General features: G+C 36.5%; 5 protein-coding genes across 6 annotated transcripts in view; 4 read left to right on the forward strand and 1 right to left on the reverse strand.

Moving 5' to 3' along the window:
- The first annotated feature begins 29,926 nt into the window (after positions 1-29,926).
- Positions 29,927-31,858, forward strand: LOC113312237. Its single transcript, XM_026560994.1, has 5 exons — positions 29,927-30,162; positions 30,580-30,687; positions 30,790-31,035; positions 31,154-31,321; positions 31,474-31,858. Exons 1-5 carry the CDS (start codon positions 29,927-29,929, stop codon positions 31,856-31,858), a joined length of 1,143 nt encoding a protein of 380 aa, XP_026416779.1.
- A 6,950-nt stretch (positions 31,859-38,808) lies between these two features.
- LOC113309757 (DEAD-box ATP-dependent RNA helicase 37-like) lies at positions 38,809-45,659 on the forward strand. The gene is made up of 6 exons (XM_026558273.1): positions 38,809-39,597; positions 39,697-39,780; positions 40,232-40,474; positions 41,575-41,742; positions 42,412-42,525; positions 44,573-45,659. Exons 1-6 carry the CDS (start codon positions 38,809-38,811, stop codon positions 45,092-45,094), a joined length of 1,920 nt encoding a protein of 639 aa, XP_026414058.1. The 3' UTR covers positions 45,095-45,659.
- A 209-nt stretch (positions 45,660-45,868) lies between these two features.
- LOC113309756 (probable acyl-activating enzyme 18, peroxisomal) lies at positions 45,869-52,158 on the reverse strand. Of its 2 annotated transcripts, XM_026558271.1 has the most exons (14): positions 51,694-52,158; positions 51,279-51,408; positions 50,165-50,424; positions 49,872-50,073; positions 49,334-49,374; positions 48,989-49,117; positions 48,726-48,799; positions 48,422-48,642; positions 48,225-48,319; positions 47,616-47,832; positions 47,396-47,521; positions 46,890-46,988; positions 46,604-46,810; positions 45,869-46,199 (listed from the first exon to the last, which is right to left on the reverse strand). In XM_026558271.1, exons 1-14 carry the CDS (start codon positions 51,999-52,001, stop codon positions 46,086-46,088), a joined length of 2,223 nt encoding a protein of 740 aa, XP_026414056.1. In that variant the 5' UTR covers positions 52,002-52,158; the 3' UTR covers positions 45,869-46,085. The 2 variants fall into 2 exon arrangements, with proteins under 2 accessions (XP_026414056.1, XP_026414057.1); XM_026558272.1 differs by lacking the exon at positions 51,694-52,158 and having other exon boundaries at positions 50,165-50,429; positions 51,279-51,398.
- Positions 52,159-65,626: 13,468 nt separating this feature from the next.
- Positions 65,627-69,233, forward strand: LOC113313752. Its single transcript, XM_026562543.1, has 5 exons — positions 65,627-65,791; positions 66,696-67,045; positions 67,153-67,608; positions 67,699-68,160; positions 68,503-69,233. Exons 2-5 carry the CDS (start codon positions 66,698-66,700, stop codon positions 69,094-69,096), a joined length of 1,860 nt encoding a protein of 619 aa, XP_026418328.1. The 5' UTR covers positions 65,627-65,791; positions 66,696-66,697; the 3' UTR covers positions 69,097-69,233.
- Positions 69,234-69,893: 660 nt separating this feature from the next.
- LOC113310289 overlaps positions 69,894-72,089 on the forward strand; it is a 2,252-nt gene continuing 56 nt past the window's right edge. Inside the window, exon 1 of the mRNA XM_026558909.1 lies at positions 69,894-72,089. This exon is cut by the window's right edge and continues 56 nt beyond it. Coding sequence (XP_026414694.1) covers positions 70,238-71,902 — 1,665 coding nt within the window. The 5' untranslated portion in view covers positions 69,894-70,237 and the 3' untranslated portion in view covers positions 71,903-72,089.

A 72,089-nucleotide genomic window follows, 5' to 3' on the forward strand; every position in this document is an offset into this window, starting at 1 on the left:
AATTTGATCTCAATACTGTATATTGTTGGCACTCGAGTTTGTACTAATTTTGGTGTTTTATATGTTTGTAGGCACCTTTGGAAAATAAACATTTTTTGGAAAATTCGGCTCGAAAAGTTGGTAAAAGCTCCCAGGAGGACAAGTGTTATTCGGACTCTCACTTTGGATAAGGGGCACCCCATGAGGGGCATGTGCTAAAGGGACACCATAACTGGATTAGGGGGAGGTCAGTTTTCTTACCAAATTCAAAACAGAATTTTGGCGGGAAAACTGGTTATTTCATGCATATTCACTGGATAATTTTGGACTCGAATTTTGGAGCAGATTTGAAGAGATTCAATCGCTAGAAACAGCTGGGCTGAACGTGATTAAGCTAAACATGGCTAGTGCAAGTGATTTCACGAAGCAGATTGGGCTGGATAATTTGTTCTCGGCAAAACAGAGCCATGAGTTATTACGGGTCCTGTTTGGTTCCAATTATGGAAGTTACGTGACCAGATGGGTAAGAAGATATTCTGTTTGATTTGGGTACATCCTATGAAGATTTTGGAGAGGTTAAAACAAGCCAACAGACGCGTGCATGGAAAGAAAATTTCTTGGGAATATTTTCATTCACTGCCGAGTAATGGGAAGATTTTTTGGATTAATGAGAAGTTATTCTTGGTCCAAAGGTGTATAAATATAACTCTTGGGTTAGCATAGAGGGGATGGAGAGTTTGGGAGAAGTATAGAGCATTAACAGAGCGAGAAAATCAAGGTACAGGAAAGTTTCCGCTGCTGCTGCTGCTGCCATTGAAGAACACGAAGAACGGACAGATCAGGGCAGTCGTTCTTCAACAGTGATAACGACTAACACGTGAGGGTCTTAGAATTACCGTCAGCAGCAGTTTATTTTTATCGTTTCTGTAACAGTGTTCTGCAACAATTATAAGTGTTGCAAACACCCGATTTACTCAATTATTTTCCTTTTCATCATTTGTAAAACACTTGTGAGCATCAATGAAATATTTTGAGAGGTTTTCCAACATGATGAGCGGCTAAAATACCTGGTGACTGAGGCGACGGAGGAGCTATTCACTCATGTTTGATTGGTAAATTCTTTTTATAATTTCTTAATTATTTATTTTATTTAATTCACTTGGATCAATAAAAAAAAGAGATAAAAATGGTTTTCTTAATTAGTTGTGAATCGGTTTGATGTTTTATGCTTAGAATTAATTCTTTGATAAATCATGCTTAAGGATTATAATTTAATATTTGGACACCTTATAGATTAATAAGTGATTTAATGGAAAAAGAGCTAGATAATAATTACGAAATATTTTTGTAACCAATCAACTTGAAGTAATAGTGAATCCGGAGCCTTAGTCCATTTTAAATCTTGAAATCACTCTTTGAAAATTAATTTGCTTTATTTTTATTAAATCTAAAAATTATTTCCTTCATAAATCTGAAACGAATCTTTTTACCACTATCATTACAACCATTTGAAAATACATCACACCTACATCTGCCACAACTATGCATCCCAATTGCACGAGATCAAGTACTTTCGTGGTATCCATAATACAATGTAATTGGGGGTTTCGTCTACTGTCAACGTACCAATGAGTACAAGGTTGTTCGAATTCACATGAATGGTAAAGTTCAAATACACACTCTATGAGACAAGAAGGGATGGAGGAACATAGCATAGGAGATTCCTTATACTTTTTCGGAGTTCAGGTGTGTACGCACATGGTTGCATTTTTTGGAAGGATTGTTGTCAGTGGGATGGTGGCATAGTTTCTTTCAATTTGGACACTGAGATATTTCATCAACATTCGCGACCCCCGCATCATATTCCTGATAGTGAATTCCCATCACTTGGGATGGTTATGTTCGGAGTTCGCCTTTTATTTTACTACATCCATTAGGCCTATGATGAGGGGATTAATCAGCCCCGGATAGATTTCTGGGCACCCATTTCCAAAAAAAATATTCATACATGGGAACCTGGCGTGGAATGGAATTGGAATCATGAGATACGCATTTTCTTGGAAAAGGATGAGGATGAAGGGTGGCATACCTATTACCCGATAGCTTTTGGAAAAAAACAAGGACCTCATATTGTGGCAGAATTGGCGTTTATTGCGTTACAATGCACTCACCAGAACTTGGACGGAAATTTGGGGGAAACTATTGTGGAAAACAAGAAGGATTGCAATTATTCCTCATATGAGGAGCGCTGTCTCGTTGAAGAATTTTGGTGGACAATCGAAAACATGTACTCATGATGTCCATGCCACTAACACATTCCTTGGGTTATCTATGTAGCTTTTTTTTTTTGTAGTTGTTTTTTTTTTTTTTTTTTTGGGTATTTGGATTTTATTCTATGTACAATTTATTCCTTGGGTTATCTATGTAGCTTTTTTTTCTTGTAGTTGTGTTTTTTTTTTTTTGGTGTTTGGATTATTTTCTATGTTGAAATGTACAATTTAATTAGTTTGGGTCATTGTTTAACTAGCCAACCTTTGGTTTTTTCCTTTTTTTGCGTTACACATATGGTCCAGCCGTCCGGGCCATCCCAACCGATCTAGGTAATTAGTCGAAAAGTAGAAAAATTATTTGGCTTTTTCCTAAGAGATCATGATTTATTTTAGTTTGTTATGTTCAGAATGTATATTAGATTAAAAAGGAAATTAGATAAACATGAAAATATTCATTTCATATCTCATTATATTGCTACAATATCTCATTTTTTAGTAATATGGAAATTGAAATATTCGGTGTAAATACCAAAGAATAGTGATTTAAGATGGAAAACCTAAAAAAATTAGCCAACAGGTGTATTGGATGTCTATATATATATATATATAAGCTTTACTCGTATCTGCTTGTAGCATTCTACAATAACAAAATCCTAAAATCTTGTAAAAAAAAATTTTGATAATATTTCATCAGTATAATAGTGATGGATATGTTGCCAGAATTAACTACCGAGATACTTCAGCGCATCCAAACTGCAGAAAGCGTTTTAGCAAGCAAATGTGTATGCAAAGAATGGAATACTATCCTTGGGGGACAAAAGAATTGGATTCCTTTTTGGTGGGGAAAGATAAAGTTACCCAACTCTTTTATAAAAAGGAAGATTTCAGCCGGATCGTAACAGCCAACAATCACGACGCCCCGAATGATGGAACCCATGATGATTGGACTATGTTGCACCCAATAGTTGGATCTTGCAATGGTCTGGTATGTTTTTATGTTTCACACCGCGACATACAAGATCCTGCATATATTATGAATTCAGAAGCTGGTGAGCACCTCCATCTGCCACAACTATGCATCCCAATTGCACCGGATCCAGTACTTCCGTGGTATCCACGATACAACATAATTGGGGGTTTCGGCTACTGTCAACGTACCAATGAGTACAAGGTAGTTCGAATTCACATGGATGGTAAAGTTCAAATACACACTCTAGGAGACAAGAGGGGATGGAGGAACATAGCAGAGGAGATTCCTTATAGCACATGGTTGTATTTTTTTTGAAGGATTATTGTCAGCAGGATATTGGAATAATATCTTTCAATTTGGACACTGAGACGTTCCATCAACATTCGCCACCCCGCATCATATTCCTGGGAGTGAATTTTGGATAAATACTTACCCATCGCTTGGGATGGTCATGTTCGGAGTTCGCATTTTATTTTACTACATCCATGAGGGGATTGATCGGCCCCGGATAGATTTCTGGGTTCCCATTTCCGAATAAAATGTTCATGCATGGGCACCTGACGGGGAATGGAATTGGGATTATAAGATAAGCATTTACTTTGAAGAGGATGAATGGCCGACTTATAACCCGATAGCCTTTGTAAATAATAAGGACCTCTTATTTTGGTAGAATAGGCGTTTATTGCGTTACTATACACTCACCAGAACTTGGACGAAAATTTGGGGGGCACTACCATGGGAAACAAGGGTTGCAATTATTCCTCACATGAGGAGCGCTATCTCGTTGAAAATTTTTGGTGGACAATCGGAAACATGTACCCATGATGTCCATGCCGCTAACACATTCCTTGGCTTATCTATTTAGCTTTTTTTTTTCTTGTAGTTGTGTTTTTTTTTTTTTGGTATTTGGATTTTTTTCTATGCTGAAATGTACAATTTATTACTTGGGTTATCGCTTTTTTTTTCTTGTATTTGTGTTTTTTTTTTTTGGCGTTTGGATTTTTTTCTATATATGTTGAAATGTTCAATTTCGTGTATCAACATGATAGTGTTGCCGCTAAATGTTGGGTCATTGTTTAACTAGCCAACCTTCGGTTTTTTCCTTTTTTTGCGTTACACCTATGGTCGCTGGGCCGGGCCACCCCAACCGACCTAGGTAATAGTTGAAAAGTAGAAAAATTATTTGGGTATTTCCTAAGAGATCGCGTATATTAAATTAAAAAGGAAATTAGATAAATATGAAAATATTCATTCCATATCTCATGAGATCGTGATTTATTTTAGTTTGTTATGTTCTTAATGTATATTAGATTAAAAAGGAAATTGGATAAACATGAAAATATTCATTCCATATCTCATTATATTGCTACAATATTCGGTGTAAATACCAAAGAATATGTGATTTAAGATAATGATGGAAAACCTAAAAAATTAGGGTTTTCCTTACAAATATATATAAATTCCACCAAGCATAAAAAAAATTAACATAGAGTATTAAGAGGAAAATGAGTTCTGCTAAGAGGGATTGTAGAGATGAAGCTGAAGAGAGGATCCAAAAATGTCCTCGACTGATGGCTGGTCCTTGTAAATTGAGGATTATCATTACTGTGGACGGAGTAACTACTGTTCCTGGTGTTCCTCTCGACGCTGTAATTAGTTCTGTTGTCAGTAGTGTTGACAATGATGATGTTCCTATTTATGCTGATGTTATTCCTGGTGTCTAATCACTAGTGTTGAGAATGCTGATGTTCCTGCTTATGTTGATGTTCCTACTGTGAATGATGATGCTCCTGCTTCTATTATTGATGAAGATCCCGATGTTCCGGATATGGCAGAGGATCCAAAAGTTAACAAGCATGATCTTAACAAGCATGTGGAGCCCGATGAAGCAGAAAATGCCAAATCTGAGGATGACAAGGCGCACAAGCCTGCTGGTTGGAGTGATCAAGTTCACCTCAGCATTGCGAGAAGAATTGTTTGAAGATGGGGGATGGTTCATTTGATATGTTTTTTTTTTGATGATAGGGTTTGATTTATTGATTTCTGTTTGTCGATGCTTTGAAAGTTGTTTTCATTTCTTGTTTCGTTTGCTAATTTTGTCATCTAGAAGAAGGCGATGTTTATGAATTCTTTTATTATTTAGGTATTGGAATCATGAAATAAATCAGATAATTATTTACAAGTTCACAAACTTTACAGAATGCAATATACTCTTACAAATTTATTTATTTATGAGGTGTGCATTCTTTTGGAAAAATAAATATAATTAGTTGAAAGAACGGAGGAAATGTAGAAAAATACAGTTGTTCCCCCCTGTAAACAATAAGAATCAATTTATCACTTTAGGTATGATCTTATTATCACCTTGCCAATACTTTTAAAAAAAATACGAGTTTGAACAAGTAAAGTGCTATTGAAAGTAAAGTACTGCTATACGACAATGTTAATGATGATGATCTTTGCGTGGATTTGGATGAGAATGAGGAACCAGACTAATCTGACAAAGAACCAGACTAATCTAACAAGTTCTTTGCTTTTTAAACAGGGTTTTTGATGTGTGAACTTTTAGTTTTCGTATTTTTAAATATAAAGCATTTCTTCTGACCATTTTGTTTTCAGTGGTGGTTGTATTTATTTTTTAAGTACTGCACTAGATGCAGGCTTTTTACGCTGATAGATAGGTTGACATTTATGTGATGAATGATTCACGCTGAACTTTTATGTTTTCTGGAAACGATGAACATGAAAATGGATGAGTTTAGTTTATTTATCTTTAGTAGCTTACTGTATGATTAGAATAATACGTTTCCTACATAGGTGCCACTAATAATTCATACGTTTCCTCCCTAAACCAAGAATAATACAGGAGATAGCCCGGCTTAAAATTATTAAGGAAAATATTATTCAAAATAGGAAAGTAATATTTTTCTATAGCCTCTTCTCGAGTTGGTTAGAGATAGGAAACTAAATTTTGAAAATTTTGGGAAACAATTTTTTCATAACTGTCTACGATATATTCTCTCATAAAATAAGGAAACTAACCATATTGGTTACACGTCAAAAATTTGGAAATAAAAAAAGAAAAACACCAAAAATATTTTGTTTGGCGGGTGATGAAAATGAATTTTACTGGGCGGGATGATTTCAAAAGGAAAATCAATTCCCGCCTGATGGTTTAGTTAAATTCCAAAAAGAAAAAGAAAGATGAGTTCGATCTACTTTTTCAGTTTTTATTACTCGATTCATTCTCTATATGAAATAATAATTCTAATACTATCTTTAATCTTTACAAGGAACCTACCTCTTCAGACTCGATCTTTGTTGTTGGTATTATTTCTACATCCCATTATCGAATGAATATTAAATTGATTTTAGATTTTTTGTTCGATCTCATGGAACCAGATGTTAGATCTTATAGGTTTACTATTTAAAGCATGATTAGGGTTTTTATTCAATTACTTTTTTTAGGTTTACTAGTTAAAGCATGATTAGGGTTTTTATTATATTACTATCTCTAATCTTTACAAGGAATCTACCTCTTTAAACTCAATCTTTGTTGGTGGTAATATTTCTACAACCCATTATCGAATGAACATTAAATTTATGTTAGATTTTTTGTTTGATCTCATGGAATCAGATGTTAGATCTTATAGGTTTACTAGTTAAAGCATGATTAGGGTTTTTATTCGGTTGTATCAAAGAACAAGTTAATGACAATCACGGGTTGTACGATGAGATGTGATTTCATTTTGTTACAACAATAATGTTTTAGGCTTAAGTTACATGCATGAACTATTATAAGATTTAGGTAAGGATCTTTCTTTCATGTTACTTAGTCAGGCTTTACTAGTTAGTTAGGTTTTACAAAATAAAAAAAAAAAACTTAACGATGCTAATTGTTTTCTAGGGTTTTTGTTATTGTTTGGGTTGGATTTTGATTGAGAGTTAATAACTCTACTTTGATCGACGATGTTGTGTCAATCATATATATATACAAGGTTTCTCAAGATTTAATCATTTGAATCTCTGTTACTTGGCGAGCCTGTAATGTCTGCATTTTAAGTTGACACTTTTAATAATACCATGTTGCTGGATGGCCAATTTGACTATCATCTTCAAGCTAAAAATGGATAATCATTATGTGGTGCTTTAGTGCTCTTGGATTTTGTAACAAAAATTTATATAAGAACGTTTAACCGGTACCTTTCGCTTTGTGGATAACACAATAATCATGAGGAGATTTTGTGTGTTGCAGTGATGTTTTAGCCTCAAGTTACATGAATCAATGAGTTCATGTTTGTTTTCTTTTCATATAATAGAAAATAAGTGTAACACATATTGCCTATCCTGTTAGGTTTAGCTAATTTTTTCCAAAATAAGCTCAAATTCCTAACTGAGATGCACGTACCTACACAACTTTTGTCATGGGAGAAGATGATGATTACAATGTGTCCGCGGAGGATGACCAATAGAGTGAACTAGATGATGAGGTGGATTCTGATGAAGAAACGATAGAGTTACATGAGAGGCATGATGACATTGTACAATCAGATGACGATGATGGTGAAGATATGGTCCCCACTGATAGATTGGAAGAATTAACAGGTAATGTTCGAAATCTTGTACTTACTTGTTTCTACTTAAACATCACATGGTTTCATATGTTGCCTCGGTTATTTCCAGAGTCAGACGATTCTGAAAATGATGTTCTCGAAGTGTTAGAAGAAAAAGAATTGGAAAATGCTCCAGAAGCAGAAAAGCAACCACAACAAGAAGACTCTACAGAAAAGATCATAAAAGAGAGGGGAATGACAAGAATGTTGAAGTTGCATAAATAATTCTCGAATTCTGATGCCAAAAAAAGGTATATTGAATTTGACAATATGTTCCGGCCTATTGATGTCCATATAATTGAATTCAGTAGTTACCTAGGCTATTTGGACCGTGATATGGTTGGCATAAAACATTTATGTTGGAAGGAAGTCCCTTCAACAACAAAAGAAAATATATAGGAGAAAATTCTGGTATGCATATGCGGTTATCAATTCGTCGTTTTTGTTGTCTAACTGTGAGTCTGTGATTAACATACATTAGATGTTATTGCAGCTTCATTTTGAGGTGCCCCATGAACTGAAGCGAGCGGTCATGAAGCGTTTACCTGTTCAACTGCGGGACTTCAGAAGGAAATTGTACAAGAATCATGTACAACCCTTCCTGGAAAGGTCGGACAAACTAAGAACTTTCCCCAAAAAGTACGAAACGGTAATGGACCAAGAAAACTGGGACAATTTCCTTAATGATGTACTAACATCGCCTATATTTAAGGTACGGAATACACATTTCTTTTTCTAATTTGTGTTTCGTTCTTATTGTCTATCCCAGCATACTAATGAAATTATGTTTATTTCCTCTGCAAGAAAAATTCGGAGAAGGGAAAAGAGGCAATATCACAATCCAAGTTCCTACATCGGACGGGACGAGGAGGATACTCGGGATTAAAACTAAAATTAGTAAGTCTGTTGTCTTATTTAATATACACTACACGGTAAAACCGGCCATATCAGATACTTCTGTTTTGTATGTCCTGTTGTGTGTCTCATATATGCAGAAACTTATAAGGGTATAGGGATGTGTCCTCTTACACCAATCTGTAATTTTGTCACATTAGAAGCTTTGGAATAGGTTTTATGTTTTATGTTTTACACAGTTAATATCTGTGCGGATGTAAATCCTTACTTGTTTCTGGTAACTACTAGATCCAAAGGGGAAATGTTGCCGAAGAAGATCTTGAAGACCGGTGCTTCATGTGGGCAAGAGCACGCGAAAACAAAGACGGAATTGTACCATACAAGTTTGTCAGGGAGAAGACATCTGAAGTTGTGAGAAAACAAAAACTTTGCAGCCCTCATGTTTTTAACCAAAGTAAGTGCGCAAGGTTTAAATCAGAATTTAACACATTATTTGAACATGAAGAGAAGCGGAAGATGATTCGAGAGGGAACTCTAACGGTTGGTCATAACGAGGATGCCCTAACAGTTGTGATCGGCCCGGATAAGGGTGGACGTGTCAAGGGGGCTGGATTTGGAGTGACGACAACCCTTTACTTTCCAAATGGAAGAAAACCAAGACACTCGAAAGAGAATGATGATATGCATGAAAAGTTGAAAGCTAAGGAGAAAGAATTAGAGTCTACTAAAAATGCGTATCAGAGATTAACGGATAACTTGTTATCTCAAGGGTTCGACATTGCGAAAATTGTGGGCAACAGTATCAACAAGTCTAGAGGAGAGGTAAGTGAACTGAGTTTTGATTATATTGTTTAATTTTTTTGAAAAAATTGGCAGACAGTATCTGATTTTTTCAAACAATGTGTTCAACTACAGTCATAGGATGCAAGACCTAGCAACGCCTCCAATCGATCTACGAATAACATATGTCCAGAACCAGTTAAGCGACTTCCAAAAAAACATGGGAAATCCGGTCCGCAAAAGTCATCTAAAAGCATCAAAGGGTCCGCGAAGCGGGACTCTCCTTGTATTAAAACACCAACTGTTTCTACTGAATCTCCGACGTCTTTAGTATCAAAAAAGAAGTCTTTGTCTCCTCCATCCACTGGGGAATCTCAGAATGTGGCATCTGAAAAAGTTACCATTGATGTGTGGTTTTCCAACGCTTTAATCTTCCATTTACTATCTCTCATGCGCCTTGTGTTTCTGCAAGGCATAGGATGCAAACTTTGGTTTGGAGAAAAGGACAACATTGTTTCCATTGGTAGAGCTTACTCTACAAAGTCGGTACTCTATAAAACGAAGTCAGGAATGGCGGCTTCAGTTACATGCTATAGCGTCCGGGTTAGTGAAATACTAAATGAAACCATCAAATTATCCTTTGGAAAACCTGGGATACAAACTTTAAAAGATGTTGGTGATGCTGAAATTTGTTGGCCATCAAATCAAACCACCTTGGATCAAAAGGTTGGTTGCTTGGCTTGTTTGCTTTATTAACTCATTTGATATGTTTTTACACAAACCAGTTTTATATATCTATCTTGTTTGATATAAGAGACGAATATGTTACCAACTATATGAATCACGGACGTTACTGTATATTTTAGAGAACCTTATAGAACGAGATATGTGGTTAGATATTTGATTGTGAGTCCGTTGTGCATTGTGCTTAAATGGTTTCACTGCAAAAAGAAGGTACAACTTTCATTTCAATTTTCTGATGCAGGTAAGTCAACCAAAACATTTCGAGGCTGTGAAATCAACGACTCTACTCAGCGGAAGCCAATCTCGTATCGCAACATCTGAAAAAGTTCCGAAGGTATGTGTTTTAAACCAGTTACATGATCTTAAGACCATATGAGTCTGAAATATGCTATCAACTATATGAATCACGGATGTTGGGGTATATTTTGGAGAACCTTGTATATTTTTTACCGATTCAATTCATAAGTGTCTTCGCATTCACGGTGGAATTTGGTATATTTGTTACCCGAATATGGAATATTACTCTACTGCTGCAGGTAACTTAACAAAATTCGGGGAAACATACTCTAGATGTGACATCAAAAGCTACATCTAATCGGAGAAAATCTGAGATCACGACAACTACAGCAGTTCATCCGGTATCTGTTTTATTTTTACATGCATTTTAAATCTCAAATTTGCTTTGAAGTTTTCGTTTGAAGATGTTCATATGCCATAATTTACGCAGGGTAAAAGGTGCTACCTTTTTGACAAGCTGTCTAAGGCGAATGTCCTTGCTAGAGGTAGAGCTTTTCTGTTAGCAGGAAAACAACAATTACATGGAAAGGATGGGGTGGAGGTTGATTGCCACAAAATCCTGATTGAGGAAGTAATAAAACCGAATTTCTGTCTACCCGTACGATTTGATGGTATGGAAACATTAGGACAAACTCTTGGAAAAGCGATTCCTTGGCCAAAGTATGGTGTTAAGCTTACCGAGCCTGCTAAGAAGGTTAGTTGCTTGTCTTGTTTGATTTGTAAGTCGAATATCCATAAACCAGTCTATCAATTATATGAATCACCGATCCAAGTGTAAATTAGAGAACCTGGAAAAATAGAAATATGTGTAACTTTCAAAAGTAACTAACTCTTTTAATCTTATGCAGAACCCTTCCATTAATTCACAACCAACTACTTCTCTGCGGAAGTCTCCTGCACGTAGCAACCCTTCTGATGGATCTAAGAAGCAGTCTCCTAATCTTATGCATAACTCTATCAGTAATTCCCAACCAAATCCTTCAATATCTCTAGAGAAGTCGTGCACATCTACGGCAGAACCTCTGGCTAAGACATCTAATGGAGTATGTTTTTTTTATTTTTTTTTCTTCGTAAATCTATATTGCTAATTCTAGCATCTTCTTTTTATATGATGTTCATATGCCGTATATCTCCGCAGAAAGCAAAATACGACTTTCGGAATGGATCTAGGGGAAACGTGGTTGCTAGAGGCAGTATTTTACCTACGGTGCCTAACCAGAAAATACATGGACAAGATCTTCCTAAAAACTGTTATGTTGTCAATATTTAGGAGCTTATAGTTTCATCGTTCGTGTTAACCTAACCAAGTGGTGAGTTTAAGTTATTAGGGGAAGCTAAAGATGGTTTTGTGGCATGGTCGAAAGATAACTGTTCCATCCTTGATGACAAGGTTAGTTTCTTAGATTATTTGCTTTGTTAATCAAGTATATAAATTTTTTTACATAAATCGTGTATTCAGTTTTATTAAAGAATAAGTATGGGACAGAAATATATTAACACCTAAATGGAACATGAATGCCAGTGTAAATTAGAAAATTCATATTTGGTTACGGATTTTATGATGGGTGTCAGCTGTGAACAATGGCGTGGCCTTCAGTGAAGTTGACTTTATTACATTGTTGGAAAAATGACTTTTGTCTGTCTCTTGTTGAGAATTCACATGATAGCCGAATTCGCCTTGGATTTAGAATATTATATATATATATATATATATATATATATATATAATACATTTAGTCTCTTGCTGCATGAAACTCCACAGCATGGAAAACCTCATAAGCAACCAGAACCAGTTTTAGATTTTGAGAAGAAATTGGATAGTGACCTAAGAACAACTAGAAGCGTTGCAGATGATAAACCGAATGAGGAGCACCTAGCAGTCAATCCACATTCGGGGAGTCATGCATCCTCTGAAAAGCTTCCTCAGAAGACTAAAAAGGCGCAGAGAAAGTTATATATACAAAGTGTAGATCAGGCATACCAACTTCCAGATGGGAAACAGAGGATGACAAGGTTTAGCGCGTCGAGAATGTCACAACCTGGTCCGTTGCATGCAGAGACACCACCATCAAAAAAGTTGAAGAAAAATTGATGATTTTTGAATAAATGCTCTTTAATATTTTTTGGGCTATTTTGCGTTTCCTCCCCGGTAAAGATCGCTAATTTGCGTTTCCTCCCCAAATAAATCAAAATTAGTGTTTCCTCCCATCGTTACTTTTTCCATCCAACTTCCAGTTGGCTGAGTCAGCAAGGATATACACGTGGCAAAAATATACACGTGTCAACCAAACTTACCAAAATACCCTCATTTGTTTCGCTAAATTAAACCAAAGTATCTGAATTGATTTTACTTCTTCATCTCCTCCACAGGTTCTCCGTCCCAAACGAAAATAGCAAACAATCATCAGTTCTTCGTGAAATAATAAAACAGTTGCAGTTGAAGGTAATTGCTCGAGTTAATGGTGAAGGAAGAAAATAAATTGATGGTTGAAATTAGTGGTGAAGGAAGCTTAAGCTTGCAGACGTCAAAACGAAGGGTTTCCATCGGTGAATGATTCTCATCAAAAACTATAGATGTGATTTGTTATTCTGGTGAAATAAGATGAGAGGTATCAATCTATCATTTAAGGTTTGAATAATTTGAGTAAAGTCTAGGGTTTTGGGATGAATCAGATGATATACACATGAGAAATTGGATTAATGTTGTTAGGGTCTTTAGAATTCAGGATAAAATTGAAGTGTAAGTTATGAATATCCAACAATACTGCCTAGTTAGATTCACTCAAGTCGACATAATTCTCCCCAATTTCACTCGATTCTAACAAATCAATATCGCTATCCGATCCCAAATCAGAGTCGGTATCATCCTCTCATCATCATCGTGGACAAGTATCACAGCAGGAACCCTCTTTTTTGTTTCTCTCTCATCAAGTTCTTCTTATTTCTGCTACTCATGAATCCAATCAAAAGGAAATAATGGTTAATTTTGAGTCCACTGTATGCAAAGCAATCGAACAAGGGTTCAGTATATAAACAAATGTGAAAGTGACAATCATCCAAACTTAAGTATTAACTAGAAATTAATTTCAATTAGAGCTTTAATTTTAACGGTAGTGGTGAATAAGGGGATCTTTTTTTGAATGGATATGGAGTTAAGTTATCAGTTAAAAATATGAGAGGGAATTATTTGGGTTCTTTCTTCGTCATCATCTACAATTCATATAAAAGGGGTTTTAATTAATTCATTCAATAATTACTCATGGTTCTCCACTTTCAATTGATTTCTGTTACATCAATATCGAATGGATTTGAACAATTTGTCTATATGATTTGTATTTGGTTGAATATTAATTGGTACAATCAAGTGATTATCTGTGTATGTATCTGATAGAAACAACGAATTAGAATGATATCAATGTGTTGTTGGTAATTTAATAGTTTTGGAATTTGGGTATCTTGTTCTGTTGTGGCAGGTGAGCAAGAACAGCTGAAGAAATTTCCGATCAACCGAAGAAGATGAGGGTATTTTAGGAAATTTAGTAAAATAATTTTTATATATGCCACGTGTATAGTAGTGCTGACTCAACTAACTGGAAGTTGGATGGAAAAAGTAATGATGAGAGGAAACACTAATTTTGATTTATTTGGGGAGGAAATGCAAATTAGCGATCTTTATAGGGGAGCCCTTTTGCAAACTGTTAGACCAAAGCTCAACATTTTTTACTGTGTTATTAATAATAATATGAATTTTTGGCATATATGAATTTCAGATTTAACCACAATTTATCAAGTATAAGAGAATTTGGATAGTGGCAGGCGGATGGTTTAGATGCGTCATATCTGAACGGCTTAGAGGCGTCACACGCATAATACACACGCTTCGAGATTGGCGTGGCTAAACATAACACAAAGACACATTAAGCAGATATAAATTTTCATGGATAAATATCACATATAGCCACGCTATATGGCGTGTCTATAGGATCTTCAATGAATGGCTCACAACGTTACATGTGGACGATGAAGGATGCATATAATTTAACGGTCAATATTGCATCATCTTAAATGAGATCCAACGATTCCTAGTACGGCCACGTGGATCAAAGTAATTATAAATTGGTGTGGCTAAATATCACATATGGCCACGCTATATGGCGTGTCTATAGGATCTTCAATGAACGACTCACAACGTTACATGTGGACGTTGAAGGATGCATATAATTTAACGGTCAATATTGCATCATCTTAAATGAGATCCAACGATTCCTAATACGACCATGTGGATCAAGGTAATTGTAAATTAGCATGGCTAAATATCATATATAGCCACGCTATATGGCGTGTCTATAAGATCTTCAATGAACGGCTCACAACGTTACATGTGGACGGTGAAGGATGCATATAATTTAACGGTCAATATTGCATCATATTAAATGAGATCCAACGATTCCTAACACGGCCACGTGGATCACGGTAATTGCAAATTGGCGTGGCTAAATATCACATATAGCCACGCTATATGGCGTGTCTATAGGATATCGAATGAACGACTTACAACGTTACATGTGGATGGTATTCAACGGTTCCTAATACAGCCACGTGGATGATGGTTATTGAAATTGGCGTGGCTAAAACATAACATATAGCCACGTTAAACCTATATGAGGCGTGTCTATAGGATATCCAATGAACGACTCATAACGTTACATGTGGATGGTATTCAACGGTTCCTAACACAGCCACATGGATGAAGGTTATTGAAATTGGCGTGGATGAAACATAACATATAGCCACGTTAAACCTATATGCGGCGTGTCTATAGGATATCCAATGAACGGCTCACAACGTTACATGTGGATGGTATTCAACAGTTCCTAATACAGCCACATGGATGAAGGTAAGTGAAATTGGCGTGGCTAAAATATTACATATAACCACGTTAAACCTATAATGGCGTGTCTATCGGATAACCAACGGCTACGCTAAAAAGCAAATTGCGTGTCTAAAGTGAACCAAATAGCCACGCCTAAAAGCAATTTGCGTGTCTATAGTGAAAAAAATAGCCACGCCAAAACAATAAATCGTGTGTTTATAGAGTACCAATACTTAAGTTTTTGGGACACTATATATCAACGCCTATATGGGTCTGGCGTGTCTATTTCATGCAGAAATAGACACGTAAGGCAGGCGTAGATATAATCTACCTAAAACCACGCAAGCAGAAGCCACGCCAAGTCCAAACCAAATTGGCGTGTCAAAAACCCTATGGACACGCCAATTTGGCGTGGCAAAAGGGTCTGTTTGTACTAGTGTTGAAAAATAAAAAGGGAAATTAAATAGGCTTGTTTGTTAAAGGAAGTTGGGTATCAAAAGTCTTCACTGAGGTTGAAGCAATTCTTAGGATGTAAAGGACGCCAACTAAGTGAATCAAGTGCCTAAAATCTTGCTAGGTTCAAGCGACGTAAAGAACACAACTGCAGTTGAATTACTTGAGAATTAATTTGTTTTTAACTACGTTCCAGTCCAAAATATGATAGTAGGTTAGTGTCTGTAGCGGTTTAATACAGTACGGTGTCCAAAAATGGACGAGGTCCCAAGGATATATCCAGGTGCAATATTTGTCGTTAACAAAATTTCTGTTGTCTTGTGCTATATCCTTTTCCGCATTAAACTTCTTGTGTATTGTTTATCTTTGTAATATCACAAGTAATATGTAATCAATCTTGATAGTTTTCTTATTGTTTAAGATCAAATTAACTCTTGGTTATGTTAAATTCATATTCTGAAAGATAGATTACAAGTTTCGTGCTCGTTAGAATTCAGATTTTGATATCTCGGATGCAACTATAATGTTCTTGGATATTGATTTTTGAGATCGTCCGAGAACTCCTCTACACAATCAGGTGCACAGACCTTTGGTCTGTACATATTTATTGTGCAAGAGAAAGAGAAAAACTCCATATACAATCTGATTCATGGGTCTTTACTATTGACCTACTTGTGATTGTATTAGGTTTTGTCCATACATGTTGCAAAACGAAAAAAATTAGTGATATACTTGATACCCTCTTCTTTTCAGCAAGTTCACTAGTGGCTTTAACGTCGTCAAAAAGCATACTGGAACTAATAACTTTGACACCGAGGGGATAGTTGCGGGAACCAATCTGTTCCAGAGAATGCGAAAAAATATATAATTAACTCCCTTCATTTCTTATCTAAGGAGCATACTGAAGTCCGCTGGCAATGATAGTGACTCTTTTGTTGTTGTTTTTATAGTTCATTGCCCGATATTTCTTGATGATGTTGTTAACTGCTTTCCGGCTTTCATCAAAATCTCGGTGATGCTTCAGACCTTACTTGCAAGTTCGCTTCTCTGATTTCTTTTCTTCTGTTTTGATTTCGTTGTCAATTTTTATCTAACGGTTTATGAAGGTAAGAAAAGTACGACTTCTTCCCCGACCAGTTGTTTTATGCTATAAAGTTGTGTAATATCCATTGGCAGAAGCATAAGGAGTGTGTTTTGGATTTGCACGTACGGAGGTGGAAAACCTCTAGTGCACCATGAGCTTGCGGAAGTGTGACTAAAAAACTCGGCTCCGTCTTCTTAAGGTTTTGTTTCTACCTCTAGTGCATTTTCTAAATCCATTTATGGTCCGTTTTTCTGTCGATATCCACATATCTTACCGCCATCCGTCCGGAAAAATTATCCGCCTAGGATAACGTAATCGTAATCGTAATGCATCTCTTGTTGCGTCTTTCTCTAATTCTGGATCGATTTTCTTAATTTGATTGTATTTCCGCATTTGTAGGTTTTAAGCTCTTTGTGAGCCGATTGGTGGATGGAAAATGTTAACTTGGTGAAGAAAAACCAGGTTTTAAAGAAAAACATTAAAAGTTTAACGGATGAAGTCGCATGATGTCGTAGTATGACTGATGACTCGTATGAGGTCTTCCTTAAGTGGGTGGCGGAGGCGATGCAACGCGCCTATAATCAACTAGATGATCCGCATACATTCCTTTCCAAACTTTGGGTTAAGTTTTTCAAAAATCAGAATTTTTTTATGTTAAATTTTTTTGAGCGTCAGCGAGCTTTCTTACTTTCTTTTCCAATTTTTGGATTTTTGAGACTTATTTGTTATCCGAGTTTCAATAAATAATTATTTATTTTCAATGCTGAAGAAAATAGGAAAGTTTTACAAATACCTGACTTTTAAACGATTAAAGATTTGCAGTTCACTAACATTAATATCGGAGCTGATGCAATGTTGGCCATTCAATCAATAAAAGAGCACAATCTTCTCATTCAATGGGAAAATAGGAATACTCTCAAAGCAATCAAACGCTAAAGTTTATGTTTTAGTTCTTGTTCTTTCACTTTTTCAGTAGAGATGATAATCAAGTTGCAAACAATATTTCAAAATCTGTGAGAGAAACAACTACATCTGTCATTCACACTAATAATTTTTATGAACATCTATGTAGCCTTATGGCAAGGGATTTAAACATCCCTCATTCTTAATTCAATTCATTTTCTTTATCAAAATAAACAAATAAACGAAAAAGTCCTTTATAAGCACTGACTTCTCTAGACTAGAAATATTTGGACCCATTTGAAAGCAATGACTTTCGCCAAATGAAGATGGTCGTACCCTTTTTAGAGCACTGATATTACAAGATGGTCGACAATTTCCATTTTCCACTTTACACGTGGACGTAGTTTATCCTATCCTAGTCTGCAGTCACCGTCCATATAGGTAAAACAGAGAACAATGGCCATTCATCGGGCTCAAAAAAATTCGTAAGAGAAGAGTCATCATTAAAGGAAACTATTTTCTTTCGAGGAATATAATTTTCTTATTCGTAAAATACTCATTAATGATGCAGGTCATGTTTACAAAGTAACATTAAACTCTCCCGAGTGTTACATATTTCTTAGTTTAGGGTCCGGTTCCAGCGAGTTCATCGCACCATATTCTGGTGGTTTGAGGGCCATCGTCTCGATGTTTTCTCGAAGTAGGAATTACCAATAGGTATTATTATAGTGATACTAGTTAGTGGCAGGTCCACCTATTAAAGCCCAGTAATTAGAGGTCCATAATAAAAAGAAAACATAAAAATGGACCTAATTTTTTAATCCCAGGTCATGTATACGTGCGGGACAAATCATGTGAAATTTTCAAATACCTAAACTACCCTTCCAATCCTACATATATTTAAGCAGCCTATTTCAAAGTTTCTAAAAAAAAATACCAGCGAATTCAGATCCGGTTTCTGCTCTCTTTCTTCTTCTCGCTTTCGGACTAGGGTTTCTGAAGATTTCTTTAGTGATTTTAACAGGTATGTTGCTTAATCTTTTCTATTTTCTTCTTTCTGCTACATTTTCATGGAGATCGGTTGTGTTCTGTTTGTTTTTTATGAATCTTGTTCGTATTTATTCAGTTATTTGGTTAGATTGTTAAGTTTTTAGCTTATTTTAGCTTTCGATTTGATTATCTTTCTGTTTTCTTTTCAAAATCAGGTTTGTTTTCACTTTCAGATCGTATTATCCAGCAGTACATATATGACATACTCATTGTTTCTGCTACAGTTTTTGAATCATGTTTAAGATTTGAATTTTGGATCATGGAGATTGGTTGTTTCTGTTTGTTTTTTATGAATCTTATTCGTATTTATTCAGTTATTTGGTTAGATTGTTAAGTTTTTAGCTTATTTTAGCTTTCGATTTGATTATCTTTCTGTTTTCTTTTCAAAATCAGGTTTGTTTTCACTTTCAGATCCTATTATCCAACAGTACATATATGACATACTCATTGTTTCTGCTATAGTTTTTGAATCATGATTAAGATTTGAATTTTGGATCATGGAGATCGGTTGTTTCTGTTTGTTTTTTATGAATCTTGTTCGTATTTATTCAGTTATTTGGTTAGATTGTTAAGTTTTTAGCTTATTTTAGCTTTCGATTTGATTATCTTTCTGTTTTCTTTTCAAAATCAGGTTTGTTTTCACTTTCAGATCGTATTATCCAGCAGTACATATATGACATACTCATTGCTTTCTTCTCTTAGATTTTGTTTCTTGCATAGATCTCTCATTTTTTTAGTTTGACCCATCAGTACATATGTGAAATACCGTATAACGTGCTTCGATTCTGCTGTTTCTCCTAGATTCTTAATTATTCTTTGTCATGCAGTTGATTTTGTAGTTCATGAATCTGCAGTACATATATGGCATACTCATAGAAACTGCTCTTAGAATCTGTTTCTTGCATAGATCTCTCACTTTTTTTAGTTTGATCCATCAATACGTATGTGAAATACTGTATTTTAATATTGTTACATCTTTGTCACATTTGCAGGTTCAAAACATGTCTGATGCAGAGTGTTCCAATCCAAATACCTACCGTTATGCATACATTTATTATAAGCATCATCATTTTGCTCACCTGGTTACTTTTAAGTCTAGTATTGATGACCTGAAATTTCTTATTTGTGAAAACTGGAGAACCTTGAACCCTTCTGAGATTATCATCACTTATGTTGAGAATGGTGTCAAAGTGCCTGTGGTAGGCTAGGAAAGATGACAGAAAATAAAAGCAAGATAAAGCCTACATGTTAAACCGCAAGTGCACGGTGTCGTGTTGTAAAATATGCAAATACGGGTCGATCCAACAGGGACTAGTGTGTGTGTGTTTGAAGCTAGAGAAGTTCCTAAACTGTTTTCTAAGCTTAACAAAGAACAAAGGCAGTAACCAAAGGCAAGGCAGTAAACAAGTGGTGAAGTAAAATGCAAGACAGTAAAAGTAAGAGCAACAACAACAAAAAGAGGCAGTAACACAGGCAGTAAGCAAGTTAAACAGAGAGATGAGTGAACTGAGGTTAGCAAATCCACCACTAATCTTGTATTATGCCTTCGACTGACTGCACCATTCTTGTCCCTATAGCAGATAAGGGGTAAGATCCTAGTCTGCCCTATATCTGAGGGGTTTCCCCACTAGAAAGATTAATCACAACTAAAGCATTTCTCCAAAGTACTAACTGTCTAGGTAAAGTACAACTAGTCTACGAATCAATGATAATCTAGTTTAACATGAGTTGTAGCTTTATCAACATAGTATGAGCCTAACTACAATGCATACATGGCATACATTGTGAGAGTAAAATGCTGATGTACTAGGTTAATTCTTTTATGAGCATTTTTAACAATCAAGAGCAATACTATCAGAGTGCAATGCACAGTAGCAGATTAGAGTTTCATTGAAACCTTAGCAAGCAAATTAAAACATGCTAAACATAGTTAACAATTGCAGTGGAAATGTACAATGAACTTAAGATTGAACAAAAGTTATCAGTGGAGGGCACTGGCTACTCCAGGCCTCTAGGGTTGAGCTCTGGCTAACCCAGGCATACCCACACACACACAATACCATCTTCTATTTATAGTTTTACATAAAATCCCTAATTTCTAAACCCTAATTTTGAAAGAACCCAAATTTTGAAAATCGAGAATTCACTCACTGATTCTCTGAATTTGTCTCCTCTGCTCTCTTGCTCGTCCTTCCTTTCCTCTTCTGCTACGAACCCATGCCTTCTTGGTCTTCTCTGCGCTCCTAGTTAACCCTAGCTTCTCACTGCCTAATTCATAACATCTAGGAATGATGCTAGGAATGAGAGAGAGGGAAACTAGGGAGATGGGTTTCTGTCGGGGGAAGGTAGTGGTGGTGACGCTCGAGGTCTGGGGTGAGATGGAGATGGTGGCAGTGATGGAATGGTGGTGGTGATGGAGTTGCAGGCTCTTCAATTTTTGGGAAGAAGGGGAAGAAGAGCTCGAGAGAAGAATGGGTTAGGGGCTGTTTGTTTTGGGATATATGTATTCTAGGTTATGGTGTTGAGCGGGCTCATCAAATTTTGATGTCAGCGAAGGGAAGATGTTGGATGAAAAGATGAGAGAATGATCCAACGGCGCGATGGAAGTGGATGTGGAGCGACCGTTGGATATGGAATACATCAAAACTGACGGTCCAAGATGGAGTTAGGTGCTATAGTGTTAGACAGGAACATCAAAGCTCGATGTACTCTGATGAAGCGACCGTTAGATGATGGAATGGATCCAATCTGACGGCTAAGGAGAGAAGCGGGTTTGGGTTTGGATTTTTGGTTTAGGATATGGGTTTGGGTTTTGGGCCTTAGGTATGCCAAGCCAATATCTTCTTTAAGGACAATTCTTCCTCTTCAAGCCCACTTCTAGTTGATCCGGCTCTTGCAAACATCATTCTTCGCTGCCTTTCTGCGGGAGTCTTTGTTGTTTCTTTGCTCTTTTCGCTCCGTGAGTTAACCAGACTTTATTTAGTACCTAAAAATGCAAAATTAATTGAGAAAAGTATTTATTCTTGAAAACAACGAAAACACAGAATATGGGATAAAATGGAGCGTTAGTGCACAAATGATGAGTTAAATGCCAATAAAAAGGTGCAAATATATACAATATTTGGCACTCATCAAATATCCCCAAACCTGAATTTTACTTGTCCTCAAGTAAAACAAAACTAAGCAAATCCTACCTATACCACTGTCGCTGGTCTCTCGATTGCATTTAGCGAATGCAATAAGCCTTTTAAACCACTAAGTGTCCCTAGTGGACGAGTTGAAGTCTCGTGAAGGTTTGCTTAGAACGTACCTACAAAGTTCTAGGACAAAATATAAGCTCAGATTCCATGAAATGTGACATGTGCAAGACAGTAGAAGCTCACAGCAAAATGGATATGTCAATCTAGCTATCAAAGGCACAATCCTAGCACTGATAACAAATAAAGACATGTGATAAGAGTGTAAAGTGTATCTACACATGTGTAAAGAAAGATCGGATGTTATGACCACTAATCACCAAGAGATAGTTTCTCAGGCTAAGAACCAAGGTCGAAATCTAGCTAGCTGTCCGGACTTTACGAGAATTGTGAATGAATTGGAGGTATTTCACAATTACTCGCGTTGTACATCAATGGCATACACCCTTCCTTGCTTATAACACAAAAGATGACTCTTTACATGACTCTTATTTACATTGACTACTCTCTTTTATTTTTGGAACAAGAGAGGATGGAATTGATAAATACTTGATTTTTTTTTTTTGAATATATACATTTTTTTTTAATTTAATTATAATCCAATAAAATTTAGCCAATACTCCATTAAAACTTATACAAAGCCTTTAGTTGGTAACCTAGCAACAAGCTGAGCTCCAACACCTCTTTGAATAGCAATGCCTAATATATGAAAAATAAAATTACCAAAACCACTACTAGCATCGTTATTAACAATACAATTCTTCAGGCGCTTGAAAAAACACAAAGTATCTTCACCAAGTTCCCCAAGAGTAGAAAACGCTAAGACACCCAAACCATATCCAAGTGAAGCACACTTTTCCAAATATTTAGTTTGCTTACGCGAAACCGCCTTAGAAATAGCTTTACCTGGGACAAAAGAACGAATGCCTTCACCAGTGAAGGGCGAGACGCCTGTGACATCCATGCAAACATCTTGACCATTCTCCCAGTTGAGAACAAGGATATCGGCAGGCCTCAAGCCTTTCCATCATCTGACACCATACCAAGAGAGACTTCCTTGCGCGCAGGCACGTTAGCTTTGTAACAAATATCAACTACAACATCTCGAACAAGATCATGTTGAAACTTACTTCCAACATCTTTAGCACAATGAAGCGCATGGTCCCCAAAAATGTCCATAGATTTGTTACAACTAGAGCATAAGCCATTCTCAACAAAAAGTGGGATGCCAAGGCGATAGCAAAGTACAGCTCTGAACTGTCTAGACCCGAGGCACTGATTAAGCCCACTAATAGGGACAACCAATAGATAATCCTGAGCATGCTTAACACGGTTACACTGCCACAAAATGGAATCTCTTGCAGACATAGAAAATTGTTCTGGAGTTTTCTTCTTGACTGCATCAAAATAAGTGACTGCCAGGGAGTGCATTGAAGGGGGGGCAGTATACATCGTTTTTTTTTTTTTCTTTTTGAAAAAAAAATTTACAACATGGTAACCCTTTTGATACATAAGCAAAAAGAAAAAAACAATTACATGACACTTTGCAAGAGGTAGCCCTTTTTGATGCACCCAGTTAAATTCGATGGTTGTCTTTCTTAATGTAACCTCCACCTTCTATCCCAACCAACCAAAGAACAAGCTAGTCAAGTTTCGTTCAGTATTCTAAAGTGATTGGCAATCGTGACTTCCGATAGAACACCTCAAGGTTGAGGCTATACATGTATTGGTAGATCGTGCGCGTGCAAGTTTCTTATCACTATGTGAATTGTGCTAGAATCAGGGTGCCTGAATATCTAGACTAAGAATCCTTATGTTTACATACATGCACAATAGTCAACATTTCAAGGTAAATGAGCTCCATTTTTATGTTGTTTTTTTTTCGAATTTTTTAATTTTTAATTTTTAATTTTAATTTTTTTTTTCAAAAAGAAAGAGTTCTGTTTTCAATTATAGCATGTTATCAAAGTATCTACTTTTCACCCCCAAACCTAAACTAAACATTGTCCTCAATATTTCAAAAGATAAACATGATTATAACACATACCATGAGAACGATGCTAAGTGTAGAAAAAGGAAAGAGATTACCGGATATTGGTAAAAGCAAGTTTTAAACTCCATTATTCAAGGCAAAACCCAACAGTAACTTAAGTAAAAGCACATTGGATTAGCACAATATATACAAGAAACATATGATTCCACTAAATATTACCTACCAGATTATATACAAACAATTCACTATATACATACAGTCTAAAGAGTTGAGGATCAACCCAAAAGACAAAGTGTTGAAACATAGACAGTTTCAAACAACTAAAATTGGACTGAAATGACAACGAAAGTGAAAAACCGGATGAATCACCCCCAAACCTGTATTTTTCAACAGGTTTACTTTTAAGCACAAAATCTTTTAATTTTAGGGGTTCAGGATTCACAAGGTCTAACTCAAAATGGACTTTTTGCGGGATGGTCAGAGAAATTAATTCCAACTGTGGCTCTTTAAAAATGTTGTATTTTGATGCAAAATAGTCTAAAAGGACTTGGGAGGCACACAGTTCCAATCCTAGGTTGGGAATTTTCAGAAAAGTTGGTTTAAAAGTTTTGTTACAAACCAAATCTAGGGTGGGTGGAATAATCTCAATATGCGATTTAGGTAAGAAAGTTGGTACTTCTAAGTTATTTTCATGGATAAGATCAATAGTACCAACACATACTTCCCCTAAATCAGAAATTGGTAAATCATGCTCACATTCATCGAACAAAACATCAAGACCTAAATCCGTATCATGATTGTCCGTAGTACTCAAATCAACATCGGAAGAAATACCATTTTGTGACTTAGGCAAGGAATCAGACACATCAAATTTGTTTTCATGCATATTAACATTAGTGTCTAAAAAAGATTCAACTATTCCTATGTCATGCTCATATTCGAAGAACAATTGTACAAGTACCATATCAATATCAAAATCATATGATTTGCTATGAGCATTAGAAGAAACAACATTCATGAAGGTCGAGGGAGAGAAGCCATATGTTATTGAACCAAAAGGTTCCACAATATTTTCATGTTCTTCTAACATAGCATCATTATCATCATAATCTTCATAATCATCATCATGGTAACATGCATATTGGTCCTCATTAACAGTGGTGGTGTCATTAGTCGATTCATGTTCCTCTAAATTAGGTTCATATTCAACATCATTTACATGAATGGGACTAGACACTTCATTAGGGACAACATACATTTCCTCATGAATTTCCTCCTTTTGTAGGTGAAGCAAAATCTGATCTAAATATGCCTGAATTCGTGATGTAGATCTAGCAAAGTTTTGCTCACTGAGTCTGAAAGCTTTTGTGGTGGAGTCTAAATTCATGGGAGTACAAAATTCTTCATGTTCAAATTGTGGTGAATGGTACATGTGTGCATGGTCATTAGGGTTTATAAAAGATTGATTGCAACCCTCAAAGGATTGATTATGGTCCCAATGACTACCAGCCTCACAATTTGTGGGCATTTCATAATTTGGATTTTCATGGGATTCTCTAAATTGCCTATAATCATGCAAAATATAGCAATATTTATCCGGGTGGTCTAAACCACCACATAAGGTACATGCATAGATTTCAGGTCGTCTATGTGAACTAGATGCTACAGATTTCTCATGTGTTTGCATTTCTAAAGCAGTGATCCGAGCCTCTAACTGATTCACAAGTGACGAATGTGTGAGTTGGATATTGTCTAGATGTTCATTTTCACTCAATGGTGGATGATACATGTGTGAATAGTCATTAGGGTTTGCATACTGAGGTTCATGACCTACAGAGGGTCCATAATAATAATCCCTATAACTATTGACATCATGGTCTGTGGGAGGCTCATAAGGTGAATCTTGCCCGTAAGCTTCTCTAATAGATTTATTCCCAGTGGCAGACCAAAATCCAGACATGTTATGTTTATCAAACAATCACACAATTCAAAAAGAGAAATAAGGCCCACACTTTTCAGTTATGAGTTTCAAAATTTTGGTTTTTTAGGCTTTAAAGGTAAAGCCTATTTGGGATTTTTGGTTAAAAAGAGGGAGAAAAATTTTGGTTTTTGAATGGGAGAAAACTTTTGGTTTTAATTGGGAGATAAAAAGAAAAATTTGGTTTTTAATATTGGGAGAAAAACTTTGGTTTTAAAATTGGGAGCAAACCCACATTGGTGGAGCAAGAATTTGGTTTTGAGTTGGGAGAAAAATTTGGTTTTGTTGGGTTTTGAAAACTCCTTTTGGTTTTAATGGGATGAGGCCCAGCTAACTGGTTCAAATTTTCTTTGGGACAAGCCCAGCGAACGGCCTAGAGATTTGAGTACACGGCCCAACTAACGAGTTCAGTGAACCAAGGCCAGAAATGCACGAGGCCCAGCTGGGTATTTGATTTTTGGGCTCTCAGTTAGCCAAAATACGAGGCCCACTTGGGCTTAAAAACGTTTTACAAATTCTGAGTTGGGTTCAAGCCCAGAGTTCGGAAACAAAGTGCACTTGAGTTCAAGAGTTTCAGAATCAATTTACAAGGCCCAGAATTTCAGTTTTTAAAGCAAGCCCACACAGTTATTGGGTTTAGGCTTACTCTTTTTAGCACGACCCAGATGCTTTGTTGTTCTAGTTGCACATCCCAGTTGGGCTTTGGTTCACAGCAACAACAACACTAGCAGCAGCAGCTCAGCAACAGCAACACAGCAACAGCAGCAGCAGCAGCACAGCCAAGAGCAGCAGCAGCAACACCAGCTCCACAGCACCACAGCAGCAGCAAAATTTGCAAGTTCAGTGAAATGCAATGAGATGCACAGCAAGAAGGAAGAGATTATGTGAATGCAGGAGGCAGTAAGATTAATTGAAAGATGCAAGTTATGATGCAGAACAGTATGCAAAGATAAATGCAAGAACAATATGCAGTGAAAATGCAAATGTATTTACAAGTTATGCTAAATGAAATGAAATGATTTTTTGTAAACAACAAAGAATATGCTACCAGAATGCAATAGAAGCATGGGATGAATAGATGCAAGAAAATGATGCAGTGAAGACTGCAAGATGATATAATGCAAATAAGATGCAAGAAACAGCAGGACAAGGGAATGTACAGCAAGAACATGACAGTAAAGATCAAGATCAAGAGCAAACAGTGAGCAAAGAGTATGAGATGCAGGTGCAGTTACAGATGAGAAACTAAAATGCAGTTACAGGAAAAACAACAAATATGCTTACACTAAATGCACAGTAAGTTAGCTAAGATGTAAGTAAAGAAAAACTAAGATGAACAATAAGGAAAACAGAAAACAGCAAAGCAAGATACACAAAGCTTCAACCACACAACAGCCAAGTCCCCGGCAGCGGCGCCAAAAACTTGGTGTGCTAGGAAAGATGACAGAAAATAAAAGCAAGATAAAGCCTACATGTTAAACCGCAAGTGCACGGTGTCGTGTTGTAGAATGTGCAAATACGGGTCGATCCAACAGAGACTAGTGTGTGTGTTTGAAGCTAGAGAAGTTCCTAAACTGTTTTCTAAGCTTAACAGAGAACAAAGGCAGTAACAAAAGGCAAGGCAGTAAACAAGTGGTGAAGTAAAATGCAAGACAGTAAAAGTAAGAGCAACAACAACAAAAAGAGGTAGTAACACAGGCAGTAAGCAAGTTAAACAGAGAGATGAGTGAACTGAGGTTAGCAAATCCACCACTAATCTTGTACTATGCCTTCCACTGACTGCACCATTCTTGTCCCTATAGCAGATAAGGGGTAAGATCCTAGTCTGCCCTATATCTGAGGGGTTTCCCCACTAGAAAGATTAATCACAACTAAAGCATTTCTCCAAAGTACTAACTGTCTAGGTAAAGCACAACTAGTCTACAGATCAATGATAATCTAGTTTAACATGAGTTGTAGCTTTATCAACATAGTATGAGCCTAACTACAATGCATACATGGCATACATTGTGAGAGTAAAATGCTGATGTACTAGGTTAATTCTTTCATGAGAATTTTTAACAATCAAGAGCAATACTATCAGAGTGCAATGCACAGTAGCAGATTAGAGTTTCATTGAAACCTTAGCAAGCAAATTAAAACATGCTAAACATAGTTAACAATTGCAGTGGAAATGTACAATGAACTTAAGATTGAACAAAAGTTATCAGTGGAGGGCACTGGCTACTCCAGGCCTCTAGGGTTGAGCTCTGGCTAACCCAGGCATACCCACACACACACAATACCATCTTCTATTTATAGTTTTACATAAAATCCCTAATTTCTAAACCCTAATTTTGAAAGAACCCAAATTTTGAAAATCGAGAATTCACTCACTGATTCTCTGAATTTGTCTCCTCTGCTCTCTTGCTCGTCCTTCCTTTCCTCTTCTGCTACGAACCCGTGCCTTCTTGGTCTTCTCTGCGCTCCTAGTTAACCCTAGCTTCTCACTGCCTAATTCATAACATCTAGGAATGATGCTAGGAATGAGAGAGAGGGAAACTAGGGAGATGGGTTTCTGTCGGGGGAAGTTAGTGGTGGTGACGCTCGAGGTCTGGGGTGAGATGGAGATGGTGGCAGTGATGGAATGGTGGTGGTGATGGAGTTGCAGGCTCTTCAAATTTTGGGAAGAAGGGGAAGAAGAGCTCGAGAGAAGAATGGGTTAGGGGTTGTTTGTTTTGGGATATAGGTATTCTAGGTTATGGTGTTGAGCGGGCTCATCAAATTTTGATGTCAGCGAAGGGAATATGTTGGATGAAAAGATGAGAGAATGATCCAACTGCACGATGGAAGTGGATGTGGAGCGACCGTTGGATATGGAATACATCAAAACTGACGGTCCAAGATGGAGTTAGGTGCTATAGTGTTAGACAGGAACATCAAAGCTCGATGTACTCTGATGAAGCGACCGTTAGATGATGGAATGGATCCAATCTGATGGCTAAGGAGAGAAGCGGGTTTGGGTTTGGATTTTGGGTTTAGGATATGGGTTTGGGTTTTGGGCCTTAGGTATGCCAAGACAATATCTTCTTTAAGGACAATTCTTCCTCTTCAAGCCCACTTCTAGTTGATCCGGCTCTTGCAAACATCATTCTTCGCTGCCTTTCTGCGGGAGTCTTTGCTGTTTCTTTGCTCTTTTCGCTCCGTGAGTTAACCAGACTTTATTTAGTACCTAAAAATGCAAAATTAATTGAGAAAAGTATTTATTCTTGAAAACAACGAAAACACAGAATATGGGATAAAATGGAGCGTTAGTGCACAAATGATGAGTTAAATGCCAATAAAAAGGTGCAAATATATACAATATTTGGCACTCATCAGCCTGTGATTGCTGACTTTCAACTTCATGGTCTCGCTGCCTTGCATTTTTCAAAGAAATCGGCGTTATTTGAGCTGCATGTGGATTTTCTTTCTGCTGGTGGATGTAGTTCCTCTACATTCAGCGACGTCGACAACAATTCAGAACTGATTAGGGCAGCTAGAGATAGTTATGAAACTGATGGAAAAAAATTGTTAAACCTCTTCTGTCCGATGGGTGGGAGAATGTCTTTGATGATCCGAACAAGCTTTTTCGTGGTGGTGTTGATGCTGTTCGGTTGGCCTGTCAATAGTATTGTTTGAAGACTGGGTATCGCGTAACAAAGGTGAAGAATGATCGTGAAAGGTTCACAATGAAATGCAGTAAGGTCCCATGCACTTGGATGATCCATGCAGTTGCTATTGATTCTACTTGCGATGTTTTTAGGATAAAAAAGTATGTTGGGAGGCACACTTGAGGAGCTGGTGTGAAGTTGAGAAGTCCTAAAGTATCGAAGAAGCTGGTACACAACTTTATTCATGATCGTGTGATGCACAACCCACTTATCAAGCCTCGCGAAATTGAAGATTATATAAAAGTTGGTGCTGATGTTAATATCAAATATCACCATGCATATCATGGTTTGGAACGGTCACACCATGAAATTTTTGGGAATGATGTAAAGTCTTACTCTGATCTGGTTTGGTGGGTGAATTCATTGAAAGAAACAAATCCTGGCTCTTATGTGGATTTTCAGTTTAACGATGCAACTCAGACATTTGAAAGGTTATTAATTGCAATAGGCGCTTGTATTGAAGGTTATAGACTTTGTCGACCAATGATTTTTGTTGATGCAACTTTTCTGACCGGGAGATTTAGAGGTACCCTTACGGCTGCTACTTGTCTGAATGGGAATCAAGGCAAGTGCTCTTTGTTACGTTTTAATTGTTATTGTTTACAAGTTATTCACTGCTTTTAATCGTTGGAACTTTTTGAGTATACCATTTATGTACTGAAAAGTTATTGTGTCTAACACACACTAATTCATATATGTAAGCATAAGACCTTTTTTTGAGTACAATATGTCTATTATGTACTGGAAATTCTTAGTCTATTTTCCAGTACATAATATATGTTACGTCTATTAATATAGCAACATACTTTGTGACAGTATATAATATATGTACTGTTTGTTTTTTGCAGGTTTTTATCCGCTAGCCTTTGCATTGGTCCCAGGAGAGATGTTGACAATTGGGATTGGTTTATGCGCAATCTTAGCAACATTGTCGATGACCGTCCTATCACCTTTATGTATGATCGTCATGAAGGATTGTTGAGGGCTATTCCTAAACACTTTCCTACTTCCCATCATGGCTATTGTTACTACCACTTGTAAGGAAACTTACCAATCAGGAAATCGGACGAGAAGTACAAAGAAGTTATGGCTTGTTTCAAAAAAGCAACTTATGCTCTCACACCAGCAAGATATGAAGAAGCACTAATGGAAGTGGAGTTAATGGGAAGGCCTGGGGTTGCTGAGTATTGCCGCAATATGCCTAGGGAACATTGGTCCAGCGCGTTCTCCACTGGCTATAGATTTGGTCAGACTATATCAAGCGTTGCTGAGTCCTTCAATAATTGGATTCGGAAAGACAAGAGGTTGCCTGCCTGCGCCCTCGTTGACATGATCAGTTTTGTGTGTGTGTTTTCTTTGTTTTTGGTTCATTTTTTTTGTGTTCAAAATTTATTACAGATGTTCTTTTTGTTCCATTCATAGGTTACGCGTTATGGAGTTGATGAATGAACATCGCAAAATGAGTCTTTTGATGGACCCAGAGAAGCTCACTCCTACCTACGAGGCGTTACTTAAAGAACATATTCAAATTGGTCGAGTTTGGAATGTTACTCGGTCATCTGCGTATGAGTATGAGATTCATTTGCCTAGGTTAGATTTATCCAATAAAACAACTTTTACTGTACTATAGCATACATGTAGGAGTGAATCATATGTTTTGTTTTTTTGTATTTGTTTGCAGTGCTGCATATATGTACTGCTTTTAAGTTATTTGTGCTGAAAAGCTTTTTGCGCATCTGCAGGTCTCACACTGTTGATCTGCTGAACAAGACTTGCACCTGCCAAAGATGGCGTGTTTATGGTTTTCCATGCTCTCATGCTACATTATCTATTTCTGCCAAGGGTGGTCGATACGTAGATTATATCGAAGACTACTTCAAAGTTACAAATTTTCAGAAGCTGTATTCAATTGCTATCAGACCAATCCCCAACTACAACAGGCCAGAGCAGTATCTGCCAGAGGATACTATTTTTCCACCCCATCCACGAGTTCCACCAGGTAGGCCAAAGGGAAATCGTATCAAGAATGCATGGGAGAAAGCTAGGAAGTCCGTCCGTTGTTCCAACTGCAAGAAGAAAACTCACCACAACAAGACAACGTGCACTGTCATTCCTTCATACCCATGAGTTTTAGATTTTCAGTTCTCCCTTATTAGTTTTATTGGTCACAATGCAGATTCTGTTTTGCGCATCATTTTAAACACTTTTGTTAGCTTTTTTTAGAGTGCTGAAATTATGTATTGTTTGATATCTTTCTGGGACAAGGTACTTTGTGCTCATTTAAGACTCTTTTAATGGTACTTTGTACTTCATTATCCACTTTCAATATTATTGGTTTTTCAGGTTGATTTCCAAGTTTTTTTTAATAGTGCAAGGGTTATGTACTCTAATTAAGTTGTTATCTACTTTGTAATGAACAACTATCTGGATGAGTTTTTTTTCAAGGTGCACTCTGAAAAATGTTATAATATGTCACACCTATGTACTACATAAATATTACAGTGAGTATGTACTATGTGTTTCTTCCAGGTCATTGTGGTTGTTCAGGATTTTTGGAGTACATCTATTATGTACCCTAAGTTCTTCTAGGCCATTATGGATGGTTGTTCAAGACTTTCTGAGCGCAACTATTATGTACTGTGTGTTCAATTAAGACACACCAAACAAAGAGACCAGCTCTGAGATTCATGTTCTCTCCCATCATGATTAACAAATTTAGAGAGTCATATTCTTCAATTGAATCTAATAGCTGGTCTATGTTACATAAGACACACAAAAACACTTCATACTATGGACTTTTACCATCCAACATGTCAACATTTTTATAAAGCGAAACAATTGTACATAGATTAAAGACAAACACAATAGTTTCGAGAACAATTGTTATCAAAATAAATAAGAATAATTACTAAACTTTGATATTGTCTAAAAAAAAACTATCAAACTCTAAATATGTTTTCTATGATAACTTCTACTATGCAATCCTAATTCATATAAGCACTGTCTTAAAAACCTTTTGGAGCATGAATATTCCAGCTCTCCTCAGGAGGAGATGTTGCTGAGAGTATGTCGCATGCTAAAGAAATCCTCTTCTTATGCATTTTGTCCTTTAGTTCTTCTGGGTCTCCCAAGCTCATTCGCACTCCATCAATTACTTCCTCCTTTGCAACTTTCTTCATGATGTGCATGATATATATTGCACAATCTGGATAGTCTTCCTGTTGAGGTGTTGGGTAACTAATCATCTTTACTCTGTGTACAAGTGGAAGGCGGGGGCTCGACAAGCATTCATTAATTGCTAACAAGCAGTATTCTTCCATAAGATTAGCATTATCGAGACACTCGTTTTTGGATACAGCTTCCCAAGTGTTGTAGTGGAAGAATTCGCCTTTCTCGCATTCACAAACAAGAAGCGTCCAATGCACATTTTGGTGTGACATTGGAATAATAATCTTCCTGGTTCCTTCCTCCATATTCCTGATGGGTAAGAAGACAGCAGTGTTTGCTGCTACTTGATGCACTGGGTCACTTAAATAAAACTGAAAAGGTAGAAAAAAAAGAATTAAATTTATCAATGTAGTAAATATGTACTGAAAATTATAGTGTAAAACACATATATGAAAGCATAATATTTGTTACAACATTAAAAAAAAAATTGTTTCGTTTTAGTTTCGCAGATATGTTATTCAAATTCTCAATATATAAAACAAATAAGCATGAATTCAGATTCAATGTAAAACAGTATCAGAGATATGCACTGCACTTTACAAAGACATGATGCATGTTGTTTATCGAGATAAATTGGAAAACATACCCAGCCAGTTGGATCAATGTGGAGTAATGGAAGGTACTTTCTCTGTCCATTCACCGGTTGCTCATTATGATATGATTTTTTCAGTTGGTATTACCAGTAATTTATAAGATCTCCCTCTAAAGCCCTGTTATATAGCAGATCTTCAAATGTCTCTGCAGATAATATGTGATGACCAATCACAGCAGGAGCTTTCCAAGCACTGGTGCTGCAAATTCAAATAATCCAAATCAATTATAAGTTTGATTCTAAACGAAGTACATAAAGTTTTGTTAAAATGCAAGGGACCTATCCAAGAGAGACTCACATTGAGGTAGCTTTGTAAAAAAAAGAAGAGAGAACCGCTCTTTGTTGTGAACTCGAATCCTTATAGAACGGAGATTTCCTTAGGCTCAACAACTTGCGTGCATTCTTCACTTTTTTAGGAAGTTCTTGCAGATTTGGATCACCTTTAGATTTTCTCTTTCTCACATTCTCGCCATCCTTTTTAAGAACTTTCTCTGTTGGGCAATCTTTTTCAACTGGGTTTTCAGTTCTGGACTTTGTTTTTGGCCTTTTAGGTCCCGACAGTCCTTTGCCACTAGCAAACTCAGGATCAACTCTTTTCTGCGGGTGGCTCCGAGTTACTGGCTTCTGAGGGGTGTATGTGATTTTTGGAGTAAGTTTCTTCTCCTTGGCTGAGATAGTCGGCTTTTTCTTCTCCTTGTCCATGACTGACGTAGTCGACTTCGCTATTGGTTTGACTTCATTACTCTTTGTAGCCAGCCTATCTTCGAGTATCTTGGCAAGTGTTACGTCATCTTCCTCTGATGTTTGACTAAATCCAGATTCGTTATCCTTCAATATACCATAAACGTAAAAAAAAACAAATGAGAGACTAAAAAATCAAAAAAAAAAAAATGAACAAAATAGAACATATGTATTGTCGGATTCTTTTCAGTACAGAACTTATGTACTTTTAGTTTCACTGAGTACATAACATGTGTACTGTTGGGTTTTCCCATGTTACTGAACATATGTAACATAAGTAGTCCATTAAGTATTGATAAAGTTGTTACTTTTCACTTTTTTGGTAATTATAATTACCTTCTGTAGCTCAGAAAGAAGTTGGAGAGTCTCAGCATATGCATTAGCTTTTTCGGCGCTCATATTCTTCTTCAGTCGAGCTTCCTCTGCCTTTTCAGCATCTAAAACTGGATACTTCTGTTTGAGAATCGGCAACATTAGTACATATGCTAAAAGCATCATTAAAAACAAAACATCATGGCCTTCTTCAAAGCTACTGCTAGATTCTTCTTCAGAGCTACTGCTAGATTCTTCTTCTCCTGAGTTTGGTTGTGGAGGTGGGTAAGCTCTGTGATATATATCATTCAAAAGCTCTTCTAGGATACTCACATCAATGGGGAGGCCGTCTTCTTTCCTGCTCTGTAACTCACCCCATTTTTCTGCAATTGTCAGCCTCAAATCTTCATTCTTTACTTCCAAATCCTCGAACTTTTCTTGCCAATCTACTGTCAATGGCACGTCTTCAACTGGAAGCCTTTGAGCAATTTCATTCAACATTTATTTTTCATACATAGTATATTCATCCTTAAATTCTTTAGAGAACTGGAAAAGTACATATAACACACACATATAACCAGTTTTTGTATCAGTATAACATATATGTACTCAAATAAATAGTGCATATGACACAAACACAATCATTTTGGTCAATCAGAAAACTGCTTTTCTGATAGTGTCCTACCTAAAAAAAATCATTTAATATGTATGAAAACATAATAATTATACTTAAATTCATCAACTTTAATCAGTTTTTTAGATATGTACTGGTGCATCATTGTTTCCTAAACCAAAACTACAAGAAGCATAATGAAATAAAACTTATCCTAGTAATATGTATTGTTTTTCTTAAGGACTTACTGTGTATTGCGAAGCCTCCATATCCTTTAGAAACTCAACAGATATTTCTTTGATGTTCCACCTTGCCGCTCTTGGAAGGTATCGATCATCTGGTAACGTCACTGGTTTCACCAAGTGAGTATGCTCCGCATACAACAACTATGACAAAATAACATCAATAGAATCAAATACAGAAACTTAAATGACAGTAGAGTAAATATGTACTTGGAAAAAAAAACTTGTACTAGATGATCGATACCAGCAAATAGACGACACAACTAGTGATGTCCTCGGGAGTGTTGTAGTTCTGATTGATTTTCTTCTCTAAGAAACTATGTATCAGGTCAGGCCAAGATACATTCTTTGACTTCTCGAGATCATCAACTAAACCAAAGTACTTTTCTTTGAGTTTATGAGCATCTTTTGTTGTAAAAAAACAAAGTAATACACATAAACATGCATAGTAGCTTAACCATATCTTCAATTGTTTGTTCAGTTTCTACTCTTGGTATCCTGTACTCCATATCTTCATCATCTTCACTATCGGGTACTTGTTCATCACTGTCATCATCACTTTCTTCGCCACCTTCAGATTCATAATTCTTGATTCCAGTACGCTTGAGCAGTTTCAAGATGGCATCTTGTAGCATTGGTCTTGTAACCGTGTTGCTATCACCAAAGTGTCTAATGTAGAATGGTTTCTGCCTCCATCCACCACCTCCCATCAAAAAGGTGTCATCAGTTCTTCTTCCTGCCATTCTTGGCATTCCAAACATTACACCCATTTTTTCTGGTGTCGACGTGTAATGTGCGTTTCACCTCTTCTAACAAACTCAAATGTGAGCTCATTCTTGACTCGACCCCTTTTGTAACACTTCAAGTACTTTTTCACTGCACCTTCCAACTTTTCCCAATGACTTTCTGAGTACTTAGTGTGCCAGAACATCAAAAACATCTGTCCATAAGAAGATTCAGATATCTTTTCCAATGTGGCTTCACTCAAAGTATACTTACTCGCCTTCATTTTGGCAACCAGGCTATGTAATGCTGTGAAACCAGACCTATACAACTTCCTAACAGATTTTGGCACAACCTTACCTGTAAAATTTAATTGGTTTTATTTCAGTATAACATTTATGGACTACACATTCATCATCTCAGAAACACAATCAATCACTATTGGCCTTATGTACTTCATATCCAAAGATTATTATCACATAAACAAATAAACTGATGAATTTAGAGTACATAAACACTACAATGTCTCAGTTTTTTAGTTATGTACTTCCAATTATGTGCCAGAAACACAAACAGTGGTAAATAGACACATAAACAATGTTACCCATTCACTACTGGACTTATGTACTGCCAAAAAATAACCTAATTAAGAAAAAACCTCAGTATTTGATATATGTACTGGTGGTTCTATGTAACAGAAATAAAATGAAACACATTGCATATCACTTTTGATTCTTATTCTACAGTTTTATAGTTATGTACTGCCAATTCTAAGTGCTAGAAACACAAAGTAGAAGTTGCATGTAAACTCTGATGGGTTTTCATAAATTTTTAATCAATACTTCAATATGTACTGGTGGATCTATGTCCCAGAAACACAAAAAACATACTGAAAGTGTTAGAAATAGTACCTTTTTTCCGAATTGATGCGTTTTTACTCGGTTTTCTTCGTTTTCTTGTTAGTACATCTGGAGATTCATAGTACGATGAACTTTTTGAAGTTTTTTTCTTCGATTTTGGTGTTGCAACCTTTTTACTCCTTTTCCTCTTTGATTTTCGTCTTGAAATTCTTGAATCGTCTTCTGATGTTCTAGGAGCAGTGTTATCATCCATTATTGTTTCTTCTTCTTGGATTGTTCTTGTGATTTTTCTTGTTTTAACCATTATCGGAAGAGAATATAGGTTTTAGGGTTTTTCTCTATTCTTGTGAATCAGAATCGTTGTTTGCAAACTATTCTCTGAATGATTTTTGAGATCTGTTGTCTCAAAAATCTCTAAATGAATTTGGGTTTCTATTATCTCTGTGAAGAGAAAAAATTTTCTCTTTGAAAATATCTGAATGTGAAGTCTAAAAACCGCAAGAAGGTGGTTGTACGGGAAAGAGAAACCGCAAGAAGGTGGTTGATTTCACACGTGAGTAGTGCTGGAGTAAGCTGGTCATTTTGCTAGTTTCAAATAATTATGGACCTGATGATAAGTCTAAAAACCGGTTGGACCCTACTATAACTAACTTAATGGGCTTAGGACCAACTAACAAATTTTCCTTTCTTGAATGCACAATAATACTATAGTCTTCTTTCGTTCATTTTGTTTTCTCCGATATTCTTCGTTGCTCCGCAAGCGCTTGCTTCTCGTTTATTTTCCTTGTTATGCATTTTCCTTTTTCTTCCCACATTGTTGTATGCTATAATGATTTCAACCCACCTTTCATGTATTCCTTCGTTTTTCTCCTCACTTGTCTACTGTCACACGGTAAAAATGGTTCCAAAGTGTGTAGTCTATTGATGTTGCGCACTAAGAGACTTGGCGTTGCATGCTAAGGCCCTAATATCAACGACATAAAAGGAGCTCTGATTACTAAACCCTCAAAAATCTTCAGATTAAGCGCCAAGAGACTTGACATTTTAGGATATATTTCAAGATCTCTTCCACGGGACATTAGAAGATAACTCTGATGAAAACAACTTCGAACTCATTAGACATGATTTTACAACTTTTTCCACATTTTTCGTAGCTTTGATTCCGCCTAAAATTTGCTTTAATGAGTATCAATTATTCCCGGCAATACACAAACTATACATTATTACAAGTCGGATTTATTTTGCAAGTAGTCGTCTGCGTATAAATAACCACGCTACTTATATATTTCCGTGGTTCAAGAAAATAGGTCGAGTAAAGAAAGTGAAAGTATCATTTTCTTCGGAAACCGTAAAATAGAGAGTATCACTTTTCCAAAAACCGAGAGAGTATTATTATGTGGGCTTGAAAACAAAGATCATGCAATAATTGGTGGGCGTGGGCTTAGCGCCTTAACTGTTGAGCACACATAATACCACCAAATATCTATCACACAGTGGTCACAGCCGGATGTATATCGTACACACGTGGTGGACGCACGCTAGGGTTGTTGGACAAATTGGGGGAGTTTTTAAGGGGGTTTCGTTTCTTTGTTTATTCCGCATCCTTCTCTTTGGGGTTTGTTTTTGGTGTTCTTTTTTAGGTCTTGAGGTTGAAATTCGATAACTGCTTTCAGGAGTCCTCTCTGATTGAAACAATTTTGACAAGGTTTGAAAAAAAAAAAAAAAAAAACTTGGATTGCAGAAGATAAAGGAAGAAAATTTCAATTATGCGATCTTCCTGGGCCGATTCTGTTGCGAACTCTGCATCTGAGAATTCAGCTGCTGGTTCTTCTCTCAATAACAACAACATTAATTCTCGATCTTCTTACGTTCCACCACATCTTCGTAATAGACCTCCTCCTTCAGAAAATCCTTCTCCTGCAGTATCAGGTTTTCCTGGTAATTCATCTGGTATTGATAGATCTGGTTACAGTGGTGTTGCTCCTCCTCCGGCTGGAGGTTCCCGATGGGGTGCTCCTAGGCAGGCTGATTTAGGGCAAACTGGTTATGGTGGTGGTGGTGGTGGCCGCATTGGTGGTGGTGGTGGTGGTGGTGGTGGTTGGAATAACAGAAGTGGTGGTTGGGATCGAGGAAGAGATCGAGAGGTTAACCCTTTTGGACCAGATGAAGAAATTGATGTTCCAGAGGAAACTACGGAAAATACTGGTATTAATTTTGATGCTTACGAAGATATTCCCGTGGAAACCAGTGGTGAAAATGTTCCACCACCTGTTAATACTTTTGCAGATATAGATTTAGGTGAAGCCCTAAATCTTAATATTAAGAGATGCAAATATGTTAAACCTACACCTGTTCAACGACATACTATTCCTATTTCTCTTGCTGGTAGAGATTTGATGGCTTGTGCACAAACTGGGTCTGGGAAAACAGCTGCTTTTTGTTTTCCAATTATCAGTGGTATCATGACTGGACAGGCTGCACAGAGACCACGAGGTGCTCGGACGGTTTATCCATTAGCACTTATTCTCTCCCCTACTCGGGAGCTGTCATGCCAGGTGAATGAATGGGTTATCCTTGTTTCTGTCTTTCCATGATAAATTGTGGGCAGTTGCGAAAAAATATTTCTTAACTTTTTCTTTTTAATCATTTTTAAGATACACGAGGAAGCACGTAAATTCTCTTATCAAACTGGTGTTAGGGTTGTTGTTGCTTATGGAGGCGCACCAATCAATCAACAGGTTTGTATTATTATTGTCACCGGTCAACTATTGATGTATGATTTTGTTGGTACTTTCTTTTGGATTACTAGTTCGGTCTATGACGCAAGGATTTCTCATATTTCATTTTGGTTGAGTTCTTCGATTTTTGGTTTTATTATATATGCGAACAATGTTATATAGTCTTTAATGTCACTGCCCCAAATCTCCTCGTTGGGAACTATTACACATTTTTCCAAGGATTATTTGAAATGGCTAAATTCAAGCAAGTACGCCTGTTACTTGCTCGGGATCACCAGATTTTAGCCTTAAGTCTTTTATTAGGTTTTATCTGTTTTGGGTTAGTGGATCTGGATCCTTAAGCCTGATCGCATGGTGACATTTTTTTGAGCAAAGATGGTGGTATCTTTTTATATTTGTAATTTAATAGGCCTGAGCCATTTTTCTGACGCGGTTGTCCTTTTTGTGTCAGCTGAGAGAGCTGGAGAGAGGTGTTGATATTCTTGTGGCTACCCCAGGGAGATTGGTAGACTTGCTGGAAAGGGCTAGGGTGTCATTGCAGATGATCAGGTATTTGGCTCTAGATGAGGCTGACAGAATGTTGGACATGGGTTTTGAGCCACAAATTAGAAAGATCGTTGAACAAATGGACATGCCTCCACGAGGTGCAAGGCAGACCATGCTCTTTAGTGCCACCTTTCCAAGAGAGATACAGGTCAGTCTACGTGTTTATAAAGTTCCCTTATTCTGCGGTTGGCGTAACTTTTAATCCGGTTTGTGCTTGAATCATTTTAGACATGGAGGTTCTTCACCTATCAGATTATACGAATGCCTCTGATAATTATAGTTGCGCAATTGTGAGATACCCAACTTTTGAAATCCTCTCATATGGGAACAGTTCAAAGTTCAACAATTTTTTACTGGAAAGCAATATGTGGCGTTAGAAGCCCTCCTAGTTTTTTCAAATGCTTTGGAGATATCATTCTACAGTTGAACTTACATCATATATGTTCCCTTCAAAATCTTATTTACATGGCTTATACACTTTGACCATATAATGCATATATAATTATTAGCTAAGATCATACATATCTTCTCAAATTCATCAGGCACTCTTTGAGAGTCACGGATTCTCTATGAAGCGATGTATTATTGTTAAATTTATTTTTTAATTCACTGTGCGTAAACAAAAGCCTATTTGCATAAGTATACTAATTCTAATTGGTATACTTGATGCAATATGTATACTAATTCTAATTGGCATACTTGATGCAATATGTATACTAATTCTAATTGGTATTGCCAAACTCTATTTTGTCTGTATTATTCCTTCTTGTATGTGTACTGCACTATGTATTCATGCCTTTCTGATTACAATACCAACGTATACATGTACATTCAATCTGGGTCATCATTTTTCATATACAATACAAAAGTATCTGTTTTAGATTTACTCTAGAATTTGATCAAATCATAATTACCTTATTCAGACCTAACATTATATATTGGGTGGGTTGAGTTAAATCATGGGGGTCCACCATTCGTTAATGTAATAATATTCCCAGTTGTTGAAGTTACTGCTCACTTTTAAATGTTCAAGATGTGCTCTTGATAGTCTTGTCGGAGAACCCTTTTCTCTTTTGCTTTTGTTCTTCTCTAAATTAGTCTTAACGAACTAAAATTTTCAATCACACATTTTTTTTAAGGCGCACATATTTTCACTTTAGGAATAAGGACAACGGTATGCAATTTACTATGTGCCATACAAAAACTTATGTGACAATCTTTATAATGTCTACTTGGTTTCTTGTGCAGAGATTGGCCTCTGACTTCCTCTCGAATTACATTTTCCTCGCTGTTGGAAGGGTTGGTTCAAGTACTGATTTGATCGTCCAAAGAGTTGAATTTGTTCTAGATTCAGACAAGAGGAGCCATCTAATGGATCTTCTTCATGCACAGAAGGCAAATGGAGCTCAGGGAAAGGTAGTAAGTGAAACTCTAAAACTTTCAACAGTGGGCAGGTTTTAATTTATCATTTCTAGAGATTTTCTGATCTTCATACAACTAGAATGTGCACATGTGCTTCAGTACGAAAGCTATAATCCTTTTAAATATAATAGCAGCGCAGCTGAAAGTATATAGAACTACACTTGTCTACCCTTCTCCAGTTCTCTGTAAAACTTCATTTAATGCAATATCTCGTTGTAGTATAGTTGCTAGGATTCACTACAACAACAACAACCAAGCCTTTAGTACAAGTTGGGGTAGGCTAAGTTGCTAGGATTTGCTATTCATGTCAAAAAATTTATGATATATTTCTTCAGTAGTATTATTCGTTATATGTTTGGAACATGGAACTCAAGAGTAAAGTAAGAATTAAAGAAACACCAAAATGTACTACGTTACTTGATGCTTTATAGAGATAACAGCATATGATCTCCGTATGTTATTTCTGTTGTTTCACTGTTATATTCGTAATATACTAATCAGCTTGAGGGTAGCTAGTCAACTAGAATATTGTAGCAAATAATAAAATACATTGGTGTCAGTTCTTGGTTGGAGGAGATACACTTAAATGCTTGTCACTCTTAAACTTCATATTTTTAATGCTTCCTCATTCCACGTCTATGTTTTTTTTGTGGTGTGCTGCAGCAAGCTCTGACTTTAGTTTTCGTGGAGACAAAGAAAGGAGCCGATTCATTGGAACATTGGCTGTGTATGAATGGGTTCCCTGCTACTACTATTCATGGGGATAGAACCCAACAGGTAAATATAGGTGCCTGGGAATACATTCTTTCATTGTGCATGTTGAATTCTTATTTGTATTTGCTACATAGCATCTTAAATGTTTTCTTTTTGTTAAGTTGCAATTCTACTGTAGGTGCATAATCTTATATCTAAAAGCATTTTTTGAAGATACAAAGTTGCAGTCATCTCTTTTTCTGTTCAACTAGTCCATTAGCAATACCAACATTATAACGTTCTAGATCCCTATGCCAGTCCTTGGTGTAAAATAGCCTGTACCAGGCAGGTTGTTACTGAACCCAACTCCCATCCCTTCGAATTGCATCTTCCTTTTATTGGTTTTTTTGGTCTCTATCTGGTTTTTCTTTCAATTAATTTTGTGCTTGATGCATCACGCATAAGCTTTTAGAGTTTGTGCTTAATGCATTACGCATGCCTTTTAGAGTTTAGAGGTGGAGATATGGGAAGTGTTAGAGAGAGCTGGGTTGTTGGGATTTGTATTGTATTCAAGCTGGTGATAGAAGAGTTATTGCATTATTGGATTAGCTTATTTCTTTTATTTTAGAAAACATGCAGTCATGTGCATATTTAAACACTGTTGATTTATCATAGAAAACATGCAATCGTGTGCACAACTTGACTTGAGCTATTTAAATACTGATTATATTTATAAAAAGAGCTTCATTCATTTGTCCACAAAGCCTGTTCCATGTTTCTAGCTTTCTCTGATGTGCAACTTTCGCTTTTCATCTTTTCTGGATATAATGTCACAGACGTGGTCGCCCTAATGTGATTGATTGAAACTTTAGGTTCTCATCTTTTTCTGCACCAACCATTTTAGACTTTTCTTGCTGAATGCTATCTAAGTTTCAACAAACTTCATCCACTTACTTGGCTTGTCATCCTCAGTCACACTTAGCTCCAACACATAAGTGGGTACAGCAACACCTTCAAAAAACAGTACCCTCGTCCACTTCTATTCTTTTATTTCAAGTTCGTTGTCAAGCTTTCTTCTAATCGTGCCACAGATCTTTGCATAATAGGCAGATTTTAGATTTTTCTATATGCATCCATCTTTCAGCTTTGAGATTGATTGATTAATCTCAGACATCTTTACTTTATGTGATTGTTGTCATAACTGTTGAGTCAGTGCTTTGCTTCTTGCCTTCTGTTTTCCGGATCGCCTGCTTGTAACTTGTGAAGGAACTACACAAAAACAAGCAGTATTCTGAAAATGCCCCTAAGACATAGCCAAACATCTTACCAGTTTGATGCGAATCCCGTATGCCTTAGAACTGGAGTCAAAACGTGATGCTTAAAGTTCTAGGGAGAGGGATAACAAGCTGGAGGTGACCCTAATTTCCCTTTCTAGTTACCACTAAACTGTGTTAGGACTTCATTATCTGGGAACTTAACTGAAGGATTTCACTGGAGAAGCTGACGGATGCTTGATGAGATATTGGGAATATTTTGAAATTTTTGCCAACATCCCTTTCTACATGAAACATTCTCCCTATTCCCCTTCCTCTAAACCTATCGAAATGTGCAGTTTATGGATTTTGCCTTTTTAACTCTATTTTAGTTTCTGGATTGTCAAAGATATAAACTTTCTCAAGGATATTCAGGATACTGGTGAGGTGTTTGGTTTACTTAGCACCCAATATTTTGGTGCGAGATATGATTTTGGTCAAATTGAGTTATTTGCGCGTTTAGGTGTATATCACTTATTCTTGCTCCATTTATTTAGGCATGCCCTCGTGGGGTATGGCATGGATTAGATGATGGTTAAATTTTATGGTGCATGGCCTGACTATCTGCTTCAGAGTTGCGATTTGTAATAGTGTTACATACACCTTCCTAATGAATTTTTAATTTTGTATCCATCATTTAGTTCCAGTGGCTAGGCACTCGATCATGTCTTCTCTTTTTTCTTATGAAAGATCTACCGTGGAGGTTTTTGTCGCTTTGTGTTGTTCTGCCAACATGAGGTTTTCACTTACTACTCAGTGCTCCATTCCGTAATTAATGGTTGGACGCTAATAGAATAAAACTGTTTTTATTTTGGCAGGAAAGGGAATATGCACTGAGGTCTTTCAAAAGTGGGACGACTCCTATATTGGTTGCAACAGACGTTGCAGCACGTGGTCTTGATATCCCTCATGTTGCACATGTTGTCAATTTTGATCTTCCCAACGATATTGACGACTATGTGCACCGAATAGGGCGTACTGGAAGAGCAGGTAAGTCAGGGCTGGCAACTGCATTTTTCAACGAGAACAACTCATCTATGGCAAGGTCACTGGCAGATCTGATGCAAGAATCTAACCAAGAAGTTCCTGCTTGGCTCTCCCGTTATGCCGCTCGCTCTACTTTTGGTGGGGGAAAGAACCGCCGGTCAGGTGCAGGTCGTTTTGGTGGTCGTGACTTCCGAAGGGAATCCTCCTATGGTAGAGGTGGTGGTGCAGATTATCACGGTGGAGGCAACAGTGGTGGTGGATATGGTGCACCTTCTAGTGGATATGGAGGTGGTAGTGGATATGGAGGTGGTGGCGGATATAGTGGTGGAGGTGCCAGCAGTGCCTGGGATTAGCAGGCAGTCTGCTTAGTGGTGCTATAGGGTTCTCTAAGAATATATATTTTGGGGGCAAGGGAGTGTACTCATTTTTTTCTTCTCCCTTATCGTGGGTCGATGATGATGACGATGATTTCATGGTCTTTTCCCTCTATCTATCTCTCTTTTTCTTTTTCTCTTCATTTTTCATTATATAAAGTATGTAATGTCGGGTCTCAGGGCAAGTGTTTTCGGATTGTTGATGATGGGTGGAGAAGGGTTCTGTTAGGAGGGTGTGGGGAGATAGCACACCAACGTCCCCAATTAAGCAAGGTGAGTAAAAGAATTTAGTAGTGACTAGTGGTGTTTGGGGGTAGTGGTGGTTCTGATAAATCAAATTATACTAACACATGAGAAAATTTTGTTTCTCCCATTCTCTGTATCATACTATTCCTTTTCTATAACCATTCATGTTCATACACTTATAATTTGGAAAATTTTGATTGTTTTAGAAAATTTTATATAGGCAAGGAAGAAGAGTGGAACTGTTCCAGGAAAGCAAGTTAAAATAGTTTAATGAATGTTATATGTTTTGATTTATGTACCTTTTTTTTACTTAAATATTCATTGGATTAGCGTTGCGCCATATAGCTAAGAGTCTAGAATGGTTTTATGATCAGTCCGGATGAGGGTCTTTACGGGCAGATTTTTCTCCTCAAATCTCATTCCCCCACCCCACCCCACCCCCTAACAAATATGTACACCTTTTCTCGTTGTGAACAATTTTGAATCTAGCTATTGGGTATTAGAAACTTTTTGCAGAAATTGAGAATAACATATGTGATTGAATTGTACTCAAAATTCTTACAGAATCATTCGCACAGGTACATCACTTGTTAAGATAAGAAACTTTTTGCAGAAATTGTTATTTTTGGCTTGCACTGACAACATATCATCTTTATGGAACTCCTGTCTGGCTACTTGCGCAGAATGCTTTCATGTGGGGGAGTATTGTAACATAAAACGCCATTTAAAGACGACTCGATATGAAAGGATCATGCTTTATTTGATCCCTCAATACTCTGCGTAACAATTTGTTGGTGGCAGTTCGAGGAAACTCCTTGACAATCTTAACATACTTCACCTAGTTAACAAAAAAAAAAAAAATCAAATCCGCAATGATTATAAGTGGTTTTTAGCCTGTATGAGAATATCCAATTGGCTGATTTTGGGCAAGATATTTCTTCTTACCATAGTCGACAGATTAGAGGTGGTGGTTGGAAATATATAAAGATCCAGCAATTCGTTTATGTTATTTCAGGTATGGGTATTGGGTGATCTAAAAGTGTAAAATATTTTTCACTCAAAATATTTGTTAGACATATTATGTATCACTGTCTAGAAGTGTCCAGTGCCAACTTCAGAACTGCAGTCTAAATTTCTAGAGCGTTACAACTACAAGGAAAACTTGACCGTTATCCTAATATTTCAAGTTCAAACAATAAGTAGCAAAGAGGATTCAGAAGACAGATAGCCTGAAGTAGATACCTTGAATAAGGGGTTAAGGTTGGCTTGGATGGCTCTTGAGAATTTTCCCATCAACTGTTCCGGTTTAATGTCTGATTCTTTCTTTAGTACAACAAATATAACCAATTGTTCAGGCCCACCATTTACTGGTGCAATGCTAATTGCAGCAGTCTCTAGCACACTCTCGGATGCTCGATCACATATACGTTCAATTTCAACTGAGCTTGTCTGCACATAAAGAAAAAGGTTGAAGCTCTTCCCATGTCGAATTCAAAACTGATGCTAATTTGGAGAAAGTTTGCTGCACCTTGACGCCACCAAGATTCATGGTGTCATCAGCTCTACCCTGAACTACAAAATACCCGTCAGCCGTTCTCTTAAGTATATCTCCATGCCTTCTGAGTTGCTGTCAGTATAAAATACCAAGAAATGTAAGATAGTACTATATTCCATACTAATGTATATGGTAAAATGATAATGACATAATGTACATCTGCCCATCTGCTTGTACATATAAACCCAGGAGAGTTCACAAATAGTAACTGCGTTCCCATCCATTACTTACTACTTAATTTACATCTTTGCCAAAATAAAACCTAAATGCAAGCTTTTAGGCATTGGTCCTAAGATTAGTACACAAATAACTGTTATCATGATTTGTCTCCGTAGCATAATGTAATTAACAAAATAGAAGTAAAATTTGAGTCCCAACCTGCTTAAGATGAAATGGGATTAGTTGCTTTCCCATTTTCGCCAAGGAAGCATTCTTAATAAGAAAGAAAGTCAAAATCTGAGACAAACAAAAGTGCGTACCATTCCATTGTGTTTAGGCATTCCTTTGACGTAAACTTTTTCAAAATCAGCATTAAGCAACCTATTAGTAGCTCCCATATAGAGAGAAAATAAACCGACCTCTCCAACACAAGGTTGATCACTTGGCTGTCATTACATGTTTATTGAAGTACTTCAGTTTATATACATATAAAAACCTTACGAGATAGAAACTTAAGAAATTAGGCAAAGAAATTCTCACATAAGCAACACCATGCTCATCAAGAATGACAAACCCTGTTGTCATTGATGCTGTGCTGAATGCTCCAAAAGATTGTGGCTGTAACAAGCTTCCTAGAATATATGAAGATGAAAGCTCGGTACCTCCACAACATTCAATGATGGGCTTGTAATAAGATCTCGAAGAAAGCCATAGATCATCATCTACATTTGAGGCTTCTCCAGTAGAGGCAAATAACCTGTTAATTTTTTATTTTAGAAAACATACAATAGGCAATCATCTCCATCTGAGGATAAAAGTTATCCGACATGAAGGCTTAAAGTGATTGGATCTCATAAATAAGTTACGATCTACATCTATACATCTACACTATAGCTTTATAATGATACTTCTGGAAAATAACCTTGCTAGTATTAAATTCCCTGCTTCGTTAATAAATTAAAAGGAGACTTTATAAACATGCACAGTTTGTTCAATTTATAAACTAGTTATGAAACTGCTAACTAATGCTAAAAATTAAGCATGCATTGGGTGGCTTACAAACTTGTAATGTGGATCATAGATGCAGGAGATCATATTACGGTCTGCCTTCTTGGTTCTAGAAAGTGAGGTTAAAACATCAAACTTTACCTTATCTGTGTCCAGTCAAGACCATCCATACATTGGGTGTTCTTCCAAGCTTTTACGAGGCTCGGCACTGTACCTAAAATAGTCACACCTGCATCCTACAAACGTTTAATCAAACAAGAAAGAATATAGTATTAGTAATTCACCAGAAATCTCTACAGAAAAGTATAATTTCATCATTAATACATTATTGTTCTCACCTGAACAAATTTTCCGAAACCACGATCGAGAGGAGAGCCATGATAGAGAGCGAGAGTACTGCCATTGAGAAAGCAAGAATATAATAAAATAGGTCCCATAACCCAACCGAGATTTGTAGGCCAACAGAAGACATCTCCAATTTGGCAATCGCAGAATGCCCATGAATCCGCTGCAGCACGCATTGGAGAAAGTTGTGTCCACGGGATGGCTTTTGGATCTCCTGTTTAGAGATTCAAGCATGCTGAATAAATAACAGGCCATATAGGGGACATGAATAGATGTTAAGATGATAATATTTTGTACCTGTGGTTCCTGATGAAAAGAGAATATTCGTTACTGAATCGATAGGCTGGTAAACCGGAGAGTAATAGTTTGGACTGCAAAAAACAGGTTTCGGATCAATAGATTAAGCACCTGACTTGGAAAAAAAGAACTAAATTGAGGTAAACAGTCATATTAAATAAATATTATTGTTTCTAAGCAATACGGTATTCATTAGAAACTCTGCCGAAAAGAAAAGAACTCGTTCAGTAACTCATTTAGAAGCGTTAACAGTCTACGGATACCTCGAAAGGTGATCAACAGAGGAAAGGAAAATTTTCCACGACAAATCCTGCTCCCTTAATTGAACTCCTACATCCTTCCCCTTGGCAGGGATTACGATAGCTTTACATGAATCAGCTGCTACAACACGGCTGCAAGTAGCAAGGTAAATCAATGTTGAAATGAGTATATGTCTCCAAGGGATATGATGAGAAAAGAAGTAAATTTCTCCAGATTATGTTTGTTCTTTGATTTGATGTACATTACTATATCCAGGAGTCAGCGACCAACATGATGACAAGTTGTTGTATTCCCAAAATTTCAATAATACTGTTGTAAATACCAGGAGAAACATAGGTAAACATTACCTATAAAGAGGAAATTTTCTTCCTCCTCTTACAATAAAATCCTGGACAGAGGGTGAAAGCAAACATTATTTTGAAGATCCATGTAATAAAGATAAATGTACTATTCCTTGCTTTTTGACTGAGCATTTGCAAACAACTGAATGGGAAGTTGGCTTTCATGTCACCAAGATTTACAAGTTAACAGCTATTTTGGACAACCAAAAAATATTTTTTTTCTCCAAATTCTTGAACTACTTTGCTTACTTCCATCTTTGTTCGAGCAATTCTGCCAGCACAACTTGTTACGTGAACTGTGAAACCAGTATGATGTAAATATCTCTGTTTAAAGCTTTAGCTCATGTTAACATGACACTTTAGTACTGGGAATAAAAACAACTAGTTATAGTAAGTTTTCTTAGATCTTGATTAATATAAATTTTAAAAAAAAAAACTTTTTGGAATTTCTGTTAAAAGCTCTTCATATTTGAAAGAGTATAATCGAAGTTCAGTGCTGTAAGCAAACAAGAACTCTTTAGATCATAAACACACTAGGGAAGACCTGAGTGAAGATGCCCTTAGCTTTGGATACTCGCAAACGTGTCGCAATTTCTTTTGGAGCAAAGCTGTCAGCAATGGATACAACAATAAATCCTGCGAGCACAATTGCTAAGTAAATGATAACTGCAGTCACTGTCATCGGCATGTCTATAGCAATTGCATCACCCTTCGAAAACATCCCTTCCAGAGCATTAGATACAAGCCTATAACCACAGTGATCATGGTTTTCATTTTTACATGAAAGTTACAGTACAAAAAATCAGAAGACAGAGACTGATATCAGCAAAAACATACATTACTTTGTCTCTAAGTTCCTTCAGCGTCAAATGATTGACAGGGAACTCGTCTGCACCTTCCTCTCTCCATACAACAACCACGCTATCTTCATCTTTCCTAGGATGATTCACAGATAGAAGACAGCATTCAGCAATATTTAAAACTGCACCAGGCAGCCATATTCCTCCCAGCTTCGACTTGTCAGTGGTATCTAGAATGCATTTCGGGCCTTGCCGAAATATGATCGAAAGCTCTTTTAGAGCTAATGACCAGTAAACCTGTACTAGTATTTTGACGTAAATTATCAATATTAGGCAATGAATAAAAGAAGACAGATTTTCTTATTAATGAGCTATTACAGGAAGACAAATGCAAATCTAACAGAACGGTTGAGATGATGAGTATATACAACAGGTTTTACGCCTGAATTGTATAGATTTAGCTAAGCAGCCACCGAGCTAAAATTCATAAATGCCCTTGTAAGGTATCCTATAGAATTTTGTATCCTTAACTGTTGAAGGTTAGATGTTGTCAAGGCTTAAGTTACAGCAGTTAACTATAGATATAGCCGGTGAGAAGCATACTCCATTCATAAGGCACTCTGTGTTTGCTAGTTACGACCAGAATGGCTATATAGTTACCTGTGGAATAAGTCTTTTGTAGAGAATTTACTGAGTTAATGAATACATGGGGGCCATTCATTTTTTTTGTTTTTTTTGTATATGTTATCATAAATTGAGATACGAAATTCCATTACTTTGTACTCATCAATCATAAACATCTTAATGAAATTTCAAAGAAAGAATGCGATATAAGATTTTGGGTCTGTAACTTATAAAGATGTTTTTCCTATGCAAGTAAGATGAGTAGAAGGATCTCTTCAACTTCTCTAACAAGGGTAGAGATTCATACAAATGGGTTATGAGAAGCTAGAATCCCCACCGAATTCCAGTAGGACTTCTAGCAGCAAGATAGAGTGGATGAGTTTCATATTGCTAGAAACATACAGAATCATATTGTGCATACCATACACTTGTTTGTCTTCCTACTTGTGCTTACATAATTAGATTTTTTTTTTATCAACCATAATTAGATATTTTTACTTCTAGAAAAGAGACTTGTATTTGTGTACCTCTGGATGCTCAACTGAGAACTTGTGGAAGAGATTATAACTGGTAATTGGGTCTTGATACGAATTACCCAAAAGCTTTGGACCATGAGCTTCCATGAATCTACCTAAATTTGTTTGTCTGGCCTGCAACCTGCAGGCATTTTAACAAACACTTATCTTTGAGATCATATAATATTCATCCCTTGTTCTATGAAATGGATTGTTTGTTGAAATTGCAAGTTGTGTAATGAGCTGACTGGGGATAATGATGAACAGGAAATCTGATTGCTAGTTTCTTGCCCTCAAACCACTGCCCCTACCCATTTGAGGCAACTTATACATACAATTGTATAGTTTGATGTTAATATTATAGATGTCTCCATCACTCCATGTATAAGAAATGAAATGTATAAAGAAATCAGACAAATTAACTTACAGAGAAGGGAACCAATAAAATGGAAGAGCATTGGTGGAGACCTTCTCCAAATTAGAGTAAACACTGTAATAGATAAGCTGGTGTAGACTATGTGGATGAGATGGTTTTAGTAGTTGTTGAGCTTGTATCTCAAACCAAATATCATAATTAGTAGGATTTGATCCCTGTCCTCCTCTTCCTCTGGCTCCTCCATTAATAGCCTGTTTAAGTTGTTTGTGAAATGCTTCAGCTTCTTCGGTACATAATCCTCCAACTTCAATTATTTCTTTAACTCCTACTTCATATATACTTCCATAATGTTTCTCCATTTCTTTTCTTTTTTCTTTCTTTCTTCCTTCTCCCTAAATCTCTGTGTCTTTTGAGTTATTGTGTATACATTTGCATCACCAGCAACATTTAATTGGACAAGGAAGGGGTTTGGTATGGAATGATGGGGATGAAGGGGTAGTTGGGATTGTCAAGCCTGCTCAGCGGTCCACATTACCTTTTTCAGTTGCATCATTTTCTTGGCGTGGTTCTATACAGGCCATATGTCCTTTTTGATACTGCAAATACGAAAATGCCCTAAATCACAACATTACTAATAGCGCGTTTGGATACCAGAAGCAGAAGTTGGGAGCAGAAACATTTTGCTTCACAAAAAGCTATTTTTTTTTGCTTCTAGAAGCCGTTCTGAAATTGTATATCCAAACTAACTTCTGACTTTTTTATTTCCAGAAGTCAAAAAAACAACTTCTGAGTATTTATCCAAACAGCCTATAAGCGTCACATGCCCATTTCGCGGCTTTCATTTTTCATGGGACATGACCGGCAATATTTTGTGGTTCAGTAAATCAACTTCACCCACAAGTCCTCATCCTTGCATACTTGCATCAAAGTATGCACATGCCTTCACTCTTAAGGCTTCACGCAACGAAAGTCTTTCTTCTTTTCTTTCTAACTCTTTATGCCCCATAAGCATAAGAGGTTTACCATGTGAAAACACTAGGGGTACCAAAATACACCACCAACTTTTTCATAGGCAATATGTATGGACAAACTCAACACCACTCTGAGAGTTTAAAACTCAATCAAGGAAAGTGTTTAGAGTTATCTCTCTCTCTCTCTCCCTCTCTCTCTTGTTATTAGAATGTTTACAGAATTGAATCCGTGAACCTAATTGCAAAGAGAGTTCTTGGACGGAACCAAAGACCAATGTCCAAGGATCAATCAAGTCGTATCCAACAAACTAGGTCGGACGTATCTACTCTGATTGATCAACGCACAACCTGTGATATTTCAATTATAAAGATAAACAATATAATGCGAAAAAGGAAATAACACAAACATCAAAAAATTTGTTAACGAGGAAACCGCAAATGCAGAAAACCCCCGGGACCTAGTCCGGATTGAACACCAAACTAGATTAAGCCGCTACAGACACTAGCCTACTACCAATTAACTTCTGTCTGGAATGTAGTTTAGCCCGAACTCAGTCTCCCACTGATTCAGGTACATTCGCGCTCCTTACGCCTCTTGAATCCCAACAGGACTCCACGCAATTGATTCCCTTATATGACGTCACACCAACTAAGAGTTGCTTCAACTCAATTGAAGACTTTAAACCAAATCTGCCTCCCACCGATTAAGCCTATATAATTGATTTCCTGATTACGATCGAAAGGGATGATCAAATCAAACGTAGGATCAAGGTGATGGAAATCGATAAAAATTTGACAAAAGTCTAGTTATCCTCAAAATCCGGAATTATGCAGCCTAGATTATTATTCACCTCACAAGTATAAAACTTGAGGAATCACAAAGTTGAGACGAAGAGAACTTTGTGATTCTATTTATCTAGTTCAAGTGATAAATCAATAATCGAACAAGATAAGGGTACTCAAGTTATCAAGATAAAAGATAACTGGATCTGATTTCATGAATCCCAATGAAGTCTTTGATAGTCGCTAAACCCTAAAAGGGTTTCTGGAGAGGACGACTCTATATACAACTATGACACACCAAAAAGTAGTGTCAGGATTCAAAGATCCCAGTTGCCAAAAGATCCCCTTATATAGACATTCAAACCATAGGTTTCTTTAGGTTTAAGATAAGATAGCTTTGGAACCAAGCCAACAATATTCACCGTTAGATGAAAACTTTGAAACTCATTCACATAAACAAGATATACACTCTGGTTAGATAAACCGTAACCGAACCGTGTATAAAGACTATAGCCAACATGGTTAGCCGAAACCAGCCGGTTTGAACTTAAAAGCTTAACACTCGTTTTCATGAACACAAGGAAATTTATCTTGAATCACAATCATGTGATCAGATAAGTCTAGTATTTTTCAAGAATTGATCAAATGCAAATTATCTCATAGAAATAATTTAATCGAAATTGAATCATAACCGATATAGTTGGTAAATGCATAAAGTACAAATATATGAGTCGTTGGTGAATCGGCTGAGTCATGGTACGCAAAACTAATGAGCAAAACCGAGTGTCGGAGTTGACAAAACTTTTTCAGTTCACATACCGGTTTGCAAACTTAGGTGCAAAACTGAGTTCCGGAGTTGACAGAACTTTTTCAGTTTACGAACCGGTTTGGAAACCTTAAGACTTTACCGGTTCCGGAGTTCACAGATTCTTTTCAGTTTGCGTACCGGTTTGGGTGCTAAAATGGTTTAGGAACATAGAACTATATTGGTTCGCATACCGGTTTGGATACTTAAACCCGGTTCCCTTACCACAGTTCCAAAATAGTTTGCATACGAATATGCATACCTATCCGGATCAAGAAACAAACAGATTTTTCCATCATGTGCATATGAATATGCGTATCACATAAATCTGTAAGTCGATACATAGATATCCGCTACGTGTACGAGTACATGTAATACGACTTCAGACATGTAATAGTTATCTCAGTTTGTAAGAATGATAACACTGTCTTGTATTCTGAATATAGTAGTTCTATATTTTTCTCTAAATCAATTTGAAACATTCCCGAATAACATCAATAACACATATCACTGTTCCAGGCTATTTTTGAATGACAAACTTGAATCATGATTTGGTTCCGAACAATAAATTGCTCTCCACTGAAATTGATCAAGTATGAACAAATGTTCATTAAACTTAGTCATTATATTTCGAGAAATTCGTAAACTAAATAATTAGTTCTCGACTCGAAATTCTTGTCTATGCAAGCTAGTCTAATTAGCTACGCAACAAACGTCTCAAGGATAGAAAAGTGAATATAACTTGAGAAATAGGTGGTTCAGTCTTAACTTACCTTTTGTTGATGGAGTTCTCCAAAAGCTTCGGTTGATCTTCGCTTCAAATGGTAGAACGCAAATGATGACTGGTTCGTTTCTCAACTACCTCTATCCTAGACCGAGACTTAACTAATTGTAGACTAGAAATCAAGATATAGTTTTGACAACTAAATTTGACAACAAGCTTGATATGGCAATACTTGTGAGTTCGACCAAGATGTGCTCTAACACCATGCATCAATGTACTTAAACAATCTCAGAAAAATCAGCAAAACCAAGAATACAAAGATATAACACAACATTCTTTTTTGTTGCATTAAGGAAGATTACGTAACACACTCCATCACATGGACCAAATAGGTCATTCACCCTCTTGGTGAATGCCTATCTCTCTCTACAATTCAGTGGTTCTTCTACAATCGAACAACCCTAAACTTATTAATCTCTAGCCTATTTATACTGGTAAGATTAGGATAAAACTTGTGTGCAACCATTTCAACATCCTATGAGCATCCAAGTCTCCGTAGGTAGTTTCCCTAACCGCCAATGTGCTTTTCAACTGCCACCTTTTGTGTTGTCAATACAATGGATGCCACATATGTTCTTGGTGGTTAGGTTTTTCCAAACTCGGTTATAAAGCCACTTTATAACCGTCTCAAACCAACTCCTTGCTCTGGCATGCATGTGATACACACACAACTTGTAACTCACAGTCCGAGCCAATGTATAATTAACATAACGCAACACTCGTCTTGGCCTGATCCAATGTACAACTATCTTAACGTTATAATCAATTTGGACATGCATTTAACTCCTATTGATGCCAACATCCGAGTAAGATCATGTCAATCATGCCCTGATTTGCTGCTTAGTTCAGCTTCATACTTTAGGTGTATCACTTGTATTGTTTTTGCCGAGCAATAGACAACAATGTCACATTTGGCAATGCCACTGTTGCATATGCATTGTCCATGCCTCGGCCAATGCTTGGGCCGATGACTAAGTCATTCCATGACTTGCATTGCATCCCTATTTCCTTCATTGAGTCGGGATAACTTTGAATCAAGGATATGAAACACTATCACATAATATTACATGTGTCAAGTAGCATTTCTTGTTTCAGTTATGATAGCGCTTCATCGTCGGATAATGCAGCTCCATCTCCCAGGCCATTGATTTCAATGCGCAATCATTGTGCTTCACTGACTAGGACAATAACAAACCTCCCCCGCCCATTCTGTTCAACGTCCTCGTTGAACGCAACCAAGTATACTCGTTATACTTGTTCTTTGGCCTTGTACACTTCCGAGCCTATCTCATAAATCAACAAACTTATTTGTCCATTGTCCTTGCCAAAACTTTCTGCCTAGTATCATATGTCAACACTTAGCTTGCTGTTTTTTAATTGATCTTATGGGCTTGTGTTATTGTTGCCACGTTGTCCTACGCTCCAACTCCAACTCCAATCGTGTATCAATACCCAAATGCGACTTGAAATTCCTTTTTCCAATTCCTTGAATTAGACTTGAAATTCACTTGAATCATTTGTGCATGTATGAAAAAGGATTCTTCCAACTAATCACAATGATCATTACCATAGTATTTTGCCTTCACCTTCCGACTTTAGTTGCACCACGCAACATAACAAGATTTATGCAAGACTCTGAATTATGTTCAATCATATTGCGCCTGCCGAAACATGCCATGCCTTAAGGTATGCAAGTTATGACATACCTATGCTTTGTGTATTCATCCGAGCAAACACCATTCTTATGGCTTCTATCAAAAAAAAGAACTTTATTCCTACTATGGAAACAAGTTTACTTGGGACCAAAGTAAAAAGTTATTCCAAGAAGTATTGAGGTTACTTGCGATCAAAATAATTTGTAAATACTAGTTCACGAACTTACTCAGGAATGCAAGTAACTGATTGAACTTTAACCAACCTAACCTAACCTAACCTAACCTAACCTTATTTATCATTATAATCTGCAACTAAGATTTTCAATTGCATGTCGTGCATTTATTGCTGCAAGAGTCTTCTTCTATAAACCGAGGTTTCCTCAAAAACCATAATTATGTAACCACTTTGAAGTCTTCACTTGGGATTCGTGAAGCCTGATTAGGCTACCTTTTACCAGATTTTTATTTTTTATCCAGAATATTATCTTCATCATTGTAGTTTTTTTTATTTTCTTAAGGTCCATTTCTTCTGCTATATGACCAGTCAAGAACTATAGATTGAGAAATAATATTTGTAGAAGCTACAAGGAGTTCTTCGTCTCCGACCTTGTTAGTTCCATAAGATAATGTTCTAAGCTTGACTTAGCCACTTCTTGTGAGGTAGAATCGATTTCCTAGGTATGTTTATAAGTTTTGAAGAACTTAAACCTTAATTATTGAGGTTTACATTGACATCAATTTTATCTAGAGATCCCTTAAAGCGAATAGATATTACCTTGATTGAAAATATCTATATAAAATTAAATGGGTGTCATGTTGGAGGGACGGTAACATTAGTCTTCACGAAGGACTATGGAACAACTTCTAGTCCTATAAAGGATGTCAATTAGGAGACTCGTGCATAGGGTCTTGCGATATTCAAGATACGTAGGGGTACAACTGCAGTAGAATAGTTTAGAGGGTATATTCGGTCTCAACAGTCTGAAGTCTAATAGTGGGATAGTATTTTTAGTAGCTTAGTATAATATCTATTCAAAATTGGACGAGGTCCCGGGGTTCTCTGTTACAATGTATTTTTTCTCATTAATAAAATTGTTGGTGTTTGTGTCATTTCCTTTTCGCATTATACTTTTTATTATCATAATTGAATATCACCAATAGTATGTTAATCATCCAAGATAGTTTAACTCGTGAGTAAAGATCATATAAGACATTTTCTTGTGGAATTCAATCTTGTAACATGGTTCATACAAGACTTCATCTTGCTGAGTACAAATCTTGAAGTTTTGAAATATAATAGGTCAGGCTTGTATTTGCAATCAAGAAAAAGGATCCTGTTAATACTGGTTTTACAGTATAAAAATCTAAACGTATCGTTTGTACAAGGATTATTGTACATCCAGGTTCAAGAACGAAAAAGTTGGTGAGGTACTGGGTACCCTCTCATTTTCAAGAACGTCCAAGTTTGTTGCATAGTTGACAATGAATGTAATAGTTATAGATGAAGGTATACGACCATCATGATCAAATCTGCCACCTCAAAATCCATTTATATTATAATTTTTACCATTATGAATCCTCCATGATTGGCACCAGAAAACCTCTATGAAACTAACTTTAATCTTGATAGGGAAGTTGATTAGGATAAGGTGTGAAAAAAGTACCTCTAAAACCATCAATTGGAGTTGTGATGAAGAACCAATGAATTGATGTTGAGAAATGTTAGCTGATATAGAATTATGATCCAGATTGAATTCATAATTAATACAAGACTCCTCTAAAAGAATAAGACCCATTAGATGCCCACACTTATAAATTTTTTCCAAATATTTTAGAACCTGGAAATTTACAGAAGTAAAACCTAAAAATTTACAAAAAAATTTTAAAAAAATTGAATTATGCCGAAAGCTCATGAAGAATGTGAAACAATAGATCTTCACCATAGACAACATGATTAATTTGAGCAAGCTGATGTGAAATTGATATTGCTTTATTAAAGTAAATCTGCATCTATTTTGGTAATTTCTCAAAATTTGTAACTCAGTATTCAATTGCATCAACTTAGTTCTCGTTGGAGCATTATAATCAATTTCCAATGCTTCCAATCTTCATATGAAAATTTATAACCAAGAACTCGAACATGACATTCATAAGTTAATATACTAGGTAAACATGATAAAATCGTTTGAGCTAATTTAACCAAAAAATGAAGAGAGGATTTTGAAGTAAATCAGTAAAAATTGAGTTAATTTCAGAAGTTGATCAAGTAAAAATAGTAGATGGGGGCAGACCCTTGGTAAGTTTCGGTGGAGTCTGAAATAAGCCATCAAAAAATATAAATAAGTTGTAGTTGCGGAAAAAATGTGCAATTTGTTATTTGCCGATTGAATAATTTGTTGAAATAAGTTTGGAAGGAGGTTTGAAATTCGGTGTACGAACCAAAGAATCAAAAGGTGGTGTTGACAACTATTATGCGTTCTCAGACATCATTGAAAAGAAAAATTAACAAACCTGAAAATGAAGCTTTAGAATCAGAGAAATGAAGCTCCCTCTGGTACCATGCTAAAACCTAATTTTGTGTTTATTCTATAAGCACTTGTTTACAATCATGACTGTTTTTTTTATATTATGATCGTATTGAACTAACTCATGATTCAGGATTTTCTTTGGCCTTCTTAAATTTGTTTTGACAAAAATGCTTTTCCTAAGATTGGACACAAGACTTTGAGAATGTTTTTTGACATCTAAATCAGTGAACTAAGGTTTTTAAAGCGTGAAGCGCTTTTAATTTTTAAGAAGCGAATCATATGTTGAAGCGAACATTGAATTATATGAGGAATCCATATTTAATGTATGATTATTGTTCCAAAAAAATCTATGTTCACTTTTAACACAAAAAACTAGTATGGTACAGTGGTATAGGATGTTCTTTGGGGAGCAGGAGTTCATAGGCTCGATCCTTAGCATCCTCTTTATATTTTTCTTGGTTTAAATTTTTGATTTTCAAGTGGTTGACTTAGTCAGCGCTTCAAGAAAAAGTCAAAATTATGCTTCTTGGGTGTTCCACTTCAGAGCTGCGCTTCGAAGCGTTTAAGCGAAATTTGAAACGAAGCGTACGCTTCGAAGCGTGAAGCGTACACTTTTAAAAACCATGCATTGAAACATTAGTTCTTTTTGTGATTAATAATATATATATGCGTAATCTAATATGTTACACATATTTCACATATAGTCATCTTTGTATCATATATGCATTGTCGACTATAAATACTCAGTTCGTTATTTCACATGCAATTTTCGATACATAAAAAAGGAAAACGAATCATTTTTTGATTAACGATGTAAAAACCTTGACGGTTACAATTACTTAACGATAGTAATAAAAATTACATGTAAAATTAGAACATCATTATCGTAGAAACAATTGTCGCAAATTAATAAGCTATTCAACTGGATAATAGGTCAGACATGAAAGAAAAAAAAGGTTCGATTTTGTGCACACTTTCTAACGAGCATGCGTTAATTTCCTGCACTGATTTAATTATGAAAGTCATGTAACGAGGATTAATACTCTAAAAATGAATGATAACGAGGTCATCCATTATTTTTATTTTATTTTATTTTATTTTGTAAACAAATAATCTTTTCATTAATGAAAATTCGAGGTTACAATGAGTTTATCAAAAATAAGAGAATACAAGGTAACAAGAATATACCGTAAAATGCAATAACGAGAAGTCCGACAAGAGAAAGAGAAGGATTACCAGAGTAAGACAAATGCAAGTATGAATAAGATTCGATTAAATCATAGGAATAATGATTTATCTTGGAATTAAAATCCAACCATTTAGTTTGTTTCTCTTCTTTAAAAAGATATGCTTCAAAACCAGGAGTGATTTGCCATAATCTCTTGTAACTAGTGATGAAGCTTCTGTCGTCAAAGAATCATCAATGGAGATTACGTCGCCAGATAAGTTGATGATGAAGATTCCGATGAAGATTTCGTCGCCGGAGACAACAAGATGAAGATTTCGTTGTTGGAGTGCAGCACTATTAATCTTAAAACCTAACTCAATAATCAAGAATCACCCATTAAAGCGAAGTTAAACCCAACTCAATAATTAATATTTCGTCGTTGGAGTGCAACACTATTAATCTTAAAACCCAACTCAATAATCAAGAATCGCCCATTAAAGCGAAGTTAAACCTCAAAAGAGTAGATAAAACCACCATAATGGTGTAGATAAGTAGAAAACATAATAAAATCAAAGTTAAAACTGCTAACTAACCTAGAAAGCAATAAATAATGAAGAAATCTGCTCACATCTGGTCCAAAATCGACCAGATTTGAGCAGAAAAGGGTTGTCGTTGATGGTTTGGTTGAAGAAGAAAGAGAAGTGAGAAATAAGAGATATTGGGAGAGAGAAGATTCCATGGTTTGGTTGAAGAAGAAAAATGAGTGAGAAAGAAGTGAGAGAGAGAAGAGGTTCAAGGACATCCGTTAACTAATCACCCATTCAAATTACATGTTAAATTAAAGAGTCCAATTTTGTGCACACTCCTTTAAAAAATGTGCACGTAACAAAACCATATTATTGGCTGGTTTAAAAACAAACATTATCTAATTAATTTAGTTTCTTTTATTTTAATTTGATTTATAAATCTCAAAAGGTATGGAGGATATATCGTATATACTGGTTACCTTAAATATAGCGTTTAAACTAGGAAATAGTCAATTAGACGCAGTGATATTGCTCCATCCAACAAACATGTCCATTATTATTCCTTTGATACTATCTTTAATACGAACATGTCTTCTTCGGCACGGAGATGAAGCAAATCAATGAAGTTCATCTTCTTGTCATCTTTGCCGAGATGCTCTTCTTTAATTTGGAACGAAGATGATTCTTCATGACATGATTAAAGAAAACAGTATCTAGCTCATGAGATGTTTCATGTTAATCCAATTAAGATACCTTTCCACTTGAATCACTTGATCAGTGGAAAGAAATTTTCAAAGCTCATAAACTCCATCAGTGTTGTCGACAATATAGTGATTAATTAATAGAGAGTTTAATCACTTAATGGATTGTGTACTATATCTTTGCATATTCAAAACTGCAGAGTGTAACATGAAGAGAGATGATTGACTGCTAAGTGTAGTCTGTAACTATGAAGAATGGCATTCACCACCATCAACTTTTACTAGGATGATAACTGTGACGGACCCAAAAAGTATAATTTTCTTTTAAGGTCCGCGCTAGAAGTCCTGGTCGAGCAAAAAATAAATTTTTTTAGGCTTGTGGACTAACAAGACTACCCGGGTTTTAGTTCCCTTTAGCCCAGGGGTAGGTCCGTCCCTAGATGATAAGAAAATATATTAACGTCAACAATCAGTTGATTCTTTATGTTAATAAATGAAATCAAAAAAATTCAATAATAAATCTAGTAACAATAATTTGGTTTGGCACACTGTTTATTTATCATATCTATTATTAAGGGAATGCGGCGATGGATAGGATGTACTTACTAGCAGTATCAATGGTAACTTTAACTTATGCTAAACGATGATCAACTCATGATCACGATTTTAATCTATATAAAATATACATGATCAGTTGAAACTAAGAATTATTTTCCGGTAAAATTAAATATTCTCGTTTTAAAGGAGTTAACGACCATACATTTCCAGATTTCCTTCTCCTAAATCACCATAAATTAGGGATGTTAGTATAACGTATATTTTCCTTTTCATTTTTAAGATTAAATTTAAATTTATATCAAAGAGAAACCAATTTTATTAAACGGTCCGCGAGATATAACCCCAAAGGTGTCACTATCCATCCACAAAAAACCCATCAAAACAAAAGTAACACAAAAACCCGATCAAAATATAAGTAACACAAAACTCCCAAAAAAGATGAAACCAAAATTGGTTTCATCATAAAATTTGATGAAACCAATTTTGAAATTTGGGGTTTTTGTATCAATTTTGTTTAATAGAGTTTTAATGGATCCCAACCTGGGAAGCACGGACACTGACACGGGACACGGACACGACACGACACGGACACAGAAACCGACAAAAATCCAAAATCATCAGGACACGGACACGTCTACATATACATTAATAAAATGGTTATATACTAAGATCGTAGTGTTATAGTATATCAAATACATTAATCACGCAAATACATAGAAAAAACTCAATTTTATGCCGTTAGGTTAGCTCACGTATAGAAAAATTAACTATTATACTGATTTCCTTGACACACTAGGTTACCAAACTACTAAAATGGAGTATAGATTTCTAACCGTGTATCATGTCGGTGTCCCACGCGCGTCGTGTGTCCTTCGCGCGTCTGACACAGACACGTCGGTGCTTCACTGATCCAACATTTGAATGGGGTTTTTGTACCAGAAGTTTGGTCACCTTGGGTTTTTATGACTAGTTATGTTTACTAAATACAAAACGTTTGTTATGAACCAACCAATACGATTGCTTTATTTCGTGCACACTCTTAATACACTGTAGGTGTTATGAGGTGACCTTGTTTATTTGTGAGCTTTATCTCCTCTTTCTATTTCCTCTCCTCTTTCCTCCACCTACAGTGACAAAAACCCTAACTGAGTGAGCGTCGTTCTGCTCAGATCGGCTCCATTGGAGCAGATCTGAGCAGGAAATCATCATCCCAAGCTTATTTTATCCTTTCTCTAACAGTTGTTGTTGTTTGCTGCTAGTTTTGTGCGTTTTTAGATTTTTGATTTTGGGTTTCAGTTGGATTAGTTGCAAATTTTGGATTTTCCCGGTGATTTCTCCGGCAGATTAGCGTTTGTGTAGCTCTTTCCAGGTGAGAACGAGACTCTCAAACCTTTTTAGTCTTTGTCTCCATTAAAGTTGCAACATATTCTCCATCTTCGGCAACTCTGCGCCGATCGGCGTCTCCATCAGCTATCAGTTTTGTTTATATGGTTGTGTTGTTAGATTTACTTATGTTAGTTTGTTTTAGTTGGTCTGTAATAAATGTGATTTACAGCGGTTTTCTTCTTCACAACAAGCTTCTCCGGCGGGTTCTTCGTTTATGAATTAGGGAAGTTTGTTGTGTTGTAATCGGTGGTTGTTATCTCCAGGGGGTACTTTGTTTACCAACTAGGGTTAATAATTTGTTAGATCCTGTGATTGTGTCTGTAATTTTGATTGTTTGGCTTGTTTGTGAACTGATGATTGTTTGCTACAAGTTTGGTGATGGTCTTCTACTGGAGATTTATTACCCCATTTTTGGTTTGCATTTTCCTAGCCGGTGGAGGAGCTCTGAAGAGTGGAATCTGCACGCCGTGCGAAGAATGGATCAGTTTTGGCTTTTTAGCATCTCTCCTTGTGGAGGAGGGTTTGTCATTTCTATTGGAAAAAAAAATTCATCTGAGTCTGATCATGCACCAACGATCAGCTCTCCCTTATAAAGTTGCGGGTGTTACTGTCACCGTTACCGTTCGATGGTCCGGTCATTATTATTGGATTCTAGTTACGGGATTTTGGTTACGAGATTCTATCGTTGGGAAATCACATAGCGTTGTATTTACTTGTGTTGTGTCTGTCATGTAACTTCAGGGTTTTCCCCTGTTTTCTTATTAAAAAAAAAGGATCAAATAGCAGTCGGGCAAGCCAGTCGAACATGACACGCGTCCCCTAGTCCCATGGGGAGCAAAACAGGTCACGGAGTACTACACGTCTACCCCTACCAGTCTACCCCTTTGGTGCGTGAGCACTCCATCTTTACAATATTTACCCTTAACAGTCTCAGTTAAAGCCATAATAAATCTAGAAGGTTATTATTGGGGCGTCACCATCCAATAGAGGGGCTTCACTTGGATATTTAATGACCAAAAATCTGGTTATGGGGTACTTTTGATTCAATAACAACTGTCCCAACTATCCTTAAACTAAAATTAAAACTTAAAAACATAAACAAAACCTAATTTCTATTGTTCATTCTTCATATTTCAATTGCTCTTCTTCTTCCTCTCCTTTTTCTCTTCATCCTCTTGAACGATATATCCATTTGAATTCATATCATCGAACAAACCCATGGTGTATGTAAGGTAATCATCGAACAAACAAATCTTTGTTTACTCGTTTTTGTGCTTAAAATAGGTTAGATTGAATGAAATTGAAGTAAAATTAGGATTTCAGTAACGTTTCTGCTAGTGCTACGTCTAGGTTCGGTGCTTCTTTTCTAGACGTAATTTTAGTTTATGAAGAAATCACGGCCAGGTTTGGATTAATTCCAACCGTAGAATTTTATTTGCATGTAGTTTTACGTCCGGCTTCCTTTTAATTCCAACCGTAGAAATTGACTTTACGTCCATGTTTGGATTGATTCCAACTGTAGAAATTGGTTTTACGTCCAGGTTTGGATTGATTCCAACCGTAGAAATTGATTTTACGCCCAGGTTTGGATTAAACCGTAGAATTTTGTTTGCATGTAGTTTTACGTCCAGGTTCCTTTTAATTCCAACCGTAGAAATTGATTTTACGTCCAGGTTTGGATTTGATTCCAACCGTAGAAATTGGTTTTACGTCCAGGTTTGGATTGATTCCAACCGTAGAAATTGATTTTACGCCCAGGTTTGGATTAAACCGTAGAATTTTATTTGCATGTAATTTTACGTCCAGGTTCCTTTTAATTCCAATTGTAGAAATTGATTTTACGTCCAGATTTGGATTGATTCCATCCTTAGAAATTGGTTTTACGTCCAGATTTACATTGATTCCAACCGTAAAAATTAATTAAAATTAAAATTAACTAAATGGTTCTTCGGTCATTACAAAATTATTTAAGATAAGGGGTTTTTGATATTACTTCTGGGTGACCCTTTTTTGTCCTATTAGGTGAAGCCCTCTAATGGAATGTGACGTCCAAATAATTGCCTTCTAAATCTAATCACGAGGGCAAGATTATAATTCCGCGCCTAGCCCCTTGTTGTTTCGCTCGATTGCACTCTTGCTCTGCTCTTTTCCTCTGCAAAACAGAAGGAATTTTGTTTGAGAGAGATGAAGTCAATGACCAAAAGCTGAAATACTATTCACACTCTTATTCTTCAAAATCATCGTATGAGTAGCAGTTTAATTCGACTAGTAAAAGTATACAAGGTAAGGTTGTTGGAACCCTAGTTTATAGTTCTTCAATTCCTGCTAAATTGTATTGTATGGGCTAAAGCTTTAGTAAGAATGCAATCAATTTAACCTTCGAAAGGAGTTCAATATTTCCTCAATCTAGATAAGCAATCTATCCCTTGGATTGCTTCACTTTTAGTTAAGAATTTTGATTCAAGTTCTCAACTTTCTGAATTTGGGGTTCAAATCTTAAATCTAGCAACGTCGTGAAGCCATAGTGCTCAAATTTTCTACTTGTCAGTTGATGATATGCTGCTTTTAGTCCTACATTTGACATTTTTTCAAGCCATTTCTTATAGAGTTTTGGGAGATGCCAAAGAAAGTGTAGCTATATTTCTTTTTGTTAATTTGAAATTTTCCCCGTGAAAGAACAGCTAAAACATAAAACTAAGTCCCCTGCAACCAAACTGATGCAATAAATTAACCACTAAGGGATTAGATTTGAATCTCAAAACTTCTTTCTTCTTCTTCAATGTGCAAAAACAGATTCCGCATTTCGTTCGAGCTGTTCTGCTAGTAACCACATTAGTGGACTTGGAGTTTATTAATTATGCAATTTCGTTTAAGGGTATGGGTTAAGGTATTACAAACTTGATCCACTTAGGAATTAATTTCAAGTTAACTTAGCCTCAGGTACATTAGCTTTATATAGGGCTTTATTAGCTTCGGCAACCATACCATAACTACCATAACTACATTTAGTGGTTTAAACATGCATTCTGACATTTGAGGGATATGATACAGAAAGACACATCATGGATGCTTGGTAACCTTATAAGCTCATAAAAATTTACTTTTTATTTGACTAGTCAGTGTTCAGCACTATTTTCATATTTTTTGTTATCATATTGTTCTAAACTGGGGAAACCATGATCACAAGGAATGGATTCCAGCGACTCGCAGCCAGAAGTAGACAACAAGGGTAAAGGAAAAGAGCTCCAGTGGACTCAAGAAATGGACGAATGCATGATAAAAACATTTGCTGAGCAAGCAACATTAGGTCACGGAGAGGAGAAGGGATTCAATGATCAAGCCTATGATGCTGTTTCAAAAGTTTTGTCTGATAGGCTTGATGGTGATGTATCTAAGAAGTGTATAAATCATCGTCTTAAAACACTTCGAGCTGAACACCGCATGGTTAGGACGTTAAGGGAGCAAAGTGGATTTGAGTGGGACTCAACTAAAAATGAGATCATAGCGTCGGATTCTACCTGGAATGACTACATCAAGGTACAAATCAAATATGTCTTAAGTAGGTAAGATGAAATGAAAAACTTCAACCCTAACGATTATATATACATATCTTTTATATATGAATTTTTTGTTGTCTCTCGCAGGCTCATCCAGAGTCCAAATACTGTCGTGGAAGGTCATTCAAATGGGATTCTGATTCATTGGATGTTATTATAGGTAATGATAATTCTACTGATGGCTTTGCTATAGTTGCTTATGATTCTAGTGATTCAGAACCGGAAGTTGAAGAAGGAAAGGTTAAACAACTTAGGTGGACCCAAGAAATGGATGAATGCATGATAAAGATATTGATTGAGCAAGAGAAGTTGGGCCGCAAAGGGGACAGGGGTTTCAAAGATCAAGCATATAGTGCTGTTACCAGGGGTTTATCTGATTGCCTTCGTGTTGATGTGTCTAGAAGTCATATAGATAATAGATTAAGAACGTTCCGAACGGAATACCGAATGTTTCGTACTCTCAGAGAACAGAATGAGTTTGACTGGGACCCAGTAAAAAATAAGCTCACTGCCTCGGATTCGATATGGAACGAGTACATAAAGGTATACTTAGATATCCAATTTCATTAAGTATCTTGTTACATTGATTATATGTGGTAGTATCTTGTATATTAAACATCTGTTCATTTGCAGGCACACCCAAAGTTCAAGTATTATCGTGGAAGAGCATGCAAATGGAACTATGAATCATTGAGTATTATTTTAGGCGATAATCCTGCTACAGGAAGCTTTCCCTTGGCTTGTATTGATTCTTGTGACTCACAACCAGAAGTAGACAATAAGAAGAAAGGAAGACAACTTAGGTGGACTCAAGGAATGGACGAGCGCTTGATTGAAACTGTTGTTGAGCAAGTAAGATCAGGTGGAAAAGGTGAGAAGGGCGGGTTTAATGATCAAGTTTATAATGCTGTTAGCAAAGTTCTGGCAGAGCGGCTCGATGTTGATGTTGGTAGGAAGCATATAGACAATCGGCTTAGGACACTTCGCACAGAATACCGATTGTTCAGTACTTTGAGAGGGCAGACTGGATTCTGTTGGGACCCCGTTAGAAGTATGATTACTGCGCCAGTTGGTGTATGGAATGAGTTCATTAAGGTACGAATTTAATTCAATCAAGTTTTGAGAACTGTTCATTTTCGTTGTACACACCGGTTACACTTCTCCTTGTGTCCCATTACAAGCTGATACCTACTTTTTTTGGTGAAGTTGACTTCATCTAGTGTAGCTAGTCCTCATAAGAATATTACATAGTTTGAAAACTTTTAGCCCCATCAGAAGTTAGTAGAATGAAGCCACCAACTCTGCGTATTCAGTAGTGTACTTGTAGTGGTATAAACAGTAGCTGTTCAATATAAGTTTTTAGTTTATGATGAATGGAGTTATAAGGCTGGGTGGAAGTATTAATTCATGCAAATTGGATTTTCTGTTGTTTTACAGGCACACCCAGAATTTAAGACATGTCGTGGCAGGTCATGCAAATGGGATTACGAGTTTTTGGCTATTATTTTTGGCAGTGATCACCTAGTAATCAACAATCAAGTTACCGATAGCTTTTCCATTGATGGTGTTGATGCTGATATTACCTCAACTCCAGTTGAGGGTATAGGAGATGCTGATGAGCTTCCACTGATTGGAGAGGATTTGTGCTTAGACTACATCAATGAGGAGGCGGATAGATCAAGCCAGGACCTAAGAAGGAAACAAACACCTATACAACAGAGGCGGTTCAAGAAGCCACGTACATCTGATATCGTGAGGGAGGTAATGGAAGCAGTGAAAACCCAGATAAGCGGGTTAGCTAAATCAGTGGACGGGTTGTCATTTGCGAAAAAATTGTATTCAGAGGTCATGAATGTAGAAGGATTTAGTCCAGACTTCTTAGACCGTGCTTTCGAGATTTTGAAGAGGGATGGCCATGGTGCAGAAATATTTCTAGTGAGGAATGAGGTGTATCGAAAGCGAATGTTGGAAGAATTGTATCAGAAATATGCTGACAATTGTGGAGGTAGTAGCCGGGCAGACCAAATTTGAAACCCTTGTCCGGTTGATCTGCCATGTTTGCAAAGTTTTATATGTAATAATTGTTCTTTTTTAGTCGCGTTATATGCATAGGAGTAAAATTGAAAAAAGAATACATGAAATTGCCCTATCTTCCTATATTTCCTTAAGAATTGCGCAAATTGTCCTGTATGCACTTCTACGAGGGATTTTGAGAAGTTATTAACAAAAATCTCCCTCTCGTAGACATTAATTCCAAAATCTTTTATCAGTGATCTTGTGAATGTTTCTGAGTACATTCAGAATCTCCTACGGCCAGTCGGCTGACCTCTTCCTTGTTGGGCTTGGATCAAAACCAAATGGAATGTGGCCTTAAAAGCCCGAAGCAGAAATATCATGTAGCATACCACGTGTTATTTAGTGTATAGCTGTGTTTTCACTAGATCTTGATTCAAACAAAATAAAAAATAATAAAAAATAAAGGGGTAATTTGCCGTACCTCCACTGGAGAAGATCATAATTTGAGTTGCCTCCCATACAGAACAAATATTAGTAAAACCTCCTCTCGTCACTTTTTTCATCCAAACTCGGTTAGCTGAGTCAGGCTGGATGCTCTTAGGGGAGGTAACTCAAATTATGATCTTTTCCAGGGAAGGTAACTCAAATTATGATCTTCTCAGCTAACCGGGTTTGGATGAAAAAAATGACGAGAGGAGATTTTACTAATATTTGTTCTGTAGGGGAGGTAACTCAAATTATGATCTTCTCCAGGGAGGTAACGCAAATTACCCCTAAAAAATCCAAATTGAAGCTTGGGGTGAGCTCATTTCTGAGTTCTCCCTTGTCAGACAGTATAAACTCAAGTTTTAGTAAGTGGGTTACTTTAATCTCACTTCTTCCTTATACATTAGGTAGATCCACAACCACAACCACCCTCTCTCTCTCTTCACTTCAGCTGAACCCTGAATTCACAGATTGGAAGGAAGAAAGGAAGGTCAGTAAACATCCTAAAAACTTGTACAAATATCCAAACCAACAAGTCTTTTAATTAAGGTCTTCTTCTACAGCTGCTAAAGCTTTTCATTATAGTTTGTTTTCTGGGTTTAGATTTGAGACACCATTAGATTTCCTATCAAAAGTTAGGGGTTGTGAAAACCCTAATAAAGATTTCCACATGAAAGAAACCAGTACTGAAACAAGTCCAATAGGTCAAAACATTATAAAGCTGATTAGTAATGTTTGTTTCTCAGTTTTTGTATTTTCAGTTCTTATCTTTACAGTAATTGCTGTCACTTACCAACCTCCTGATCCATGGTTTCAATCCTCTCAAGCTCTTACTAAGACTTTCACTCAAGTTGAAAATGCTACTTTCAAAACTGATAATTCTGTTGTTAAAACTGGTGAAGATTTGAGTATGTCACCTGCTTTATCACCCACTGCTTCACTCATCACAGAAGCTACAATTGAGATATCTGAAGAGAAAATGGTGAATTCCACTTCTTTGCCAGTGTGTGAAGAAGATTCAAGTTCTATTAATTGCTCAGATCCAAGGGTTCTGTTTGCAATCGAGAAGTTCAATCTTAAGACTTTTAAGTCTATAATGTTCTTAGATTACCAAAAACCTGTAGATGGATCTAAACCTAATGAGTGTGATGTAGCATGGAGATTTAGGAACAAAAAGGAGAAATCATGGCGGAGATACCGTGATTTTAGGAGATTTAGACTTGGTATAGGACACAATTGCACCTATAAGGTGACTAATGCATTTCGTTGGCATTCAGGTTTGAATGCCAGGAGTCCTAGAAGTAGGTTTAATTCAACTAGGAGCTCTGGTTCTGCTAGGATTTCTCCTCCTACTACTCGTGACGAAGAGATCAATGACACTATCCCAATCGTAGGATCTGAAACTGCTTTCAAGAAGGGCAAATATTTGTATTACTCGCGGGGAGGAGATTACTGCAAAGGAATGAACCAATTCCTTTGGAGTTTCTTGTGTGGTCTTGGGGAGGCTCAGTATTTGAATCGCACATTCGTGATGGATTTAAGTATTTGTTTGTCCGGGTCATATAGTCAGAGTCACAAAGATGAGGAGGGAAAGGATTTTCGCTACTATTTTGATTTTGAGCATTTAAAGGAAACGGCTTCAATTGTTGAGGAGGGAGAATTCATGAAGGATTGGAAGAAATGGGATAAAACACGGAAGAGTAAAATTCCTGTTCGGAAGGTTTCAACCTACAAAGTCACACCAATGCAACTCAAAAAAGATAAGAGCACAATTATATGGAGGCAGTTTGATTCACCTGAACCAGAAAATTACTGGTACAGAGTTTGTGAAGGGAAAGCTGCGAATTACGTTCAGCGGCCATGGCATTCTTTGTGGAAATCTAAGAGGTTGATGAATATAGTTACAGAAATTGGTGGGCGAATGGACTGGGATTTTGATGCAGTTCATGTTGTCCGAGGAGAGAAAGCACATAATAAAGAACTTTGGCCTCATTTGGATAGTGATACTTCTCCAGATGCTATCCTTGCAAAGGTGAAAGAGATTGTTCATCCATGGAGAAATCTTTATGTTGCAACAAATGAGCCGTTTTATAATTATTTTGATAGATTGAGGTCTAGTTACAAAGTTCATTTGCTTGATGATTACAAGGAACTGTGGGGAAATACGAGTGAGTGGTACAATGAGACAATGTTGCTAAATGATGGGAAAGCAGTTGATTTTGATGGGTATATGAGAGTTGCAGTGGATACTGAGGTTTTGTACAGGGCAAAAACTCAGGTCGAGACATTCTATAATTTGACAATGGATTGCAAGGATGGAATCAATACATGTTGATTATATAAAAGCATAACAAAGGCGTGGAAATCGATTATAATTTGTGAGTTTCTTATCTTCTCTTCACCAATTGTATGTTCTTTGATTCATTTTGGAGTGAAATGCTAGCTCACCTTCAAGCTATATGTGGTTGTAACTTCTGTTCATTCGTCGTTGTATCAATAGTTTATATTTTTTTTAATCTACT

The sequence above is a fragment of the Papaver somniferum genome, chromosome 9 (genome assembly GCF_003573695.1).
Source record: "Papaver somniferum cultivar HN1 chromosome 9, ASM357369v1, whole genome shotgun sequence".
Taxonomy (NCBI): Eukaryota; Viridiplantae; Streptophyta; class Magnoliopsida; order Ranunculales; family Papaveraceae; genus Papaver; species Papaver somniferum.

What these genes read in the sequence shown, in the direction of transcription:
- LOC113309757 (XM_026558273.1), top strand. Translation starts at nt 38,809, where the DNA reads ATGCGATCTTCCTGGGCCGATTCTGTTGCGAACTCTGCATCTGAGAAT. An exon ending in CTCGGGAGCTGTCATGCCAG is followed by an intron (nt 39,598 to 39,696) that starts GTGAATGAATGG and finishes ATCATTTTTAAG; the next exon opens with ATACACGAGGAAGCACGTAA. An exon ending in CAAATGGAGCTCAGGGAAAG is followed by an intron (nt 41,743 to 42,411) that starts GTAGTAAGTGAA and finishes GGTGTGCTGCAG; the next exon opens with CAAGCTCTGACTTTAGTTTT.
- LOC113312237 (XM_026560994.1), top strand. Translation starts at nt 29,927, where the DNA reads ATGCACAACCCACTTATCAAGCCTCGCGAAATTGAAGATTATATAAAA. An exon ending in GACCGTCCTATCACCTTTAT is followed by an intron (nt 30,688 to 30,789) that starts GTATGATCGTCA and finishes CTTACCAATCAG; the next exon opens with GAAATCGGACGAGAAGTACA. An exon ending in TGGATTCGGAAAGACAAGAG is followed by an intron (nt 31,036 to 31,153) that starts GTTGCCTGCCTG and finishes TTCCATTCATAG; the next exon opens with GTTACGCGTTATGGAGTTGA.
- LOC113313752 (XM_026562543.1), top strand. Translation starts at nt 66,698, where the DNA reads ATGGATTCCAGCGACTCGCAGCCAGAAGTAGACAACAAGGGTAAAGGA. An exon ending in CCTGGAATGACTACATCAAG is followed by an intron (nt 67,046 to 67,152) that starts GTACAAATCAAA and finishes TGTCTCTCGCAG; the next exon opens with GCTCATCCAGAGTCCAAATA. An exon ending in TATGGAACGAGTACATAAAG is followed by an intron (nt 67,609 to 67,698) that starts GTATACTTAGAT and finishes GTTCATTTGCAG; the next exon opens with GCACACCCAAAGTTCAAGTA.
- LOC113309756 (XM_026558271.1), bottom strand. Translation starts at nt 52,001, where the DNA reads ATGGAGAAACATTATGGAAGTATATATGAAGTAGGAGTTAAAGAAATA. An exon ending in TTTTATTGGTTCCCTTCTCT is followed by an intron (nt 51,409 to 51,693) that starts GTAAGTTAATTT and finishes AAATGCCTGCAG; the next exon opens with GTTGCAGGCCAGACAAACAA. An exon ending in CTTTTCATCAGGAACCACAG is followed by an intron (nt 48,643 to 48,725) that starts GTACAAAATATT and finishes ATCTCTAAACAG; the next exon opens with GAGATCCAAAAGCCATCCCG.